The sequence below is a fragment of the Hordeum vulgare genome, chromosome 3H, assembly GCF_904849725.1.
Source record: "Hordeum vulgare subsp. vulgare chromosome 3H, MorexV3_pseudomolecules_assembly, whole genome shotgun sequence".
In the NCBI taxonomy this organism is placed as follows: Eukaryota; Viridiplantae; Streptophyta; class Magnoliopsida; order Poales; family Poaceae; genus Hordeum; species Hordeum vulgare.
Window position 1 is genome coordinate 422371038 of NC_058520.1, and position 72089 is coordinate 422443126.

Below are 72089 nucleotides of genomic sequence, written 5' to 3' on the forward strand. Positions count from 1 at the left end.
GGGGAAGGACCCTTTGTAAGTTTCTCTCATTTCACCCTTGGCAGCACTGTTTTACCCTTCTTTCCATTATTTTGCTCAAGCTATCACCCCCAACTCTTTCCAGAGCATCTATTATATGCCAAGGCTTCATTTAGAGCAAAGATATGGCATGCTCATGTGGACAAAATGAGCAGCACTTCTTCAAATAGATTTCTGGCTGAATCATGGCCTTGAACAGCAAGTAGTAGCTATCCTCCTTTGTTTGATCTTAAACTTTGCAGTATTAAAGTCCTTCCATGTCTAAGACTGCTAGACATGTATTTTCCCCATTTTGTCTCATGTATGTGCCCTCATTAGTAGCCCTAAGTTTGCTGCTGCAAACTTAACAGCAGTCAAAACCCCACCTAGACAGCTCCAACTTGGTCCAAACTTCACCAGTGCATCATGGCAAGCATGCCTTGCATGGGAGACATCTTCTTCAGGTCGAAGGGACACCGTGGAAACGCGTGGCCATGGTGACCACGCTGTCAGCCTGCACTAATGGTGCTCTGCGCCATTTCCTTGTTCCCTAGCTCACGTCCCGCAGCTGCACCATGTCTCAGAGCGTCAGAGCATCCCATTTTGACCGTTCAAGCCATTCCCCTCCACTAGCAAGCCTCCAAGACCCCTCAGGCATGCGTGGCATCCACGCACCAGAGAGCTCCGAGAGCTCCTGCGCTTTCTCTTCTCTTCCCCTCTCCATATGGCTCCCTCCCGAGCGCCCTAAGCCTCCAGAACCCTCTCCTCTCTCTCCCAGCAGCCTCGGAAGCCCCTCCTCTTCTCCCCAAGCTCTCCATTTCTCCTCCCGTGCTCTGTCTTCTCTTCCATGGCCGAATCTCGCCGGCGGCTTCCGTTCCAACTTGGACTGGACCGAGGCTCCCCTCGCCCTAACCTCCCCTGCGGGCGCTCCTGTACGGGGCGAGCACGTTCCCCTTCCTCTAGGCCTTCTCCAGGCGCCAAGGACCCAGGACAAGAGGAGGTTGTGGCCACCTCCACTGTCCTAGGAACCGGCAACGCTCGGGCCTTCTACGGTCGAAAGGAGCCACCCAGCTGGGTGCGGCTCGCGCTCCGGTGCCCTCCGGCGGCTAGGTCGCAGAAAACGGTGGTCGGTAGCCTGGGCCACCGGCGGCGAGGGCTCCTCTCCTCCTCTGCTGCCTGTTTCGGCGGGAGGTTGAAGAAAGGCCCCGGGCCTCGCTCGTCAGCTGGTTGGCAAGGCCGCCAGGTGGGCCGCGCCACTTATGTGGCCGCACCTGTGTGGGAGGCTGTCTCCCTGCGCGAGAAGCGAACTTCACGCAAGGCGTCTTCTGCGTGGCCGCGGTTAGCCAGCCGAGCTAGTGGGCCGGCCTGAAGGCCTATCCAACGCCCTCGGGGCAGGATAACCCCCAGAGGCTGAGCCTTTTCTCATTTTTACTTTTATTCCTATCTTATAAAATCCATTACAAATTCATTCTGACTCCTATTTCATTGATTCAAATTTCTGCAGGTTCCTAAATTCAAGCTCTATCCACCTATGTGCCTTGCACATTTTTCCAAGACATGTTTCTGTGGTGTTTCATTTAAAATCCAAATCTGGATATTATTAGCCCCACCTTTCAAAAATCCCATAGGCTTCATTTCAACTCCAAATGGAGTGATTCCAACTCCGAGAGCCTTCTAAAATCATCCTCTATTTTTAGAGACTTGGTCAACATTTTGTTATCAAGCTTCATTCTGTTGCAATAAATAAATAGCTCATATTGCTATTTCATCCCCATTGTAAAATCTCGAGAATAATCATTACAACTCCAAATCCAGTGAAACCACTTTCTAAATGTTCCTAAAATCCTTCAATGTTAAATGGGTGCCTCCACTCATTTTTAACAGAAAGATTTATGTTGGCTTATTCAATGGCCACCTATTGCTCCTTTCACCTATTCAAAAATCCTTGATGATTCAAATCTCCTGTGAGAAGCTTCAGGTATTTTTCTTATGACCAGAGAGGTCCAAGAAAAATAAAACTTCTATTTATAGAACAGTTTTATTCTGCTTGATGTGTGGCTTACTATGGTTATTTCTGACGTTAGTTGACGGTAGACGGAGTATTCGGGGATGGAGCGGAAGACCTCGAAGACCCCGAGGACTTACGAGAGCAAGGCAAGCAGCCCTTTGACCATGACTTGAGCATATGAAATGATGCATGCTAGAATAGCAAATACTTTTCCCATTGCATATGATCACAGTGCTGGTTCATCATTGTGGTGATGGTACCGGAGGCTTCTTCAAAGCCCTTGCATGATAGTAATGATATTCACATGGCTCCTCGGAGCACAAACATGATGAGCTGACCCTACTGTCTATGAGGGTCATGCTACTGTCATGTTGACTAGTAGAGTAAGATCATTGCATTGAGCTTGACCCTACCCCGTGAGGGTCATGTTATTACCATGTTGACAAGTAAAGATAGAGCATATTATCATGAGCATGATGATGAGTTAAATAAAGAGTTTATGAAAACCCCGTCGGGTGCCACTAATGCCCGAGGGTGATGATGAGTTGGTGATCACTTTTGGTGAAGTGATGCACCGGTGTTTTTGTGTGAGTATGGTTTCGGAAATGGGATTAGATTTATGATGTGTCGACCGTCCCAACCTTACCAGTACGACCATGATACCCCTTTATGGGACGGGGCTTTGTTGATTACTCTGGTCGGTGCTAGCAAAGAGCCACATTACTAGCGGCAGGAGTGATCGGTGTCACTCTCGTGATGGGGTCGTGCGAAGTAGGACGACTATACCATTATTATGAGTTCCAGGCACACCGTTGGTCCCTGCATGGTTGATACAGTCCAGAGTCGGTGCTCGTAAGACGTACAACATGTGGGCTGGGTACCAATCGAGTGGACCTCTTTGTCTAGTATCGTCAGGGGAAAGATGGTGATCGGGTACTTACCTCGGGTATATGTGATATACCGCGAGTCGTGGATGAAACGGAAGTTTCCCGTTTCTCGTGGGTCCAGCATACTACATCTGCAGAGTGTAAACTATTCAAATAGCCGTGTCCACGGTCAAGGACAGTTGGGTGGTGCTGCTTAAACTACGTCCAGCGTTTCCGCATAAACCAAAAGTGTGTGTGTGTGGTGTTAAAAAGGTGTTGTTATAATCATGATAAAATATGACCAAGTTTGGTGACTTAGCATATAGGGCAAACCCGGATGGTTGAGCCCTCATTAATACATTGAGATTATGACAAGTCCGATGACTTGGCATATAGGGTGAACCCGGATGGTTTAACGCTCAGCTGATACATTGAGGTTATGACAAGTCCGATGACTTGGCATATAGGGTGAACACGGAAGGTTCAGCCCTTAGGAGATACCTGATGCATATACATGATCATTCCACCCAGATGAGTTATACTAAAGATACATGTTACTGTTATTCTTCGCTATCAATGTTCATATGATGGGCTGTTTGCGAGTACATTCAAAGTACTCATTGGCTTGCCACTGGTTATTTCATTAACCAGGTGTGAAAGACAAGATACGGTGAAGATTAACTCGGTGACGTTCTTGCGAGCTAGGACGCTTCCCAGTCAGAATGCCTGTAGGTTAAGGCTGATGGCACGGGTTCACGCTTTCAACCAATAATTCTGCTATTGGTCTAGTTTGGTGCTTTGGCCTTTAAGGCCCTGTGTATGTAAGACTCGACCAAAGAGGTCATTTATTGTATCAAACGGTATGTATGGATGTAAGACTCTATTATTCAGTATCTGTGTTCAGTGACCATTGATCCTTGGGATCACTGGGCACGACGATCTCGACTTACCAGTCGGGGTCCCCACAGAGCTGGTATCAGAGCCATCCTGACTGTAGGAAGCCCTTAGTTAGCATGGACGTTAGTTAGGATAGAAATGCTTTCCACATCCTTCAAAATACATACAAAACTTATATATTTTCTGAACTCTCCTGAAACTTCAAAAAAAAAATGAAGGTTATGCTCTAGCCTTCCAGTCTTATTTTCTTGACACTCCTCGTCTACTTTTTCAAAACATGCAAACGGTCGCTAGTACCTTATGCCCTCTGACCACAGGATAAATTTAAATCCTTGTGGGAAGCCCGGAAGGAAGTAACCTTTCCAGGCAAACACCTGTGCTGAAGGACAAAGAAGACAACTCTACGACCAGACGACACCAACAGTAGTACCTCCATGAGGAACAAGGCTATCCAGGTTTAGAAGATGGTGAGAACCCGGGCACTGTTCCAGAGTCATGCCACTTTCGCCTACGATAATATGGACATAATATACACAAACCCTGATCTGCATCACTAATAGAGCGACCCTGTCAGTTATAAGTAATTGTGTCGACCACCACCGGTGGATGAGAACCTTGCCATTTGGTCCGCCTCACCTTAGTGAGCAGGAAAACAGTTCTCTTCATCCCCCGCTCTAGGTGTCGATATCGCAATTAGTATGATTGACAGATCAGAACTCTATCATGTCTTGCAAATATCGGTGCATGAAGGTGTTCACCTGAGACCCTCGAAGCCTCGGAAGACAAGAAGACACTGACAAGATCATGAAGACAACAGAAGACCCTGTCAGTGACAGCTATGAAGAACCACCTTCGTTAGCAACTTCCCAGACGAGAAGACAACCAGAGTTCTTTACAACTCAAGCAAATTGCTTCAGCAAGCGACAACAAGAGGCGTGACAACACCCTGAGAAGGTCTAGAAGACTTAGCGGACTCCTCTCCGGAGCAAGAAGCAAGCACGACTGTCAAGTCCCAGAACCTAGGATAGGATGAGTCGTGAATCCCCTATGCGAAGTCGAGTCCATGAAATGGTTCGGATGGACCATGTTGTGTGTTGTTTGTTTTTGTTGCTTGTGCTTTGATATAAGTCGCACTTTTGGTTAGGCAACAAGCATGCGGTTATATCACTTGTCTTATTTTGATGTTCAAAATAATTTTAGCACTTGTTTGAGTTGATTTTTCAACGCTTGTTTGATTGCACTAAAACCCTTAGATCTCCCCTCTGTGCTCTCTCTCTCTCTCACCTCTCTCGACAACTGAAGACAGCAAGACAAGATGCGCCAAGGATCCGCTTCGAAGGACGACTGACACTGAAGACACTGACTGCGCTGTGCTTAACCACACGCAACCCGTAGGAGTGTGCTTTTCCCTCAAGATTGGAAAATCACACTAGACCAGACTAACCTCCACAAGCCTTTTCGGCTCAAATTTTCTGGTCACGTGTCTAGTACACGGACTCGCCAGAACGCGTGTCGGTCCCCGATAAACCCCGCTAAGCGCCGGGTTCTTAATGGAACGAGTGATCACAGCGAACCAGTATCCTTCAATCTTAAGCCAGCACTGTAACCTTGATGCCATAAGAGGACTGTTCTCGGATATAGAGTATTAGACTAATGTTTGTCATGGTGATGATGATATGTGTCTTGAGGATATAGCTAGACTATTTGGTGGAACGAGTTGATATAGCAGCATAATCTACATAATCTGGAGTAAGATTGGATTTAGTAGGACGATTATGATCGCGAACATATTTCTTGGTGGTATACATGACTTTAGCTAGTAGTTGGCATGATTGGATGTGTTTGCCATGATGACTTGGAGTATCAAGTAGACTTCTTATTGGATTTGAGTCTTGGATTTAAATAGGTAATCTTAATAGAGTATTGAGGATGGCAAAGACCACATGGTTCGGGGTAAATTGGATTTAGCTCGTTAATCTCGATCATGATACCATGTTTCTCGGTGGATATAGAGTACGTATACTTGGAGTTGTCAGATAGATTTACAACCTATGTAGTTTGGCCTTGGAGATTAGATGGCCATGATTACTGAAGTTGGTGGATATACTACGACGTAATTCTTGCAGTAATATGTGAATTACGAGGACTCTAGGAGACTATGTAGAACCTCGTCAATGTTGGATTTGTAGGAGTGGTGAGTCTAGTCATGGTTGGTCGGATTGATGGATTACTTGATCGGATTCATAGGAAGGAAACAAAATATTGGATTGGTCTACTATGTGTTTCCTTAATATAGTAGTGTAGTACCCTGTCCATTGGATGACATAGGTGGACAATTGGATTTGTTGTGCCTCAGATTCAATCGTGGTAGCTGTATGTCTCCCCAAGGTCCTTGCATAGTAATGCATGTACATTTGGGGCTACGCCATACTTGTAAGTGTTTGGGTTTAGTTCTTCCCTCAGCCCGGAGTTGACTAGCTTGAGCGGTGTGGAGTTGACCCACGTAGGAAGATATCCTTGATGAGATGAGGTGATGTTGTCTCAAGTTAGCGGTCGAACTACTGGCATCTAAGGAATGTGCTTAGAGATAAGATGATAACTGTTCGCCCACATCCTAAGTTCCTTAAGACCCTAAAGCTTCGCTGAGCCACAAGATGGATGGACTATGACCATAGAAGATGACTCTAAGTCGTTAAAATGTGGCCAGTACCCGCCCATAGCAAGTCCCCATTCTCCTCGCCTAACCCATGAGCACTATGCTTATGTCGTGTTTGGGAAGGTAGGTTGTCATCCTCACTGATGACATACTTACTCACCCAGTAAGAGGAAGAACACCTTAGTCGTGTTTGGTCGAGCCCAGGAACGCCGATTGTTATACCTCTCGAGGGTACCGTGATATCTCGAGAAGGTGGACTTCTCGAAGCAATCCCAAGACGACGGAAGTCTATCCTACTCAAGTCAAGACGAAGAACCGCCGTGACAAGGAAGCCACGACAACGACGATGAAGCAACAGAAGTCAACCTCCGACCGCGCACCGACCACATCAACGACGTCAAGAAACCTCGACGATTCAAGATGATGAAGCCCTTCGACAAGCGAAAGAATCAGACGACCTCTCCTTGGTCCAAATCAAGGACGAGAGTACTAGTGAGTCATGGTGGAAACATGCTAAAGGTGATTCCCGCTTGCCGAGTCGCAGACCTTGGGAATGGATGACTGGTCTATACTCTTGGGCAGCCAGCTTATCCAGAAACCCTCGCAAACTCCCAAGATGGCAGGACCTGTTCGGGACCTGAGCCTCCGAGCTTAGACTCATAGGTGAGACCCAACCCGGACCCTTCCACGAGAAGCCTACGAAGACTATTTGCGACCATAGCTTGACTGCTGAAAGGAAGTCAAGGACTACCCGTAAGCAGGAAGCCATGCGAAGACTTTGGTAGTACGTTCTAACACGAGACATCTTGATGTCACTAACCGGCATGCGAACCCAAGGACCAGATCCCAGACACATCATCTTGCCACGTATTCTGACTTGGAATACACTCGCAAGCCATAACCTTGCACAGACTTAGCTCACCAAGCCCTTGACCTCGGTCAAGCCTAACTTATTGCCAGATCCCGCTCACGATCCGTCAAGGACTTGTGAACATTCGATGTTGTATCATCAAGCACCTCAAGACCACCACAGCAACATGGGGACATGAAAACTACCTCCAACTCAAGATTCTGTATCTCACCAACCCCTAGCCTAGAAATCTCGGGGACGAGATTTTCTTAAGAGGGTAAGGTCTTGTCACATCCCAGTTTTTGGCTTTCCTGACTAACTAACTTATTTCAAAATTTAGGACCAATTAAAAATTTTGTGAATGCTTGTGATGCTTGGAGTGACTATTGTCTGTCTGTTTGTTTTGCATGTGATTGATCCCCATTAATTCTTGTCATTCCCTTAATCATCATCTCACCCCATGATCTCCTGCCTAATGACCATGCCATGTGTTTACGAAAAATATCTGTTTTTACCAAATATTATTTTCACCTAAAAGCTTTTCTTTGAATTAAACTTTCAAACCCGTGAGATGAGGTTTGTACTACAAGTCCTCAGATTAGGGAATTTCTTTTGCACCAATACTTTTATTTAAAACCTATTATCAAAATGTATTCCAAAAATCATCATATTATTATTTTAAAATTTATTTTACTATTTTATTTAAAAGCCTTTCTATGAGGCCAGAAATGGTCTCCTATGAAGGAAAGTTATTTTTATTGCTTTCAAAAAATTTAAGAAAATTTAGGGAAACTCAGTGGATATATTTATTCCATATTTATGAGTTTCAACACATGGTGATGTTCAAAATGTTGGACAAAACCCTCCAAAATCATTCCTGCCTATTTCAAGCTATTGGAATATTTCCATAAGAAATATTCTCAATAAATTCCAGTAAAATTCTAGCATATCATCTATGATATTCTTCATGATCTTGCCAAGTTTCATTTCAATCCAAGTTGATTTGACTCCCCTAATCACTCTAAAACCCTATCTGTCCAGAATCAAATTTGAGCAACTCTACATTCTGAAGTGTCTCCAATTGTGCTCAAATTTGGTGGACATGTTCCAGTGCTCCAATGAGGCATCCACACCAAGTGGTACACCAAGGAGAATAGAGGAACTTGTCCTAAGACCCTCAAAACCCTCTCTGTTGATTTCTGACTTTGACAAACTTTACATTATAAAGTTTGTCCAATTGACCTCAAACTTTTTGTGCGTGCCTTAATGCTCAAATAATGCCCCTACACCAAATACTAGACTTGTGGGAATTTATTTGAATAGGGTTCTAAGAAGAAACCCATTTCTGCCCCTTTCTAGGGTTTTTCAAGTCTACATTGGAAAACTTCTCCAGCAAATCCAAATTTGGTGTGAAAGCCTATTTTCATCTATTATTTGATCCTGTTAAGTTTCACAGCCATTGGAATCCATCTGATAGCCTAACCACAGATCAAACACCTTGTGTGCACTCACTAATTTGGCTTCTATTGCCCCTTCTACTTTTACCCTTGACCTCAACTTTCTACCACAGCCTCACATAGTTACATTTTACCTCCAGTAACTTTCCCATGGCCACTGGTCAATTATTGGGGAAGGACCCTTTGTAAGTTTCTCTCATTTTCACCCTTGGCAGCACTGTTTTACCTTTCTTTCCATTATTCTGCTCAAGCTATCACCCCCAACTCTTTCCAGAGCATCTATTATATACCAAGGCTTCATTTAGAGCAAAGATATGGCATGATCATGTGCAGAAAATGAGCAGCACTTCTTCAAATAGATTTATGGCTGAATCATGGCCTTGAACAGCAAGTAGTAGCTATCCTCCTTTGTTTGATCTGAAACTTTGCAGTATTAAAGTCCTTCCATACCTAAGACTGCTAGACATGTATTTTCCCCATTTTTTCTCATGTATGTGCCCTCATTAGTTGCCGTAAGTTTGATGCTGCAAACTTAACAGCAGTCAAAACCCCACCTAGACAGCTCCAACTTGATTCAAACTTCACCAGTGCATCGTGGCAAGCATGCCTTGCATGGGAGACATCTTCTTCAGGTCGAAGGGACACCGTGGACACGCGTGGCCATGGTTACCACACTGTCAGCCTGCACTAATGGTGCTCTGCGCCATTTCCTTGTTCCCTAGCTCATGTCCCGCAGCCGCACCATGTCTGAGAGCGTCAGAGCATCCCTTTTTGACCGTTCAAGCGATTCCCCTCCACTAGCAAGCCTCCAAGACCCCTCAGACATGCGTGGCATCCATGCACCAGAGAGCTCCGAGAGCTCCTGCGCTTTCTCTTCTCTTCCCCTCTCCATATGGCTCCCTCCCGAGCGCCCTAAGCCTCCAGAACCCTCTCCTCTCTCTCCCAGCAGCCTCGGAAGCCCCTCCTCTTCTCCCCAAGCTCTCCATTTCTCCTCCCGTGCTCTGTCTTCTCTTCCATGGACGAATCTCGCGGGCGGCTTCCGTTCCAACTTGGACATGACCGAGGCTCCCCTCGCCCTAACCTCCCCTTTGGGCGCTCCTGTACGGGGCGAGCACGTTCGCCTTCCTTTGGGCCTTCTCCAAGCGCCAAGGACCCGGGACTAGAGGAGGTTGCGGCCACCTCCACTGCCCTAGGAACCGGCAACGCTCGGGCCTTCTCCGGCCGGAAGGAGCCACCCAGCTGGGTGCGGCTCGCGCTCCAGTGCCCTCTGGCGGCTAAACCGTAGAAAACGGTGGCCGGTAGCATGGGCCACCGACGGCGAGGGCTCCTCTCCTCCTATGCTGCCTGTTTCGGCGGGAGGTTGAAGAAAGGCCCCGGGCCTCGTTCGTCAGCTGGTTGGCGAGGCCGCCAGGTGGGCCGCGCCACTTATGTGGCCGCACCTTGGTGGGAGGCGGTCTCCCCGTGCGGGAAGCGCACTTCACGCAAGGCGTCTTCTGCGTGGCCGCGGTTAGCCAGCCTAGCTAGTGGGCCGGCCTGAAGGCCTATCCAACGCCCTCGGGGCAGGATAACCCCCAGAGGCTGAGCCTTTTCTCATTTTTACTTTTATTCCTATCTTATAAAATCCATTACAAATTCATTCTGACTCCTATATCATTGATTCAAATTTCTGCAGGTTCCTAAATTCAGGCTCTATCCACCTATGTGCCTTGCACATTTTTCCAAGACATGTTTCTGTGGTGTTTTATTTAAAATCCAAATCTGGATATTATTAGCCCCACCATTCAAAAATCCCATAGGCTTCATTTCAACTCCAAATGGAGTGCTTCCAACTTCGAGAGCCTTCTAAAATCATCCTCTATTTTTAGAGACTTGGTCAACATTTTTTTATCAAGCTTCATTCTGTTGCAATAAATAAATAGCTCATATTGCTATTTAATCCCCATTGTAAAATCTCCAGAATATTCATTACAACTCCAAATCCAGTGAAACCACTTTCTAAATGTTCCTAAAATCCTTCTCTGTTAAATGGGTGCCTCCACTCATTTTTAACAGAAAGATTTATGTTGGCTTATTCAATGGCCACCTATTGCTCCTTTCACCTATTCAAAAATCCTTGATGATTCAAATCTCCTGTGAGAAGCTTCAGGTATTTTTATTATGACCAGAGAGGTCCAAGAAAAATAAAACTTCTATTATAGAACAGTTTTATTCTGCTTGATGTGTGGCTTACTATGGTTATTTCCGATGTTAGTTGACGGTAGACGGAGTATTCGGGGATGGAGCGGAAGACCTCGAAGACCCCGAGGACTTACGAGAGCAAGGCAAGCAGCCCTTTGACCATGACTTGAGCATATGAAATGATGCATGCTAGAATAGCAAATACTTTTCCCGTTGCATATGATCATAGTGCCGGTTCATCATTGTGGTGATGGTACCGGAGGCTTCTTCAAAGCCCTTGCATGATAGTAATGATATTCACATGGCTCCTCGGAGCACAAACATGATGAGCTGACCCTACTGTCTATGAGGGTCATGCTACTGTCATGTTGACTAGTAGAGTAAGATCATTGCATTGAGCTTGACCCTACCCCGTGAGGGTCATGTTATTACCATGTTGACAAGTAAAGATAGAGCATATTATCATGAGCATGATGATGAGTTAAATAAAGAGTTTATGAAAACCCCGTCGGGTGCCACTAATGCCCGAGGGTGATGATGAGTTGGTGATCACTTTTGGTGAAGTGATGCATCAGTGTTTTTGTGTGAGTATGGTTTCGGAAATGGGATTAGATTTATGATGTGTCGACCGTCCCAACCTTACCAGTACGACCACGATACCCCTTTATGGGACGGGGCTTTGTTGATTACTCTGGTTGGTGCTAGCAAAGAGCCACATTACTAGCGGCAGGAGTGATCGGTGTCACTCTCGTGATGGGGTCGTGCCAGGTAGGACGACTATGCCATTATTATGAGTTCCAGGCACACCGTTGGTCCCTGCATGGTTGATACAGTCCAGAGTCGGTGCTCGTAAGACATACAACATGTGGGTTGGGTACCAATCGAGTGGACCTCTTTGTCTAGTATCGTCAGGGGAAAGATGATGATCGGGTACTTACCTCGGGTATATGTGATATACCGCAAGTCGTGGATGACACGGAAGTTTCCAGTTTCTCGTGGGTCCAGCGTACTACCTCTGCAGAGTGTAAACTATTCAAATAGTCGTGTCCACGGTCAAGGACAGTTGGGTGGTGCTGCTTAAACTACGTCCAGCGTTTCCGCATAAACCAAAAGTGTGTGTGTGTGGTGTTAAAAAGGTGTTCTTATAATCATGATAAAATATGACCAAGTTCGGTGACTTGGCATATAGGGCAAACCCGGATGGTTTAGCCCTCATTAATACATTGATATTATGACAAGTCCGATGACTTGGCATATAGGGTGGACCCGGATGGTTTAACCCTCAGCTGATACATTGAGGTTATGACAAGTCCAATGACTTGGCATATAGGGTGAACTCGGAAGGTTCAGCCCTTAGCAGATATGTTGATATCTGTAACCTGTTCTTCAAAAGTAATTCTTTAACCTGATGCATATACATGATCATTCCACCCAGATGAGTTATACTAAAGATACATGTTACTGTTATTCTTCGCTATCAATGTTCATATCATGGGCTGTTTGCGAGTACATTCAAAGTACTCATTGGCTTGCCACTGGTTATTTCATTGACCAGGTGTGAAAGACAAGATACGGTGAAGATTAACTCGGTGACGTTCTTGCGAGCTAGGACGCTTCCCAGTCAGAATGCCTGTAGGTTAAGGCTGATGGCATGCGTTCACGCTTTCAACCAATAATTCTGCTATTGGTATAGTTTGGTGCTTTGGCCTTTAAGGCCCTGTGTATGTAAGACTCGACCAAAGAGGTCATTTATTGTATCAAACGGTATGTATGGATGTAAGACTCTATTATTCAGTATCTGTGTTCAGTGACCATTGATCCTTGGGATCACTGGGCACGGCGATCTCGACTTACCAGTCGGGGTCCCCACAGATCTGAAGGCGGAAAGTGCAACGAAGTAAAAGTGTAAGGCTGAAAATATGGTGTGAAGTAGACCCGGGGGCCATAGTGTTCACTAGAGGCTTCTCCCAAAATAGCAAATAATACGGTGGGTGAACAAATTACTGTCGAGAAATTGATAGAACCGCGCAAAGTCATGACGATATCTAAGGCAATGATCATACATATAGACATCACGTCCGAGACAAGTAGACCGATACTTTCTGCATCTACTACTATTAGTCCACACATCGACCGCTATCCAGCATGCATCTAGTGTATTGAGTTCATGACGAACAGAGTAACGCCTTAAGCAAGATGACATGATGTAGAGGGATAAACTCAAACCAATAATGGAAACCCCATCTTTTTACCCTTGATGGCAACAACATGATGCGTGCCTCGCTGCCCCTTCTGTCACTAGGAGAGGTCACCGCATGGTATGAACCCAAAACCAAGCACTTCTCCCATTGCAAGAATCATAGATCAAGTTGGCCAAACAAAACCCCAACTCGAAGAGAATTACAAGGATATGAAATCATGCATATAAGAGATCAGAAGAAACTCAAATAAGATTCATAGATAATCAGATCATAAATCCACAATTCATCGGATCTCGACAAACACACCGCAAAAGAAGATTACATCGGATAGATCTCCATGAAGATCATGGAGAACTTTGTATTGAAGATCCAAGAGAGGGAAGAAGCCATCTAGCTACTAGCTATGGACCCGGAGGTCTATGGTGAACTACTGATACGTCTCAAACGTATCTATAATTTTTGATGGTTTCACGTTGTTATCTTGCCTTCTTTGTATGTTTTATGTATCTTTTTATATCTTTTTTGGGACTAACTTATTGATTCCGTGCCAAGTGCCAGTTCCTGTTTTTCCGTGTTTTTGACTCTTTTCAGATCTAATTTTGGAACGGAGTCCAAACGGAAGAAAAACCCCGAAATGATTTTTTCCCGAACGAAAGAAGTCTAGGGGACCTTTGGGCCAAGCTAGGTGGGCTCCAGGGACCCCACAAGCTTTCACCACACCACCAGGGGGAGGCGGCGGTGGGCAAGCTTGTGGCCACCCTGGCCGCCCCCTGACCTAGGTCTTGCGCCTATATATTCCCAAATATTCCGCAAAAAATCAGGGGAGCCTCGAAAATACTTTTCCGCCGCCGCAAGCTTCCGTTTCCACGAGATCTCATCTGGAGACACTTCCCGGCACCCTAACGGAGGGGACTTTGGAGGTGGAGGGCTTCTTCATCATCATCATCGCCCCTCCAATGACTCGTGAGTAGTTCACTTCAGACCTACGGGCCCGTAGTTAGTAGCTAGATGGCTTCTTCACTCTCTTGGATCTTCAATACAAAGTTCTCCATGATCTTCATGGAGATCTATCCGATGTAATCTTCTTTGGCGGTCTGTTTGTCGAGATCCGATGAATTGTGGACTTGTGATCAGATTATCTATGATCTATATTTGAGTCTTTGCTGATTTCTTATACGCATGATTTGATATCCTTGTAAGTCTCTCCGAGTCTTGGGTTTTGTTTGGCCAACTAGATCTATGATTCTTGCAATGGGAGAAGTGCTTGGTTTTGGGTTCTGCCATGTGGTGACCTTTCCCAGTGACAGTAGGGGCAGCAAGGCACACATCAAGCAGTTGCCATCAAGGGTAAAAAGATGGGGTTTTTATCATTGGTTTGAGATTATCCCTCTACATCATGTCATCTTGCTTAAGGCGTTACTCTGTTCTTATGGACTTAATACACTAGATGCATGCTGGATAGCGGTCAACGTGTGGAGGAATAGTAGTAGATGCAGAAAGTATCGGTCTACTTGTTTCGGACATGATGGCTATAGAAATAATCATTGCATAGATATCGTCACGACTTTGCACAGTTCCATCAATTGCTTGACAGTAATTTGTTCACCCACCGTCCACTTGCTTTTATGAGAGAAGCCACTAGTAAACACTATGGCCCCCGGGTCTATTCACATCCATCGTTTACAACTCCGCTTTTACTTTGCTTTGTTACTTTGTTGCTTTCAGTTCTCACTTGGCAAACAATCTATAAGGGATTGACAACCCCTTTCATAGCGTTGGGTGCAAGCTTTTGTGTTTGTGCAGGATCTTGAGATACTCTTCTGCCGGGTTGATACCTTGGTTCTCGAAGTGAGAGAAATACTTACCGTCGCTGTGCTACATCACCCTTTCCGCTTCGAGGGAACACCAACGCAAGGCTCCAAGGTCACGGGGGAGATCCTTTGCGTACTTGCCTAGGAAGTCCCTTAAGGCGTAGCCGCAGCTAAAGGATTCCTCGTGACGTCGACACAACTATTTCTGGCGTCGTTGCAAGGGATACACAACAGCCATCAGAAGTATTTCTGGCGCCGTTGCCGGGGAGGAGAAATCAAGATCTATCCAAGTAGGTCTCATAAACTCTTCTTTTGCAATTACTTTTGTTGCCACTTGCCTCTCGTTTTCCTCTCCCCCACTTCACATTTGCCGTTTTCATTCGGCTTTCTCCTTCGCCGTTTTCTTTTGCCTTTGCCATTCCCTTATGGCCAAACTAAACTATTTCAGAAAATTGGAAGAGATTGAAACTAATGTCAAAGGTTTCATGTCTTCTCAGTTCGACCAAAATAGTTACTTCCGTAGGGAATTAAAAGAGCAAAATTCCTTTTTGGTCTGTTTGAATAAAGAGGTTGATGATATGGCCAATGATTTCCTTGCACTTAGTTCTCAGTTTGCTCACCTGGAAAAATTGGTGGGCCAAATTTCTCACAAGCATGCTACCTTAGTCAATAAGATGCCAGCTAAACCTGAAATTAGTGATGCAAATCACGAAGACCTTAAAGTGCTTGGAGTGTCTCGTCTTGAATCTTTGTTTTCGCATGTCAAACCTACTTATGGAGGGGCTGGATATGAATCCACTTTGGTTGAAAAACGCCCCGATGATTCAGAGTCCACCTATCTTGATGATAAAGGCGTGGAGAGTGGAGTAGAAGAAGTCAAAATTTTGGGTAGTAATGAAACTCCCACTTTGGATTTCAAGGAATTCAATTATGATAATTGCTCCTTGTTTGAATGCATTTCTTTGATGCAATCCATTGCAAACTCTCCACATGCTTATAGCCAAAGCAAAGCCTTTACCGTGCATATTTTAGATGCTATGATGAAATCTCTTGAAGAGAAGCTCGAACTAGAAGTCTCGATACCTAGAAAACTTCATCATGAGTGGGAACCTACTATCAAAATCAAGACCAAAAACTATGAGTGCAATGCTTTGTGTGATTTGGGTGCTAGTGTTTCCGCGATTCCAAAGTCTTTATGTGATATTCTTGGTTTTCATGAGATTGAAGAGTGCTCTCTTAATTTGCATCTTGCGGATTATACTGTCAAGAAACCCATGGGGAGGATCGATGATGTTCTTATGGTTGCAAATAAGAACTATGTACCCATGGATTTCATTGTACTTGACATAGATTGAAATCCTTCATGTCCCATTATTCTTGGTAGACCTTTCCTAAGGACTATTGGTCCTATCATCAATATGAAGGAAGGGAATACTAGATTTCAATTTCCCTTAGCCTGGAGCACTTTCCTAGAAAGAAAATAAGATTACCTTATGAATCTATGTTGAGGGCTACTTAAGGTTTGAGCACCAAAGATGACTATACGTGATTCCATCACTTTCACCTAGCTAAGGGCGTTAAACAAAAGCGCTTGTTGGGAGGCAACCCAACGAATCTATCCTTTTTCTTTCTGTTTTGTGTTTGTCACACTTTCATAATTCTATTATGACTGTGTTTTTTGTGTTTCTTTTTGCGTTTGTGCCAAGCAAAACCGTTATGATTAGTCATGAGGATGATCGTTTGGTCATGCCGGGAAAGACAGAAACTTTCTTCTCACAAAAAGAATTTTCATTTTTTTTCTGTAAGAGCTTTTGAGTTGATTCTTTTTGCTGCTGATTGCTACGCAAATTCTTCAGACTATTGCAATTTTTAAGAATGTTTGAAGTACCAGAGGTATACGAAACGTACAGATTGCTACAGACTGGTCTGCTGTTAACAGATTCTGTTTTTGCTGTGTTGGTTGTTTATTTTGATGAAACTTTGGATAGTATCGGGGGGTATTAGCCATGGAAGATTCAAAGTACAGTAACCCAACATCATCACAAGTAGAATTTAAGTTTGCTACAGTACCTAAGGAAGTGGTGGTTTGCTTTCTTGTACTAATGTTATCACGAGTTTCTGTTTAAGTTTCGTGTTGTGAAGTTTTCAAGTTTTGGGTGAAGTTCTTATGGACAAAAAGATAAAGAGTGGCAAGACCTCAAGCTTGGGGATGCCCAAGGCACCCCAAGAGATTCAAGTATGTTGTAAAAGCCTAAGCTTGGGGATGCCCAGGGAAGGCATCCCCTCTCTCGTCTTCAATCCATCGGTAACGTTACTTGGGGCTATATTTTTATTCACCACATATTATGTGTTTTTGCTTGGAGCGTCTTGTATCGTAGGAGTCTTTTATTTTTGTTGTGTCACAATCATCCTTGTTGCACACCTAGAGAGAGAGACATGCACACACCGTGATTTTGTCGAGCTTCACTTATATCTTTTGGTAGACAATTCAGCTCACATGTGCTTCACTTATATCTTTTGAGCTAGATACCTTTGCTCTATGTGCTTCACTTATATCTTTTAGAGCACAGCGGTGCGTGGCTTGGTAGTTGATCTATGCTTTGAAAGTAGTCTCAAAAGGGGTAGTTATCCAAAGGGATACGAAAACTTCCACCTTCATGTGCATTGAATAGTTAGAGAAGTTTGATTCATCTCAATTAGTTTTGAGTTGTGGTTATGGTAATATTGAAGTCATGCTAGTAAGGTGTTGTGGATCTAGAAATACTCATGTTGAAGTTAGTGATTCCCGTAGCATGCATGTATGGTGAACCGCTATGTGATGAAATCTGAGCATGATTAGTCTATTGATTGTCATCCTTTGCGTGGCGGTCGGGATCGCGCGATGGTTTATACCTACCAACCCTTCCCCTAGGAGTATGCCTTGAATGCTTTGTTTCGATTACTAATAAAACTTTTGCAACAAGTATATGAGTTCTTCATGACTAATGTTGAGTCCATGGTTTAGATGCACTTTCACCTTCCACCTTCACTATCTTCTTAGTGCTGCGGAACTTTCGTCGGTGCACAAAACCCACCATTAGCCTTCCTCAAAACAGCCACCATACCTACCTACTATGGCTTTTTCAAAGTCATTCTGAGATATATTTCCATGCAACTACCACCATGATATGTGCCACCACGTCTACATTGCCTTTGCATGATCGTAATATAGCTAGCATGATGTTTCCATTGATGTCTATGCCATGCTAGATCGTTGCCATGGTATACAACCGAAGGCATTCCATATAGAGTCATAATTGCTCTAAGTTTTGAGTTAAAAGTGTGATGATCATCATTATTGGAGCATTGTCCCATGTGAGGAAATAAAAGAGGCCAAAGAAGCCCATAAAAACGAGGCCAAAGAGCACACCAAAAAAAGAGAGAAAAAAGAGAGAAGGGACAATGCTACCACTTTTTCCACACTTGTGCATTTTGAGCACCAAGATCTTCATGATTGAGAGTCTCTCCTTTTGTCACCACCATATAGCTAGTGGGAAATTTTCATTATATAACTTGGCTTGTATATTCCAATGATAGGCTTCCTCAAAATTGCCTTAGGTCTTCGTGAGCAAGCAAGTTGGATGCACACCCACTAGTTTTCTTTAAGAGCTTTCACATACTTGTAACTCTAGTGCATCATTTGTATGGCAATCCCTACTCGTTCACATTGATATCTATTGATGAGCATCTCCACAGCTCATTGATATGCCTAGTTAATGTGACTATCTTCTCCTTTTTGTCTTGCAACCCCCACCACATTCCACACCATTTATAGTGATATAACTATGGCTCACGCTCATGTATTGCGTGAGAGTTGAAAATGTTTGAGAAAGTAAAGGTGTGAAACAATTACTTGGCCAATACCGGGGTTGTGCATGATTTAAATTCGTTGTGCAATGATGGTAGAGCATAGCCAGACTATATGCTTTTGTAGGGATAACTTTGTTTTGGCCTTGTTATTTTGAAAGTTCATGATTACTTTGCTAGTTTGCTTGAATTATTATTGTTTCCACGTCAATAGCAAACTATTGTTTTGAATCTAATGGATCTGAACATTCACGTCGCATAAGAGGAATTACAAAGGAGACCTATGCTAGGTATCATGAAAGCATCAAAAATTCATTCTTATCACTTCCCTACTCGAGGACGAGCAGGAGTTAAGCTTGGGGATGCTTGATACGTCTCAAACGTATCTATAATTTTTGATGGTTTCATGTTGTTATCTTGCCTTCTTTGTATGTTTTATGTATCTTTTTATATCTTTTTTGGGACTAACTTATTGATTCAGTGCCAAGTGCCAGTTCCTGTTTTTCCGTGTTTTTGACTCTTTTCATATCTGATTTTGGAACGGAGTCCAAACGGAAGAAAAACCCCGAAATGATTTTTTTCCCGAACGGAAGAAGTCCAGGGGGCCTTTGGGCCAAGCGAGGTGGGCTCCAGGGAGCCCACAAGCTTCCACCACGCCACCAGGGGGAGGCGGCGGTGGGCAAGATTGTGGCCACCCTGGTCGCCCCTGACCTAGGTATTGCGCCTATATATTCCCAAATATTCCAGAAAAAATCAGGGGAGCCTCGAAAATACTTTTCCGCCGCCGCAAGCTTCCGTTTCCGCGAGATCTCATCTGGAGACCCTTCCCGGCACCCTGCCGGAGGGGACTTTGGAGGTGGAGGGCTTCTTCATCATCATCATCGCCCCTCCAATGACTCGTGAGTAGTTCACTTCAGACCTACGGGTCCGTAGTTAGTAGCTAGATGGCTTCTTCTCTCTCTTGGATCTTCAATACAAAGTTCTCCATGATCTTCATGCAGATCTATCTCATGTAATCTTCTTTGGCGGTGTGTTTGTCGAGATCCGATGAATTGTGGACTTGTGATCAGATTATCTATGATATATATTTGAGTCTTTGCTGACTTCTTATATGCATGATTTGATATCCTTGTAAGTCTCTCCGAGTCTTGGGTTTTGTTTGGCCAACTAGATCTATGATTCTTGCAATGGGAGAAGTGCTTGGTTTTGGGTTCTGCCATGTGGTGACCTTTCCCAGTGACAGTAGGGGCAGCAAGGCACACATCAAGCAGTTGCCATCAAGGGTAAAAAGATGGGGGTTTTATCATTGGTTTGAGATTATCCCTCTACATCATGTCATCTTGCTTAAGGTGTTACTTTGTTCTTATGGACTTAATACACTAGATGCATGCTGGATAGCGGTCGACGTGTGGAGTAATAATAGTAGATGCAGAAAGTATCGGTCTACTTGTTTCGGACGTGATGCCTATAGAAATAATCATTGCATAGATATCGTCGCGTAATTTGTTCACCCACCGTCTACTTGCTTTTATGAGAGAAGCCACTAGTAAACACTACAGCCCCCAGGTGTATTCACATCCATCGTTTACAACTCCGCTTTTACTTTGCTTTGTTTCTTTGTCGCTTTCAGTTCTCACTTGGCAAACAATCTATAAGGGATTGACAACCCCTTCATAGCATTGGGTGCAAGCTTTTGTGTTTGTGCAGGATCTTCCGATACTCTTCCGCCGGATTGATACCTTGGTTCTCAAACTGAGGGAAATACTTACCGTCGTTGTGCTACATCACCCTTTCTGCTTCGAGGGAACACCAACGCAAGGCTCCAAGGCCACGGGGGAAATCATTTGCATACTTGCCTAGGAAGTCCCTTAAGGCGTAGCCGTAGCTGAAGGATTCCTGGTGCCGTCGACACAACTATTTATGGCGCCGTTGCAAGGGATACACAGCAGCCATCAACTACTCACGCATCATCGGACAGGTCATGATGTTGATGAAGAAGCCCTCCATATCCGAATCCCCCCTTCGGCAGGGCACCAGAACGTGCCCCAGATGGGATCTTGCGGATACAGAAGTTTGCGGCGGCGGAAAAGTATTTTCGTGGATCTCTCGCGCAGTTTTGGAATTTTTCTGAATTTATAGGCGAAAGAGGTAGGGTAGACGAGCCACAGGTTGCCCACAAGCCTGCTAGCCCCCCCCCCCCCCCCCCCCCCCCCCGCCCGGCCGCGCCTAGGGGGCTTGTGGGTTCCCCTGGTGGCCCTGCCTTGGTTCTCAAGTCTCGTGCCTATCTTCTGTTCCGAAATAAATCTTTTCGGAAGTTTTATTCCGTTTGGACACCGTTCAAAATCCTCCTCTGAAAAGGGTCAAAAACACGGAAAAACCAGGAACTCGCACTTGGCACTAAGTTAATAAGTCAGTCCCAAAAAAGATATAAAAGGCATAAAAAACAACCAAAGTTTGACAAGATAATAGCATGGAACCATCAAAAATTATAGATACGTTGGAGACGTATCACTCACCAACCAAGAGGGGTCACGGCCGCCCTTGGAAGTACGCGGTGGTGTCGACAACGATCTCTGATGGGCGCGGCCATGGTTCCGCCCGCCCTGGAATCACCATCGACGGCGTAGGTGGGGCATCGGTTGGCGCGGGCGTCCGTAGTGGCCGAGGCGGGAGGTCGGTGGTAGCCACCCGGCCGCCACGCCCGCGGCTTCATTCAGGTGACACAACCATGGAGTTCGTGATGTGGGTGGATAGGCCGGAAATCGTGTGTTTCCATCTCCGAAACTTCTTCATGACGGTGTTGTCGACCGGCGGGCTCCCAGGCCTCTGGTTGCAGGCTGACGACTGCTGTGGTGGGCGGTCCTGTGTGGAGGTTGAGGTCACCCCCCACGGCTACGTGTACCTGAGCTGCGGGTGGCAGACGTTCGCCCGCGCTCGAGGCCTGAAGGGGAGGGGCTACCTCCACTTCAAGTATGATGGGGAGGCGACGCTCTTCGTCAAGATCTTTGGGGGCGAGGGTGAGCGTCTAGGCTGCTGCCCGGAGGATGTCGGTCGCAGCGATCCTGTAGATGAGCCCGCCCCCTGTGATGGGCACCTCCTCTCCGACAACAGCGACTCCCCCTCCGGAGGGAGCCCGAGCGACAGCAGCTATGACAAGCCGCCTCACCGCCGTGCCCGGACCGTGAGGGGAGGCCCCCCAAGCGCGGTGCCACTCGTTTGCTCCTGTGGTGCCCGTGTAGGAGGAGGAGGGCATGGACTAAGTGCCAGTGCACGGGTGTCAGACGCCCGCGGCGGCAGCCCCCTTGGGACCTCCGTCGCTAGCTGTCTCCTCCTTACTCTTGACCTTGCATCCATGAAAACAAGTAAGGGCCCCTCGGGCATGTAATAGATTCGGGCAACCGCCCCTTTTGTTAGTACTGTTGCGTTTGATCGGTTTAGACACTTAGCTTGATGTTCTTGCAGTGAACCTATTTGATTGTGAGGCGCGGTTATGGCGTTTGAGAGGCTCGTTGCTCGGCCGGCCTCTCCTCGTTGCGAGTGAAGTGGGTCAATGCTCTATGTCAGCAGGCCCCAGTCCCGTACATTTTCCTGCCGTCGTGAGGCGCGACCCATTACCAAGTTCGTTCCTCACAAGGCAAGGCCCTGACACCCCTGATACTGACCGAATGTGCCTGGACGGCACGAGGGTGGCCACGTGGATTTATGACCGGTAAGGCTCCTGAGGCACGATGCTAACGAGCCCCCTTTTACATTCAAGCGGCTCTACGTCGACAGGCCCCAGTCCCACACATTTCCCTGCCGTCGTGAGGCGCGACCCGTTACCAAGGTCGTTCCTCACGGGGCAAGGCCCTAACACCCTTGATACCGAGCGAATGTGCCTGGACGGCACCAGGGTGGTCAAGTGGCTTTATGACCGGTAAGGCTCCTGAGGAGCGATGCTCAGGAGCCCCCTTAGACGTCCAAGAGACCCTCGTGGATTCTGCTTTCTGCTTCTGAAGGGTCTGGTTTCTGGAGATCCCTAGTCTGCATTCAGGAAGCTCTGCGTCGACAGGTCCTGGTCCCGCATATTTCCCTGTCGTCGTGAGGCGCGACCCGTTACCAAGGTCGTTCCTCATGGGGCAAGGCCCCGACACCCCTGATGTCGACCGAATGTGCTTGGACGGCACCAGGGTGTCCAAGTGGCTTTGTGACCGGTGAGGCTCCTGAGGCACGATGCTCAGGAGCCCCCTTAGACGCTCAAGTTGTCCCAAGAGAAACGGTTGTTGTAAGAAAAGAGCAAATTTTGTTTCCTCTCCAGGATGGCGCGTCGAGCCGTGAATGGGACTACTGAGCGAGTATCATATGGCATGAGTCTGCCGACTCATCCGTGAGTGCCACGCGAGGGTCCGGGTGCCAAGGCCTTGGTGAGGTGTCGGCATCATGCACCTAGCCCCCGCTCGAGGGGTATGAACGAGGGGGGGGGGCAGGCGAATGCTCAACTTAGAGGAAGAGAGTGTGCTACAAAGAACGGCCAAGAAAACAAGTTTTTGCAAAGACTTTGTTTGGAAAAGCCAGGAGTTTGATTTCAAAAATATCAGCAAATCCAAGCCAGAGAAAAGAAAATAAAAGCCGCGTCTGGCGCCTAATCTATTCACCACCTTTGTCTCCCCCCAGCGCGGAGCATAGGGCTTCCACTAGGTGTAGGAGGGACCCCTCCGTGTCCTCGGGGGGGCCTGGGCGTATGCAGCCACGGCTCGTTATTACGTGAGAGTGTCATGGTGGGGGTGTATCTGGGAGGTCGCGAGGATGATTTGGCCTTGCGAGTGTCCCTACCCCCGAGGCATAGGCGCCTGATTCCTTTTGAGTCATTGGTGGACTGTGTAGATTCCCTTGCCACCTGTGGGCATAGTCATTGGTGGACTGTGTTGGTTGCCTCCGTCTTTACCCAGCGCGGAGCATATGTCATCCACTCGGCGTGGGATGGGCCCCTTCCGCGTCCTCGGGGGGCCCTGGGCGTATACAACCTCGGCTCGTTATCACGTGAGAGTGTCACGGGATGAAGTAGGTTCCAGAAGAATTGAAGGACGATGCAGAGGCGGTGCAGAGCCGCTACGGGTAGAACTTCCGGAGATGTTGGATGTTCCACGCGTTCTGGATGGGAACTCCGTCTTGAGTCTCCAGGCACACGGCACCAGGCCTGGAGACATGGGAGATCTTGAATGAGCCCTCCCACATGGGCGAGAGCTTATGCAAGCCCTCCCTGGATTGAACCCGCCTCAGGACGAGGTCACCGACTTCAAGGGTCCTGGGGCGGATGTTGCGGTAGTGATAGCGCCGTAGAGCCTCCTAGTACCTCGCGGCTTGGAGTGAGGCCCGGCGACGCGCCTCCTCCCCAAGCATAAGGTCCATACCCCGTGCAGCCTCCTGACGATCCTCATCGAATGCCATGACCCACGGGGACTCGTGCTTGATCTCGTGGGGAAGGACTGCCTGAGCTCTGTAGACGAGGAAGAACAGGGTTCCATCGGTGTGCTTAGTCACGGTGGTGCGGATGGACCACAACACCGACAGGAGCTCATCGACCCAACCCCGGCCGCGAGCTTTGAGCTTCTTCTTGAAGCTCCTCACCTTGAGGCCTCGCGGGACCTCTACGTTGGCGCGTTCCGCCTGGCCATTGCTCCGCGGGTGGGCCACCGATGCATAGCATACATGCGTGCCTAGGTTAGGATAGTAAACCTTGAAGAGCTGACTGGTGAACCGCGAACCGTTGTCGGTGATGATGCGGTTGGGGACACCAAAGCGGTTCAGGAAGCCCTTGATGAATTTGACGGCCGACCCTGCAGGGATGGTGTGCACGGGCTCCACCTCTGCCCACTTGGTGAATTTTTCGATGGCTTCGTAGAGGTAGCGGAAGCCGCCCGCCGCCCGCGGGAAGGTCCCCAGTATGTCCAGCCCCCAGACCACGAAGGGCCAGGAAAGCGGATTGGTCTGGAGGCCCTGCGCGGGCTGGTGGATCTGCTTGGTGTGGAACTGGCAGGCCTATCAAGACCACAATAGCCCGGTGGCGTCATCCAACGTCGTAGGTCATTAGAAACCTGACCTGAACGCCTTATCTGCGAGCGTGCGGGAAGAGGAGTGATGCCCACATTCCCTTCCGTGGATCTCGCCCAGTAGTTCGCGCCCCTGCTCCCTAGAAATGAACCGCATGCGACGTTGTTCGGGCGCCTGCGGTACCAGTCGCCGTCCCATAAGCAGTAGGCCGAGGCTCGTCGTGCTACGCACTCCACGTCTTCATCCTTCTACGGCAGTGTGCCGTGGAGCAGGTACGCCCCGAGTTCCTGCATCCAATCATCGGCATTCGCCTCCAGCGCCAGGAGCAGTCGAGCCCTCGAGGACTGGCCGCAATCCGGAGCCCCCGAGAGCGGTGCCAGGGGAGCTCCTCTCCACGTGGCGCCGAGTCCTAGGGTGATGGCGTCGCGAAAGGCTTGAAGAGTCGCTCCTCGAAGACGCCTATCTCTTCAGCCTCACAACACGAAGCTCTTTTGGTGATGTCGTCCGCCTCCTTGTTCTCACCACATGGGACGTGATGCAGCTCGAGGCCCTGAAAACGTTTCTCAATCTTACGTACCTCTTGCATATATGCTTCCATGTGCTCGTCCTTGGGCGTGTACTCTTTGTTGGAGAAGTTGACAAGAAGCTGGGAGTCGCCCATCACGGCGAGGCGCCGGACCCCCAAGGCCGCTGTCGCTTTGAGGATGGCGATGAGGCCCTCGTACTCCGCTATGTTGTTGGAGACCTTCTCCCCACGCTAGAAGAAGAGCTGTGCGGCGTGGCCGAGCTTGTCTCCCATCGGGGAAGTGAGCACGACTCCAACCCCTGCTCCTCTGCGTGTGAAGGCTCCATCAAAGTGCATGGTCCATCCCTCGAGTGCCTCCACACCGGGGATAAGGGATTGGCTCCCTTCCAGCCCCCGGTCCGGTGCGTCCGTCTACTCCTCCACGAAGTCAACCAAGGCTGCTCCCTTGATGACCCTGGTCATGCTGAATTCGATGTTGAAGGCCTGAAGCTCGATGTTACATTCGACAACCCTCCCCGCCGCGTTTGGGTTATGCAGGATCTTCTCCAAGGGGTAGGCGGAGACGACCTTGAATGGGTGCCCCCTGAAAGTAGTGGCGCAGCTTGCGCGAAGCGATGAGGAGCTCTAGAAGGAGTTTCTACTGCATGGGATAGCTCGAGCTCGCATCCCGCAGCACCATGCTGACGAAGTAAACCGGGTGCTCGACGAGGATGCGGACCCCCGGGGCGTCATGCTCCTCGGCGAGCTCAGGAGGCTCGGGCGTCTCGCGAACTGGAGGAGGGGCTGGAGCCTCAGGAGGCCAGAGCATCTCATGGCCCGACCCTGCGGTCTGAGCCTCGGGTCCCTCTGCCTGCGGGAGAGTCGGAGCTCGCGAGTCGTGCGATCCCCTAGACTCCGCGGGTGGGGGCCCATCGGGGTTCCCCAGAGTGGCGCCCTTGCTGGTTCTCTCTTCCCTTACTGCCAGTAACGCGGCGCTGGTGGAGTGGGGGTGGCAGCAAGGTACAGAAGTAGAGGCTCCCGTGGGCGGGGCACCACCATGACCGGCGGGCTCGTGAGGTATTGCTTGTGTTCATCGAAGGCTGCGTCGGCCTCTGGGGTCCATTCGAAGGGCCCCTCTCTTTTCATGATCTTGAAGAAAGGCAGGGCCCACTCGCCGAGCTTGGAGATGAAACGACCCAAGGAGGTAACACACCCTGCCAACTTCTGCATCTCCTTGAGGGTTGTGGGTGCGCTCATCTTGTTTATGGCATTGACCTTCACCGGGTTTGCCTCGATCCCCTGGTACGACACCAGGAAACCGAGCAGTTTGCCTGACGGGACCCCGAAGACGCACTTCTCGGGATTGAGCTTCAGGTTCACCTCTTTCAGGCTGGCGAAGGTCTCCTCCAGGTCCTCCATCGGGGTTTTTTCCTACCTCGACTTGACCATGATGTCGTCGACATAGGCCTCTGCGTTCCTCCCGAGCTATGGTCCCAAAGCGATATGCATCAACCGTTGGAAGGTTGCCCCGGCATTCCGCAACCCAAAGGGCATGCACTCGTAGCAGTATACCCCACATGAAGAGAGGAAGGCTTTCTTCTCGACGTCCTCCACTGCCATCTTGATCTGGTGGTAGCATGAGAATGCATCTAGGAAGCACAGGAGATCGCACTCCGCGATGGAATCCACGATCTAGTCGATGCGTGGTAGTAGAAACGGGTCCTGAGGGAAAGCCTTGTTGAGGCTCGTGAAGTCAACGCACATACGCTCCTTCTCGCACTTCTTCGGGACGACTACCGGGTTGTCCAACCATTCTGGGTAGCGCACCTCTCGGATGACCCCTGCTTCTTTCAGCTTGCGCACCTCCTCAGCAATGAACGCCTGGTTCTCCGGGGCTTGCCTTCTTGCCTTCTACTTCACTGGGCTTGCGTTCGGGCACACCATGAGGTGGTGCTCGATGACGTCCCTCGGGACCCCCAATAAGTCGGAGGCGCTCCAGGCGAACGCGTCCTTGTTCGCCCTGAGGAAACCTACCAATGCCTCCTCTTGGTCTTGGGGGAGGTTTGCACTGATGGTGAAGGCGGGGGCTGAGCTTCCTTCATCGACCGGTACTTGCTTTGTTTCCGCCTGGTCCTGGGAGAACAACTGCTTCTTCTTCACAGGCGCGGCATCGGGGACATTCCCGGGGTCTTCCGCGGCATGCGCCGAGCCCTTGGGGTTGGCACGTGCCACGGTCGCGGCCTTATGGGAGAGCTCGAGTACCCGAGATGCGTCCTTGACGTGCCACACAACAGTGAGCACGCCGCCACTCCTGGGCATCTTGACGATGTTGTAGCCTGGGTGCGTTGCCGCCATGAACTACGCAAGGGTGGGTTAGCATAGTATTGCGTTGTACGAAAGGTGCATGTGGGCGACGTGGAAGTCAATCTGCTCGGTACAGAAGTTAGAGCGGGTGCCGAAAGTGACGGGGAGGCGAATTCGTCCCACATGGGTGACAGATCCTGCCACCACCCCGGAGAACAGCTTTGAAGGCGCAAGATGCTCTTGGGTCAGCTACAGCGCATCGAAGGCCTCTACCGAGATGACGTTGAGGCTCACGCCACCATCCATGAGGGTCTTGGAGACGGCCACGTCGCTTATGGTCGGCGTGCATAACATAGGAAGTGTCTCGTAGGCTGTCGTCGCCTTGGGGTGACGTCGGGGCCGAAGGTGATGTTGACCTCCGGCCATACGCGGTGTTCTACGGGCTCGTGCCTTGGGTGGACCGCCCCTTCACGCTATAGGAAACGCTTGACGTGACGGCAGGAAGGCGGCGCGTGCGATCCGCCGAGAATGCAGGCGACTGTAGGGGCGGCCCTGCTTGCCCGGACGCCATCCACCGTCGGGGACCAGCGGCCGTCGGTGGTCGCGCTTGCCATGGAGTCGCCGAGTCGAGATCTGGCTCTTGCTGTTGGCGTGGAGGCTCCGACACGCACCCCCTACCTGGTGCGCCAAATGTCGGATTTTGGGCTCCGCAAAACCCTAAAGATTCAAACACTGGGGTGCGTGCGGAGGCCACTTGACAGCTTTGGTTCGCCTGACTCGCTACTCGCTGGGATGGCAGGGAACTCACTCGATGGTGAGGAAGACACAAAACCCGACAGTTTACCCAAGTTCGGGCCGCTGAGAAGCGTAATACCCTAGTCCTGCTTTGGTGGATTGCCTCTCGTGGAGGTTGGCGGATGAACTAGTACAGTGTTCGAGGGCCTCCGGAGGCCTGGTGGCCTTTGTGTGGTGTTTGTGTGTGAACGGATGGACTCCATCCCCTCTATGAAGCAACCTATCTTCTATATATAGCGGCGGCCCGGGTCCTCTTCTCTTATCGCATGGGCGGGAAGGGATCCCACAACGACCAATTTTAAAGGGGAACATGGGAACGTGCTTCCCCTGTCCAAAAGTAATCCTGCGTGCAAAGTGGTTGTCAGCGCAGTAGGGACGGGTCCAGGGATAACGTCTGTCCTGCTGGAGGGCGGCGGTGGCCTTATTGCACCAGAATGGAAACCTTTTGGAAGATGCCTTGGGAATCCGCATATGTCCTTCTCTCCTTTGCGCGAAAGGGGAAACTGCACCATCCTATATTCCGCTGCTCGCCTGTCCTTTCCCTGCATCATCATTGACTCCATTGGTCGGGTCTTGCCTCGGAATCTTCGCCGCTCCGAAGGGGTCCTGAGGAGGCCCCATGCGGGTCTTGGTGTTGCTCTCCCTCGCGAGGCTCGGGCCCTCGCGAGGGCCTTGCCTTGAGTGGTGCCGGGCCTGTTGGTTTTTGGTCGATGAAGTGGGCCAACCCTGGGTCGCACGCTGGAAGGTCTGGGGACCCCCATTTCCAGAAGGCCGACACTCTCAAACCCGTGGATTTTGATCCCTTTGCTCGAAACTCCTTTTCTGAAACTGTTCTCGGGGATTGCTCCTTGGTATGTAACTCTGCCACTCGTCTAATTAGTTTTTGCTTTAAGGGTTTATCTTAGAAGTAATTAGCTACTCTAGGTGCTGTTGTAGATGAGCTTGCATGTTGAATTCTTGAATTTTCAAGTAGTTTGAATGCTAGTTTTAGGCTCTAGGCATCCCAATGAGTAGTGGCTATCATTCTTGTGAAGTTTTGTTAACCTTAGTTTGTGACCCCAAAAAATTCAGAATTTTGTTCTTGAAAAAATGAACCTCCTTAGGAGGAGTTCACCCAAGAAGAATGCCAAGGGGGTTCTTGGTGAATCATTTGTTGCTGGACTCACCACCCCGCAATTGGCGGAGGTCCGGCCGTGAGAATGGCCACCCACGCTTTTCATGGAACAAGTCGGATTCCACCATGAGTTTGCGCAATTCGTGGCAAATGTTCGGTTGACCAACTTCAGCGCAGATGAGTGTGACCAATACCATACCCTCACTAATTCCTTTGTTCAAAATTTATATTTCCTAAATAGGCATGATCCACCTTCAGTGCAGTTTAAACTATATGCTGAAACCCGCCAAATACCGCTTACTAAATTCTGTGAGATATGTTTAATTCCCTCTCACGGGGAGTTAAGAGAACCCAAATCGGTTAAGTTTGAGGATTTCCTTCTCACCTTAACAGTCGGTGAGACGAGAGGCATGTAGAAAGCCACAGCCTCGAGCCTATAGTTTCCTTCAGTGCACTACTTTGCTTTATTTATCATGAAGTGTTTAACTGCTAGGGGTAAGGGTAGTATCCTTAGCGCTCCTGAACTTGGCATTTTGCGCCGAGCACTCCATAATGATCACACCTTTAATTTGCAAGCTATTATTTCTCGACATTTACACAATAACAAATCTAAGGGTAAAATCCACGGTGGTATTTATGCCACTCGCTTAGCGAAACACATTAACATCCCTTTTTGTCTTGATGACTATCTTTTACCACAAGCTTATCTAGATCACCAGTCTATGGTTGCTCATCAATTTATTGATAGTGACGATTCCTTGGATAACCTCCCATATAACTTAGTTTTTAGTGAGGTTACCCGAGATTTTATCCCGTTGTCTGCACCTACTTTGTTTGATTGTATTGCCAGGGACGGATACATGATCATGTGTGAGGACATTATTGCCTACCGGAACGCCCAAGTAGCGGCCGAGCAGGATCCCCGGGAGTGTGACTCTCTGGTGCCACCGCCAAAACACATTGAAATGAGGCCGGATGGCTATTGTGGGTGGTGATTACCAAGCTAGGCCAAAAATCTAATCTTGAGGGAGTACGTGTTTCCACTCACTTTATATTCATGCTTACACATTCAAGTTGTCGGTGTTCACATTCTTGCACTGTATTATCCTTGTTAGATTTATTTTCTTGCTTTCTCCTTGTGTGTTTGAAAAACTTGCAGAAAATCTAAAAATATTTCTCACTTCTTTTCGGTTTTTCTTTCTAGCACAATTTAGTTGTAATATTAAAAGAAACCCCAAAAAGATTTCTCTTTTCTTCTTGTACTTATTGGGAGCTTTCCCGTGTAAATAGTTTTTCACATTTTAGTTTTCCCTTCTTTAATTTGCTTTCTTATAGGAAAAATAAAAACTCCAAACTATTTAGTTTTACCCATATGAGTTTCTCTAAATTTCTTTTCCCTCCTTTGAGTTATACCCAAGGGGAAGACCATGATTAAAACATTGAGTGGAATCCATATGCATTATTATTGATCTAATAAAGAGCCCATATTACTTTGTCTTCTCCTTTTGAACGAAACTTTGCAGATTCCAACTTAGTCCACGACACTCTTGCACTATTATTATTTTCATATCGTTCGGTCGTGCAAGTGAAAGGCAATAATGTCGATATTTGATGAAGTGACAACGGCAGAGAAAAGCGGGTATGAACTCAACTTGTTTTTGTTTTTGTAAATATGTTTAGACCAGTAACCATGATTCAACATATTATGACCAAACATGTTTGCAATGACAATTAGAGACTATAGTTCTTCATGCCATGGTTAAGTAGATAGGAGTGGATAATGCTTTATCTTGGATGTCAACATGCATTAAAATGGTTGTGATGTAGTATGATGATATGGTATCCTCCTCTGAATGTTCAAGTGGCCTTACTTGGCACATGTTCACGCATGTAGTTGAATCAAAACCAACATGGCCTCCACAATATTAATGTTCATGGTGTTTATATCCTACTCATGCTAGTATGCAACTATAATTATTCATAAAGCATGTTCATGACCGTCTTCGCTGTCCAGCTAGCCGCTTCCCAACCTATTTGCTAGCCTTCGCTTGTACTAAGCGAGAATACTGCTTGTGCATCAAAATCCTTGAAAAAAAGTTATTCCAGTTGAGTCCACCATACCTACCTATATGCGGTATTACCCTGTTGTTCCAATTAAATTTGCATGTGCCACCTCTAATATTTCAAATGAACATATGTTTTTTTGCCTTGACCGCTAGAGACATGGGCAGTCAGTATCTTTCATGCTAAGCGGGTTATTCTCATGATGTGTGTTAATTCACTCATCCTTGCACGAGAGGGGCTGGTAAAAAGGGACTCCCAATCACGAATCATAAATCGCAAATAATTAAACAAAACTCCCCCTGGATTGTTGTTGGTATGGACGGCACCCGTGGATTTGGCTAGCCATGGAGTGTGTTTGTTGGTGGAGGGGGAGCAAACCTTTACTTTTACCGCTTGGGAACCACCACTAATTTGTTTAAAGATGGAAGAAATCGATAACTCTTGGTCCTAACGTTGATAGGGAGGGTGCACCTCCCAAAATAATTTATCTCCTATTTTCACTCTTGAGCTTTAGCACCACTTCAAATCCCTGCTTCCCTCTGTGAAGGGACTTTCTCTTTACTTTCATTTTATTTTATTTTTACTTTGCGTCATCACCTTCTCAAATAAGCACCAGACCTGAGAGCACTTCTAACATCCTCATGCTTTGTGTCTAGTTAGTCGTTGTCTACAGCATGACTAGATCTCTTTTACCATGAATTACAATGTCTAGTCACTACATGAACTTTGGAGGTGCTCTGCTTTTATGTTTTGTGGTCTCAAAAAGGGCTAGCGAGATACCATTGTTGTCACATTATATCATGATTTTTTTGACCAAGTGTTGGCTTTCGAGTTATCTTATTACTGCTCGCTAGCTGATTATGACATTGATATGAGCTAACATAGTTTTTAAGGGTTATTGTTGATATGATTAGCCATGATTTATTCTGGAAACTTGGGTGCCCTCTAAGCATGTATATGTAAACAAGAACAAAAGATTTGGTAAAGGTTTTCTTTATTACTTTTAGTTTGTCAACTAAATTGCTTGAGGGCAAGCAATGGGTTAAGCTTTTGCTCTTGTTTTGGACTCTAATTTGCATGATTTGAATGAAACTAACCGAGACTAACACCGTTTCAGCAGAACTACCATGGTGTTGTTTTTGTGCAGAAATAAAAGTTCTCGGAATGGAACGAAACTTTTTGTAGATTTTCTGTGGAATAAATGAAAAATACTAGAACCAAGACCCACCAAAGGGGAGGACACAAACGCCCACTAGACATGAGGGCGCTCGAGGCCCTTTTGGCATGGTGGTGTCTAGTGGGGCCACGTGGCTCCGCTAACCCTAATTCCAGCGGTATAAAATCCTATTTTTGGAGAGAAAAATCAGAGAGGAAGTTTCATCGCGTTTCATGGTACGGAGCCGCCGGCACCTCCCGTTCTTCATCGGGAGGCCTAATCTGGAGTCCGTTTGAGGCTCTAGGAGGGGAATCTTTGGTCTTCATCATCACCAACCCTCGTTCATCACCAATTCCATGATGCTCTCCACCTGGAGTGAGTAATCCCTTCATAGGCTTGCTAGCCAGTGAAGAGATGGATGAGATTCATCGTGTAATCCAGTTAGTTTTGTTAGGGCTTGATCCCTAGTATGCACTATGTTCGGAGATAGATGTTGATATGACTTTGCTATGCTTAATGCTTGTCACTAGGGCCCGAGTGCCATGATTTCAGATCTGAACCGTTTATGTTTTCATCATTATATCTATGTTCATCATCCGATATTGCAAGTTATATGCACCTACTACATGTTAGGATCCGCATACCCCAAAGTGACAATAATTGGGATTCTCTCCCGTGATTATTGTAGTATGAGGATTCCATTAAATGGGTTAATGTTTTGTTTCGGTTCTCTATTAAATGGGGGCCTTAATATCCCTTAGTTTCTTTACGGACCCTGCTGACACGGGAGGGTAGGACAAAATATGTCATGCAAGTTCTTTTCCATAAGCACGTATGACTATTTATGGAATACATGCCTACATTATATAGATGAACGGGAGCTAGTTCTATGTCGCCCTATGCTGTGACTGTTATATGACGAGTATTATCTTGCTATATCACTGATATAGTGCCTACGAGTTTTCCTCATATTGTGCTTGCTAATTTACTACTATTGCTACTACTATTACAACTACTACAGAACTGCTATCATTGTTACTGTTACTGCTGCTACTCTTACCACTGCTATGAAAACTATCATATTACTATGCTAGTGATCACTATACTATAGATACTAAATCTCCAAGTGTGCTTGAATTAACAACTCATCTGCTAATACCTGAAAATATTCTTTGGCTCCCCTTGTGTCGAATCTATAAATTTGGGTTGAATACTCTACCCTCGAAAACTATCGCGATCCCATATACTTGTGGGTTATCAGTGATGAAGACTCTTCATTAGATATTTTGACCATGGGTGTAGGTGCTCTCCTTCCAATGTAACATATTCCTCATGAAGGTGGAGATGCAGACACAAGCACCACTCATACTCAAACTACTTCTACACCAACATCACCACAAGATCCCATCTCTCAAAAGGAGCCCATAATCCAAGAACAAGAACAAGACTCTACGCATGAACAAGATCAACATCAATTACAGGAACAAGCACAAGAAGAAGAACATCCACATAGTGATGATGACGGACCTTATGATGATGGTGAACATCAACAAATGATGCATGAAGAAGAAGAACTTCCACCATACATTAACGACCCATACGTTGAAGATGTTGATGATGGAAATGAAGTTGAACCAAGTGAAACATTAACCTTCATCATGCCTCGAGTGTCCGGTTGCTTCGACATTGAAAAAATTCTCACCGGCCTATTGGAAGGTAGATTCACTCGTAAACATTTGACAAACTTTTGTTCTCACTTTTCGTTCGTGTCTAGTACTGAGCCTCTTAGGATCCAAGAAGCATTACTGGATGTCGATTGGCTTATGGACATGAAAGAAGAGTTGAATAGTTTTGAGAGCAACAACATGTGGACTTTAGTTAAAAGGCCAACCAAAAAGCACAATGTCATTGGAATAAAATGGGTACTCAAGAACAAGCAATATGAGCATGGTACCATCATTCTATATAAGTCAAGGTTAGTAGCCCAAGGGTACTCACAAGTTGAAGGTTCGGTCTTTGATGAGACCTTTGCTCCCGTTGCATATCTTGAATCTATTCACATCTTACTTTCTAATGCCAGTTTCAATGGCTTTACATTACACCAAATGGATGTGAAAATTGTTAATGGTCCTCTACAAGAAGAAGTATATGTATCACAACCACCTGGGTTCGTTGATACTGATCACAAAGACTATGTCTATAAACTTAATAAGGCTTTGTATGGCCTCAAATAAGCACATCGTGCTTGGTATGATCATTTTAAGAAGTTTTAAATTGATGATGGTTTTGTGACAGTTCTAATTGATCCCACCCTTTTTAATAAGAGGGAGATAGGTGATTTGATACTATGACAAATCTATGTAAATGACATCATTTTTTGTTCTCCTAATATTCATCTTTGAAAGAAGTTTGTGGCCTCTATGAACAAGAATTTTGAGATGTTAGTCAATGCAAACTCAAAGTTCTTCCTTGGCTTTCAAATTGAACAATATCAAGAAGGGATTATTCTCTCACAAGCCAAGTACACCAAGGACATTCTTGAGAAGTTTGGAATAGCGCATGCCAAGCCTTGCAAGACACCCATGACAACCAAAGTTGTTAATGCCGATGAAAATGGTACTCCCTTTGAAACATCTACTTGTCGCTCCATGATTGGTTCACTGCTTTAACTTTGTGCATCTAGACTGGATATTATGTTAAGGCTAGGCATATGTGCATGATATCAAGCCTCTCCTAAGGAGAGTTGCCACTTGGCATTTAAGCACATTCTTAGATACCTTGTTCACACCCCAACGTTAGGGCTATGGTACCCCAAGGATGCTAAGTTTGATCTCATTGGGTACTCGCATGCCGATTGGGCTTGCGACGAGGTCGATCAGAAGTCCACCTCCGGTGCATGCCAGTTTCTTGGACGATCATTGGTAAGTTGGTATTCAAAGAAACAAAATTATGTGTCTCTTTCCAGCATCGAAGCAGAATACATCGCTGTCGGAAGTTGTTACACCCAGTTGTTATGGATGACGCAAACCTTGGAAGACTATGGAATTACCTATAAGAAGGTACCTCTTTGATGTGACAATGAAAGTGCAATCAAGATCACCAACAACCTCGTCCAACACCCTCGCACCAAGCATATTGACATTCACGATCATTTAATTTGAGATCATGTGCCAAAAGGGGATATTGATATTACACATGTTGGTAGGGAGCTACAACTTGTAGACATCTTCATAAATAGTTGGATGAAGCTCGGTTTTGCAAACTAAGGCGTGAACTTGGTATCTTGGAGCTAGCTAACATTGTCGTATGATATGATGTACCTATGTATACACTTACTTCATGTCTTGTCTAGATGTGGGCATATATTTAGGGGGGAGAAATTAAACTAATGAATCTTCTTGTCTATATGTGATTCACAAATAAAACAAACACTCTCAAAGTCACTATACTTATTAAAACTATAGTACTTCAAATGATTCAGTAGTGATATTAGGCCAAAGGTTCAAATCTTTGCGGTGCCAAATAACTTATGCTCACACATGGTAGCTTTGATCCTTATCATCTTGCAAGCTCGAGCAAGTCTACATTATGTTTAAGTCGCATGATTCCCTCTCCATGTGATTTATATCTTTATCTATGAATCTGTTTTAACCCTCCTTGGCGGAATCACTAGATAGCCTCTCTTTAGAACTTCACCTGCCGTACATGTGGCACTCACGCTGGATATCCGTCATGTCATGTTAATAGAGATCAAAAGCTGCGCATCCCACACTCTGGACATCCAGCACCCCCATCAGACATCTGGCACGACCGTTTGTTGCAAGCTTCCCACGCCCAGGATTTCTGACACACCCTATTGGATATCCGGCCATCCCATTACCACAGAGCATCGTATCGTCCCTTTCCTGCACTGGATGTCCGGGACTTAGCCCGGATGTCCGTACCGTCGGGCTCATATAAAACCTGGATCTATGGGGGGCATGGGGCAGTCCCCCCAACTCTCTGAGCCGCCGGCACCAGCTCTCGTCCTCCGCCGCTGCCCTGATCGCCTTATTTCTTCCGGCCACCGATCTACCTGCTCCATGACCTCCTTCCCGTGATATATCTCATTATCCACTTCATTTGTGGGGTGGGGGTCCGCTTCTCCTGGGTGAAGCAATCCTTGATGTTGGGTGCTCCGTGAGTCTCCGGTGTCCATGATGGATGGGACCAAGAATGCTAGCAAGGGTCCCATCGAGGGACAGCCGTCCCATGGTACGCACCATCTTTGTTCCTCGATTCGGAACGAGTTTCATACTTTTCTAGGTTTACTTGTGTATCTTAGTTTTTGCTACACACTTGCATATCATCCTCATCCACATTGCCATTCCACTCTATGACCTTGGATATGCAATTCACTTTGGTCATGTTGGCATTTTTCCCTAACACTGGGCTTGCCCTATGCTCTTGGATTAATTGTCAACATTTTCATTTGGTGTATGTTATGTGTCCCATGGCTATTTCCTACATATCTACCTCTCATTGATGTCCTCTCCTCCTATCATTTCCAGTCACACGTTGTCAAGGCTCCATCGATTCTGAGGAGAATGTCAGTCCTAATAAGAAGCCGGCCACCAAAACGACCTCTACCGGGCCTAGTTGCAGCCGTCAGTCTCGACCATATTATTCCTATAATATGGATGGCGAGGACTATGTTGTGGAAGAAGGCAAATCTTTTTTTCCCAGGCGTCCGGTTGGTCAGTCTATGTTGGGCACCCGACGGGGTCTGGAGGCACCTCTCCCTCAAGTCTGGGGCTCTCGCTGTCGGTGACTCATGGTCGTCCCATTTCTACTGACCTGCGTGTCGGTGGTCCTGTGTTCATGACTCCAAGACTGTGGGGACTATCCCGTATCTTGAGTTCTAGTTTGACATCAATCAGTTTGAGATGGCTTCTCATGCTGAAGACCATTAGTATCACACTCGCATGTAGCGGAATCTCTATGCGAGCATGGTCCGTATGTGTGGCCTAGCACCTCATTCCTATTGGGAGCTGCCTTTTTTCCGCACCAATCCTATTCATTTCCCTCATGACACTATCAATATCATTAATAACATGGATCTTGGTCCGACCATGACCTTCCAGTGTGACTGGAATGAAGGTGCCATTATTCAGTTCTACGCCACCTGCTACTTTGTGACAGAAAACACTCTCACATGGATGACTGATGATCTTTAGATGAGTATCTCTTATAACCGGTTTGTACGGATTTTAGGCCTTTCTGGTGTTGGTCATCGGATTCATGGAGAGCATCCATATCATGCACACATGAAGATTGGCCCTTGTCTTCCACTTCTCAAACCTGCGATTCAGCTCATAGATGAGGAACTCAAATATCCACCTAATGAGGTCTCTATCTTTCGGTCTCCCTACTATATTCTCTATTAGTGTGTGTTTTGCACTCTTTACCCAAAGAAGGGAGATCGCTCACGGGCTTGCAGCTATTGCATTGACCTCATGGTGCACATGCACACTCATCCCATGGAGCCAGTTGAAACGATAGACTACATTGGGCATGAGATTTGCTTGACAAGCTTCTAGCAGACACGTCAATTTCCTTACTCTCCATTTATTCATGCGTTGATTGACAACACTGCTCCCTTTATGGTTGCCAAGACAGTTATGCATCCCAAGTGGAAGCCTTCTCCTCATATGTACAAGGTTCCCCTGTCTAGCCCTCTACTCCTTCTGAGTCTAGGCGGACACCTACAGCCCAGGGCAAGGCTCCTGCTTAGTCCCAGAGGGCTTCTACTGCTCCTTCCTCTCAGAAGGAGCACTTTTGCCGCCTTGCCTCCAACATGGGGAAAGCCTTGTCTGCCGTCATGAAGTCTATCACGTTCAACTGTCCACAGAATCATGATGTCCAAAAGTGCCTAATCCTCTCCAAGAATCAACTCAAGAAGCGTCTCCATTCTCGTGGCAATCCGGTGAGCGACATTGATCCTCTCCCGCTTGCACCATCTACATCTTCCTTCGGGATTCCGTCCCGTGACGAGTACACTGAGTTCTTTGATGGAGTGGTCAACAATGATGACATCCGCTAGGAGTGATTCCCCTCCGTGTAGTTGGTTCTTTGCCTCTTTTGTGTGTTACTGACAAAGGGGGAGAAGTAGTATCTATGTTTGATATGTTATCATGTGAACCATATATTTCGTTTGCTATCGGTAAACCATGTATTTGTGCTATGCGTATTGGGTTGTAAGACTTTAACTCTGAGATTATGGTATGATGTATCTCAAGTACTATCTTATATGCTATCATATCTCTGTATCATAAGAGCTTGTGTTCATGGGTTGCCTACGTCTTGCTTATGTTTCATACACTCTCCCATGTGCAAATAACATAGGTGCATTAAATATTGCTAATCCAAAGTTGCACGCATTAAGGGGGGCTCCGTCAAAATTTTCATATGACGTGTACTTTCATGAAATACACTGCAATATCTTTTATACTACATGCATGATTGTCATCAACAAACAAAAAGGGGGAGATTGAAAGTGCAATCATGCCCTTATATCATGTTTTGATGTTGATGACAATGTACATGTAGAGGACTAATGGTGTTTGTCAAGTAAATCTCAATCTGCCTCTTTCTCAACATGCCTTTGTGGAGTTGTCTTCACTCCAAGCTCTTGGATGGGAACAAATAAGCCTTATACACCAAAGTACTTTTATTGCTATATGCACAGAGATCTATCGTTTAATACTTTGCTAAATTGGATTTGGGCTAGTTGTTTTACCTTGAAGATCAAGGTCTTTGCTTGGATGCTCATCATGGACAGACTGAACACCAAGGGCATGGTTGATAGGAGACATTGGCATATGGAGGATGGATTTAACTGTACGATATGCCATGCCCAAGTCAGAGAAGATAGGGATCATCTATTCTTTTCTTGCCTTTTTAGCAGCACAGTATGGAACTACTTGCAAGTTGATTGGGGCTATAGTAATGATATGGCCATTGCAACATCCCATGCAAAAAAAATCTTTTCAAGAGCCTTTTTCTCTGAGGTGGTCTTCATGGCTTGTTGGAATATTTGTCTTGTGGGAAATGCAAAGATTTTTCAGAATGTCCAGCCTAGATTTGTTGTCTGGAAATCGGGATTTATAACTGATATGACACTTCTGGCACACAAGATAAAACCTAAGTTTAAGGAAGATTTGCTGAAATGGGTTTCTTTTTTGCCCCCCTGAATGTAGCATCTATATTAGGTTAGGTCCCTAAGCTTGTTCTCTTCTATTTTCGGTTACCTGAGGTAACCATGTAAATATCGTAACCTTCGGTTCAATAAAGCTTTATGGTTGTGGGGGGTTCTGCCCTTACAGTATTCGGTCAAAACAATTCTCACATATTAGTCCACAAATGACAATAGGCGTGGATCATGAACACGTGTAATTAATATGACTTGAGAAGGAAGGAACAAAGAGGTTTACGGATCTTGTTTTCTTTTGTTCATGAGTATAGGGATCCCACACTATTAAGAGGGGACCGATAGGCTTATTATAAGACATGCCCAAGTCAAATTCAAACTCCTTGCCTCTTCTAAAACTACACCCACTATTAACAGCAAAGAGTGGCTCTTTTGTGATGGTCGGATGTTCGTCCAGTGTGTCGGATATCCGGGCATTCAATAGTCGTCGAATGTTCGGGCGTTGCCCCGGATGTCTGACCCTCCTACTATCCATAGAGAATGTGTTTCCACCTGATATGGGCCGGATGTTTGACACAATGTCGGATGTACGGGCCCCCAGATATCCGGGCAAAGCGTTGGAAATCCGAGCCACATACACTAGTACCGTGTTGTCCTAATTGACTCATACGTCGGATGCTCGGGCACATGCCAGATGTCCAAGCCTTCTCAGGTGGGTCGGATGTCCGGCTCCACTTCGTTCCTCTCTGGATTTGTTCTTCTGTGTGTTATTACCTTCACGCCAAATGTCCAGCACATGGCCCGGATGTCTGGCCAGTGCGAGTCACTTACTCCACAATGGCCATATTATCACTACCACTATATATGTATAGCCTTCTCCTACCTCAAGATAAGGTTGACCATTCACTTTTAGCTAACCCTAGAACACATATTTCGCTCTATCACATACTCATACACCAAACCCTAGATCCCAAAGGCATTTGAGAGTATTTGTGAGAAGTTCTCCAATCAAGTGATAGATCCACTCCTTCCTCTACCCTTGACCAAATAAATTTGTGAATTGAGCAAGTCTTGAGCTTTTCTCCATTGTTCTTTTTACTCTTGGAGGTTGGAGACTCCTAGGTGATATGGGTTCTTTGATGAGGAATCAACGATTGTGAGTACCCTCAAAAAAATTGTGAGGGTTTGGACACCACACCAAGGTCAACTAGTGGTGGTTGAGAAACTCCTTCATGGTGTTGTCTCAAGGAGAGAATAGGGTGACCCTTCATGGTGTTAGTGTGCCTTCATGGTAACATCCACCTATCTAAACGGTGATGTAGCTTCCCTCCAAGGAAATGAACATCGGCATAGATCCTCATCTCTCGAAGTTGTGGTTATTCCTAACCCTAAATCCGTACTTATGGTTACTTATCTCTCCATACTTATTTGTATTACTTGTGCTTGCCTACATAATTACTTGTTGCTTTATTAGTATACGTAAGACCACTGTCATCTTAGCAATTTTTAGGCTCACTTTGATATTCCGCAATACTGCCTAAAATTGCTAAGTCCATCTCGATCCTTTCACCAAAACACACCCAATAAAGGGTGATTACATAAGATAGATCACCACGGGAATCGCGTTGATCTTTGCACTGAAGAACATAGAGAGAGAGATAGCCATCCAGGTACTAACTACGGACCTCTACATGTGTGGTAAACTACTCACACTGGTGCAGAATGTTGCATGGGAAACAAAAAAAATTCCTACGAACATCCAAGATATATCTATGGAGATGAACATCTACAAGAGGGGGAGTGCATCTAGATACCCTTTTAGATCGTTAAGCGAAAGCATTAAGAAATGTGGTTGGTGTATTCATACGTGTTCATGATCCAATCATGATCCGCCGCGATTTAGCGCCCAACAGACGACACCTCCGCGTTCAGCACGCGTACAACTCAATGATGTTATCGGCCTCTTCGATCCAGCGATCGAGGGCAGAGTAATAGATGGCTTCTTCGGTAGCACAATGGCTTGGTGACGGTGGTGGTGGTGTGATCTGGACAGGGCTTCGCCAAGCACTTATCACGATGGGATGGAGGATAAGCACTATGAGAGAGAGAGGAGGGTTGTGTCGTGGCTTGTGGTGCGGCTGCCCTCCCTCACCTCTCATATATATATATAGGGGGACGGGTGGAGGTGGCCAGCCCAAGGGTTTCCCCTAGGGTGTGGGCGGCGGCCAAGGGGCAACCTTGCCCCCAAGGAAAGGGGGTGGTGACCACCCTTGGGCCGGCCTAGCCCTTGGCCACATGAGCCTTAGGTGGGAGGGGACGACAGCCCACCAGCGGCTAGTGCACCACCTCGCACATCCCATGGGGCCCTCTGGGGTAGGTGGACCCTCCCGGTGGAAACCCGGAACAATTCTGGCAACTCCATCTCATTTCTGGTAAGTCCCAAAACTTTTTCGGAACTCGGATACCAACTTCCCATATATCAATCTTTACCTCCGGACCATTCTGAAGCTCCTTGTCATGTCTAGGATCTCATCTGGGACTCCGAACAACCTTCGGTCACCAACATAATAACTCAACAATATTATATCATCATCGAATGTTAAGCATGCGGACCCTGTGGGTTCGTGAATGATGTAGACATGACCGAGACACCTCTTCGGTCAATAACCAATAGTGGGAACTGGATGCCCATATTGGTTCATACATATTCTTTGAATATCTTTATCGAACAAACCACGATGTCAAGGATTTAGTCGATCTGGTATGCAGTTCCCTTTGTCCATCGGTATGTAACTTGTGTGAGAATCGATCGTTGATATCTCCATGCCTTTTTCAATCTCGTTACCGGCAAGTCTCTTTACTCGTTTTGTAATACAACATCCCATGACTAACTCCTTAGTCACATTGCTTGCAAGCTTCTTTTGATGTTGTATTACCGAGTGGGCCTAGAGATACCTCTCCATCATACGGAGTGACAAAACCCAGTCTTGATCCATGCCAACCCAACAGACACCCTCAGATATACATGTAGAGTATCTTTATAACCACCGAGTTGCGTTGTGACGTTTGATACACACAAGGCATTCCTCCTGTGTCAGGGAGTTACATGATCTCATGGTCTTAGGAACAGATACTTTGGCATGCAGAAAGCAATAGCAATAAACAAAGTGATATGATGAATTTCTATGCTTACGGCTTGGGTCTTGTCCATCACATAATTCTCCTAATGATGTGATCCCGTTATCAAATGAAAACTCATGTCTATGGCTAGGAAATACTAACCATCTTGATCAACGAGCTAATCTAGTAGAGGCTCACTAGGGACACGGTGTTGTCTATGTATCCACACATTTATGTGAATTCCAATCAATACAATTATAGCATGGATAATAAATGATTATCATGAACAAGGAAATATGATAATGACCAATTCATTATTGCCTCTAGGGCATATTTCCAATAGTCTCCCACTTGCACTAGAGTCAGTAATCTAGTATTACATGTTAATGAATCTAACACCCATAGAGTTCTCGTGTTGATCATGTTTTGCTCACGGAAAAGGTTTAGTCAATGGGTCTGCAACATTCTGATCTGTATGTACTTTGCAAATGTTTATGTCCCCATCCTTGATATAATCGCGGATGGAATTGAAGTGGCGCTTGATACGTCCATTTTGCATCATGATTTTCTACTATTATTTATAGTGTTTTATGCATTATACCACTTTATGGAGTAATTCTCTAATGGCTTTCCTCACATAATATGCAAGGTTTACACCAAGACGGAGAATGGCGGCAGATGGAATTCTGGACGAGAAAATCTACATCAGAGATACCTATTCTGCACATCTCCAAATGGGTTGAAACTTCACGGACAATTTTTATGGAATAAATAAAAAATACTGGAAGAAAGAAGTACCACAGGGGGCTGCCAGGTGACCACTAGGCACCAGGGCACGCTAGTCCCCCTACCGCGCCCTGGTGGGTAGTGGGCCACCCGGCCCACTTCTAGCGACCATCTTCTGGTATATATTAATGTTTGACCTAGAAAAAATAAAGAGAGTACTTTCAGGATGGAGCATAGTTGTCTCGAGGAAGAACTTGGGCAGGAGCACTTTTGCCCTTCGGCAAAGCGATACCGTCAGGGGAACTTCCCTCCCGGAGGGGTAAATCGAGGCCACCATCATCGCCAAAAACCCTCTCATCTTGGGGAGGCCAATCTTCATCAACATCTTCAACAACACCATCTCCTTTCAAAACCCTAATTCATCTCTTGTGTATAATATTGTACCGGAACCTCAGATTGGTACCCGGGGGTGACTAGTAGTGTTGATTACATTTTGTAGTTAATGCTTTGTGGTTTATTTGGTGGAAGATCATATGTTCAGATCCAGTATGCTATTTAATACCCCATTGATCATGATCATGTTCATCACTTGTGAGTACTTACTTTTGTTCTTAAGGCCACGGAAGAAGTCATGTTGCCAGTAGTCATGTGGAGTTGATATTCGTTCGATGTTTTGATGGTATGAATGTTGTGATTCCCATAGTGGTGTTATGCGAACGTTGACTACATGACACTTCACCATATTTGGGACTAAGGGTATACATTGTGGAGTAGTTATTAGATGATGGGTTGCGAGAGTGATAGAAACTTAAACCCAAGTTTATGCACTATTCTGTAAGGGGCTGATTTGGATCCCTATGTTTAATGCTATGGTTAGAATTTATTCTTAATACTTTTCTCGTAGTTGCGGATCCTTGTGGGAGGGTTAATCATAAGTGGGGGGCTTGTTCAAGTAAGAAGAGCACCCATGCACCGGTCCACCCACATATCAAATTATCAAAGTACCAAACTTGAATTAACCTGACATAACGACAGTGACTAGATGAAATTCCCGTGTGCCCTCAAGAACGCTTTGCCTATTATTAGAAACCGTTCCAACCTGTCCTTTCCACAAAAGGATTGGTATGCCTTGCTACACTTATTGTTACTATTGCTTCTCGTTACTTGTTACAATTATCATGCTATCAAACAACTTGTTACCACTATTTCAGTGCTTGCAGAAATTACCTTGTTGAAAACTGCTTGTCATTTCCTTCTGATCCTCATTGGGTTCGACAGTCTTACTTATCGAAAGGACTACAATTGATTGGTCAGCAACCCTTTATGTGTTTGGTCCTTTTGTGAAACCTGGGTTCCTTGGCTAGAGCAATGGCACCAGTGTTGATACAAAAGAGGGTCTTTGGATGCAGTGCACTGGGCACAACTCCAAGATTCGTCATGAACTTGTTCATCCATACACCTTCCTTCACTGCTTCCGAAGCAGCTATGTACTCTGCTTCACATGTAGATCCAGCTACCACGCTTTGCTTGGAACTTCACCAGCCTACCACTCCATCATTCGGAATACATACATATTCTGTTTGAGACTTAGAGTCATTCGGATTTGTGTCAAAGCTAGAATTAATGTAACCCTTTACGACGAGCTCTTGATCACCTCCATAAATGAGAAATATATCCTTAGTCCTTTTCAGGTACTTAAGGATATTCTTGACTGTTGTCTAGTGTTCCACACCAGGATCACTTTGAAACCTTCTGACCATACTTATGGCAAGGCTGGCATCTGGTCTTGTGCGCAGCATCACATGCATGATGGAGCATATGGCTGAGGCATAGGGGATGCCACTCATCATTTCTCTATCCTCTATAGTCGTTGGGCATTGATTCTTACTTAACTTCACACCTTGCAGGACAAGAGAACTCCTTCTTGGACTGATCCATTTTGAACTTCTTCAAAACCTTATCAAGTATGTACTTTGTGAAAGTCCTATTAAGCACCTCGATCAATCTCTATATATCTTGATGCCTAATATGTAAGCAGCTTCTCCGAGGTCTTTCATTCAAAAACTCTTGTTGAAATACATCTTCATGCTTTCCAAAAGTTTTATACTGTTTCTAATCAGCAATATGCCATCCACTTATAATATTAGAAACGATATAGAGCTCTCACTCAGTTTCTTGTAAATACAAGATTCTCCGTAAACTTGTATCTCCACTAATAAAAGCACGAGAGGGCAAATCCAACTCACCATATCAGCCGTCTAATCATGTAATCAACGGTTTAAAAATGTTGTTAACGAAACTAGACAGGTTTCGTTAGCGCTAATTGCCCACCCACGTCTAAAAACGCCGTTAAGCCTCGATCCCTCGCTCGAACCCGCTCCCCCCGCTCGGTCTGCTCCCCGCGGCCGCGTCGCGCCGCTCGCCCCAGCTCCCCCCCCCCCTCGCCCCGCTCGCCACGCCTCCACGGACCTCCCCCGACCCCTTCGACCCCCCCCCCGGCTCGCCCCGCTCGCCACGCCTCCACGGACCTCCCCCGACCCCGTCGACCCCCCCCCCCCCCCCGGCTCGCCCGGCCCCGTCCGATCTCGGGACGAATTAGCGTTCTTGGCTATCGGGGCGGGGCGGGACCGGGTTCCTGGTGGTTGCCTGCGGGGAATCGCGTCTTCCTCGTCTGGCCGAGGTGAGCGAGTTCTTCGGTCGGTTAGTTCTCTTAGAGGTGAGCGAATTTCACTGTCCTTTTTATCGGGGATTCAGGAGTATGTGCTAAATTTCGAGTCTTTCTTTCGAACCTCCATGGATGGTGTTGTGTTTTAGTTTGTACAGACGAAACGGAACTGATGCTCTCTCCATGTTTAATTAATCTTTCTGCTCAGAATAATACCCTGCTGTAGGTAACTGTGATGGCCAATTCCCAAAGCATAGCATCAAAATTGTGTTGTTTTTAGTCGTGCCATGCACATGCCAGTAGTTCCCGTAGGTTCGTTTGCTCGAATAGCACCAAGCTGTGCAATGTCGTGGTTGCCAATGATTAAATCAAACATTGCGGCTCTTAATATATGAAATGTGCGAGAGAGGAGGAGATCTCGTAGTGTGTTTTGGCGGATGGCGATGCAGTGCCTGTGCTCCGGGGAGCAGGCCAATCTGGTGTACGAGCACAACCCATCAAATGGCGAAATCGAGTTGTATGCCAAAATACTGACCTGCCATCGCGTGGCCCCGTCGTGATCCACGAAGACGTCTGAGAAGACGGTCGCCCTGGACGAGGACGGCGAGGAGGTGGCCGCGTCCGAGAAGACGCTCGCCCTGGACGAGAAGGCGGTTGCATCGGAGAAGCAGAAGGCCCCTGCGCTTGAGGAGAAGGCCGCCGCCTCCGAGAACAAGATGACGACATGACGCTCACCAACGCCGACCTCGCCGACCCGGAGGCACACGCCGCCTCCATCGCCACCACAGACGCGTTCCTCCTAGGCTCAACCGATGGGCCCGCTCCAGACGCCGCCGGCGTGGACGATGATGACGTGACGTAGTTCTCTACGATGCGACACGAGGTAGGCGAGAGAACGAATTTTATCGGATTCCATTTACAATCTGGTGAGTACATTGGCTTTAGGATTAGGATGTGGAACTTTGTTTCTGCAATTCGAGGTGCATTGGCTTTAGGATGTCATAGATTGGAACTATGTTTCTGCTATTCGAGGTACATTGGATTAGGATGTGCATATTAAAACTCACTTGTTTGGTTGTGGATTGAAACAAATCAGCAATTGTGCATGTTTGGTCTTTCTTTTTTGTGTGATCAGAATGGAAGTTTTTCAACTTGCCCATGCTCTACGTCTTCCTCGCGTGCTTCGCCAAGGCCGCTTCTTCCTCCTCAGACCACAAGAACGACAAGGAGGTAAAAAGAAACTTCAGATTTTTACATGCAAATTCTTCAGATGTATTTGCCAGTTTGCCGAAGCAGCGAGTCTGTGTGTTGATTGATGTTTCTCCCTCGTCTTCCCCTGGATGTGTGTGTAGATGGAGAACACCGTCTTGTTCTTCGTAGAGCTGGCCTGCTGCAGTACGGGCTGGTGCAGTCCAAGCCCTCCATGGTCGCCGCCGCTGCTGTCTACGTTGCCAGGCTCACCCTCAAGATGACCCCGTTGTGGATCGACACCCTGAGGCACCACACTGGCTTCACTGAAGCGCAGCTGATGTAAGCATGCACTGAATCATCTCCATTGTAGCTTGAACCTGTGATTTCATTCAGTTCAGGGGCACCGACAGAGACAACTCTTTTCTGTGATGACTGATTTCAGGGACGCCGCCAAGATCCTGATTGGAGGGCATGGTATGAAGCCGCGGTTCTTTGGCCAGGAGACAAGGCAAAGATCTTGTCGCTGGCATGGACGGTAGGCAATTGCAGATTGGTCCGACGAAAGGTAGCCTAACCCCAGCGAGCCTCTTGTTTTGTTCAGGTAAAATTCCTTATTCCCTTTCCTCTTCCGTATCTTTTTCACGTAATTTGTACTGCTTGCTTAATTATTTGTTTGTTTGGTGAGATAGAGGAAATAAGATGAGTATATTTGATTGCAGAAGAGGAATTCTGTGTCATTTCCATGTGGTCGTTTGGTGCAGGTACAACTTACTTTGCTCCACGTTGCTTATCGTCATAGCGGCATCCAACATCCATAGTCAAATGCTGCCATATGTTAGGAAGTTTATGTTGATATATGTGATTCTGATATGTTCGCCGAATGCGGATGTGGGAAAGGTCACATGATTGATATATACAAGCCATATTGGTATTATTTTTAGCATGCTCTGGAGTGAAATACAATAACTACGGAATGATGTTTAAATAATTTCTGTTTCGGTTCAGCGATGAGTTTTTTCTTTTATTTCCTTCTTGGTTCAGTTTGGTTCTTGAATTAATTAGTGCTTGTTTCTTGATGTTACATTGTGGGACTGAAAAATGAAATGTGAACTTTTATTTGGTTCTCACCTGATATTTATGATGTAATTCTTGAATTAATTAGCGTTTGTTTCTTGATGTTACACTGTTGGACTGAAAAATGAAATAGTACATGCTTCATCATGTGGTCCTGTATTTTTAATAAGAGTTTTTTCACTGGTTGGTGCATGAGTAGATACTTTCAGGAATTGTACGAGTGAAGTTGTTCATTGAAAAATCAGTTGTGCTCATATCCAACATGGTGAAATTCACTTTGCTAAGATCCCCGGTGAAACTGATGTTTCTGAGGGTAATGTATCCGAGATTTCAGCAATTACCTAGGGTAGATGGCAGTTCACCAGACATATTGTTGTTATCCAAGTAGAGTTTCTTTAATCTTCTTAGCTGGTTAATAGAAGCCGGAATCTTACCACAGAGACCAGTCGATCCAAGATCAAGGACAGTCAGATTGCTTACTTTGACTATATGGGAACCATCAAGAACTCCTTGCAAACCATTGTTGGCTAAAGAGAGGTGCTCCAGTGAGGTAGCATTGAATAGTCCGTCAGGCAGAGCTCCAATAAGGTGCAGAGCTCCAATAAGGTGGTTGTGACCAACTTTGAGCACTCTCAGCATAGAGCAACTGCCAAGCCCCAGAGAAAATTGCCGCTAAATTGATTATATGAGACATCAAGCATGGCAAATGATGGAGCATTGATGCAGATAGAAGATGGTATTTGTCCTGTAAAGCTGTTATTGCTTGCATTAAGAGCAAACAGATTCTTCGTCACCTCCCATGTTGTTAGTGGGGACTGTCATGTGAAGGAATTACTTGAGATATTCAGTACCTGGAGAGGAAGGCTGGGGTTTGAGGATTGCATATCTTGTAAATGACCTTTGAGGTGGTTGAAGCTGACGTCAAGGCCAATAATGCTTCTGGAGAAAACTAATATTGTTGGTAGACTGCCTTCGAGCGAATTTTGGGACAGGTTGAGATGTAGCAGGCCTGTAAGATTGCCGAGGGATGGCGAGATGACTCCTTTGAGACATTCGGAGGCCAGCAAGACATCTGTGACTGTCCCATCGCTGCTGCAGATTATGCCTTCCCATTTGCAGCAGTCTGTGCCCTTCATCCATGAAACGTTGAGACCACCATTGCCGTCTTGCATGAGCCCATCCAGGAAGTTGATGAGAGAGTTATTCTCCTGCTCGGTGCAGGAGTTGGTAGGAGAGGCAAAGAAGAGCAGGAGGAGAGCAGCAAGTCCAAGGAAAGGCATGGATAAACTTTCTCTGTTTCTTGGCGAGAAAGGGAGCTCCTGCATGGTGTTCTCATGAATCTTGCCTGAAAATCATCTATCCAGTTGTATTGCTCTGAACACTACTAAAAGTTGCCTGGGATTTTGAGTACAAAAGTCATGAGGAAAACAGGAAAAGGATGGTGTTGCGATTCTCAATGGCTCGTCGTCTTATGTAAACTGGTGCAAACAGGTACCAAAGATTTCCTCTTACTTTGAGGAAAACTATACTTCTCGAAGTTGAAGACTGAAAATGCACATGTCTGAGAAGCTGATTGATTTCCTCTTATTTTTCTTTTTGTTCACATGTCTGAGATTTATGGGTCCAAGTTCACACAAAATGCATCTTATTGTTCCGCTGAGATGCACCCTACCAGCAATAATTTGTTTTATGTAATTGTTGATGCAAAACCAGGGAGAAGACAAAGACAATAATTTGTTTTATGTAATTGTTTATGCAAAACTGCTCAACGTTTTCGCTACCTGGAGAAGACATGGGGATGATAGCAAATCATCGAGTAATAACCAAGATCAGCTAGATGTATGAACCTGCCTCATTGTGGTTGTGCGGAGACATCCATGATGATGAGTCTCTCATGTGACCATGAGTTCCACCTCGGTAAGGGGGCATGGATCGATTGATTCATAGTCGAGCCTCTCCTGCTTATCATAATTTTCATAACTGACTGAACGAATTCGTGAATCTGTTGTTGCTTTTGACATCTCAGTTTTGAAAATATAACTTGAACAACATCATAAATATTGTATATCTATTTAGTTCATATATACCTAGGATCATTTTTCTACAATGATGTAGTCTCATTTAATCAACATTTTAGCCGTGCGTTGCACGGGCAATTTTCCTAGTAAACCCAAACGCTTTGATCACCTTATCAAAGGAAAGATTCTAACAACGAGATGCTTGCACCAGTCCATAAATGGATCACTGGAGCTTGCATACTTTGTAAGAATTTTCTGAATCGACAAAACCTTCTCATTGCATCATATACAACTCTTCCTTAAGGATATCATTAAGGAACGTTGTTTTGACATCCATTTGCCATATTTCATAATCGAAAAATGCACCTATTGCTAACATGATTCTGGAGGACTTAAACATCGCTACGGGTGAGAATCTGTCATCGTAGTCAACTCCTTGAACTTGTGAAAACCACTTTGCAACAAATCGAGCTTTATAGATGGTGACATTGTCGTCTGCGTCCATCTTCCTATTAATGGTCCATTTGTTCTAAATAGCCTTTCGACCATCAGGTAATACTTCCAAAGTCCACACTTTGTTTTCATACATGTATCCTATCTTGGATTTCATGGCTTCTAGCCATTTGTCGAAATCGAGGGCCACCATCGCTTCCCCATAGCTTGTAGGTTCATTGTTGTCCAACAACATGACCTCTAAGACATGATTACCGTACCACTCAGGAGTAGTATGTGTCCTTGTCGACTACGAGGTACGGTAGTAACTTGATCTGAAGCTTCATGATCATCATCATTATCTTTCTCTTGAACTAGTGTAGGCATCATAGAAACATCTTCCTATGTTGTGCTACTCTCTAATTAAAGTGACGTTTCAATAACCTCATCAAGTTCTATCTTCCTCCCACTCAATTCTTTCGAGAGAAACTCTTTCTCCACAAAGGACCCGTTCTTAGCAACACACACTTTGCCTTCTTATCTGAGATAGAAGGTATACCCAACTGTTACATTTGGATACCGTATGAAGACGCACTTATCCGTGTTGGGTTCGAGCTTAGCAGGCTGAAGCCTCTTGACATAAGCATCGCAACCCCAAAGTTTAAGAAACGACAGCTTAGGCTTCTTGCAAAAGCATAATTCATACAGTGTTGTCTCAACAGATTTAGATGGTGACCTATTTAAAGTGAATGCACTTGTCTCTAATGCATAGCCGCAAAACAATAGTGGCAAATTAGTAAGAGACATCATAGAATGCACCGTATCCAAAAAGGTACGATTACAATGTTCGGGCACACCATTACATTATGGTGTTCTTGGCGGCGTGAGGTGTGAAAAAAGTCCACACTATCTCAAGTGCGTACCAAACTCATAACTCAGATATTCTCCTCCACGATCAGATCACAAAAACTTAATCTTCTTGTTACGATGATTCTCAACTTCACTCTGGAATTGCTTGAACTTTTCAAACATTTTAGACTTGTGCTTCATCAAGTAAATATTTCCATATCTACTCAAATCATCACTGAAGGTAAGAAAATAACGATATCCACTACGTGCTTCAACACCCATTGGACCGCACACATCAGCGTGTATGATTTCCAATAAGTCACTTGCCCGGTCCATTGTACCTGAAAATGGGGTTTTCGTCATCTTGCCCATGAGGCATGGTTCATATGTATCAAGCGGTTCAAAATCAAGTGATTCCAAAAGTCCATCAGCATGGAAGCTCTTCATGTGTTTTACACCAATATGACCTAAGTGGAAGTGCCACAAGAAAGTGGTACTATCATTATTAACGTTGCATCTTTTGGCATCAATGTTATAAATATGTGTATCATCACTATCGAGTTTCAACAAGAATAAACCATTCATATTGGGTGCATGAGCATAAAAGATATTACTCATGTAAATAAAACAATCATTATTCTCTAATTTAAATGAGTAACCGTGTCGCATTAAACAAGATCTAGATATAAAGTTCATGCTCAACGCAGGCACCAAATAACAATTATTTAGGTTCAGAACTAATCCCGATGGTAATCGAAGAGCGATCATGCCTACGGCAACCACGTCAACCTTGGAACCATTTTTGATGCGCACCGTCACTTTGTCCTTTGCCAGCCTCCGTTTATTCCGTAGTTCCTGTTTTGAGTTACAAATATGAGCAACCGAACTGCTATCAAATACCCACATACTACTAAGGGATTTAGTAATGTACACATCAATAACATGTATATCAAATATACCTGTGTTGACGTTGCCAGCCTTCTTATCAACCAGTTACTTGGGGAAATTCTGCTTTTAGTGGACAGTTGCCTTGCAATAGAAGCACTCAGTCTCAGGCTTGGGTCGAGCCTTGGGTTTCTTCATGGGAGCAGCAACTGGCTTGCCACTCTTCTTTAAATTTCCCTTCTCGCCATTCCCCTTCTTGAAACTAGTGGTTTTATTCACCATCAACACTTGATGCTCCTTCTTGATTTCGACTTCCGCGACTTTCAGCATCGCGAACAGCTCAGAGATGGACTTGTTCATCCCTTGCATATTAGAGTTCATCATGAAGCTTTTGTAGCTAGGTGGCAATGACTGCAGAACTCTGTCAGTGATCGTCTCGGGCGGAATCTCAACTCCCAACTAGTCAAACGATTGTAGTACCGAGACATTCTGAGTATGTGCTCACTGGCAGAACTATTCTCCTCCATCTTGCACGCAAAGAATTTATCGGAGGTATCATACCTCTCGATCTGGGCATTTGCTTGAAATACAAAATTCAACTCCTGGAACATTGATACGTCTCCATCGTATCTATTTTTCCAAACTCTTTTGCCCTTGTTTTGGACTCTAATTTGCATGATTTGAATGGAACTAACCCGGACTAACCTTGTTTTCAGCAGAATTGCCATGGTGTTGTTTTTGTGCAGAAATAGAAGTTCTCGGAATGACCTGGAAACTTATGAGGATTTTTTGTGGAATATATAAAAAATACTGGCGCAACAATTACCCGAAGACACGGAGCCAGGGGCCCACGAGCCCAGGAGGCGCCCCCCTAGGGCACGCCTGGGAGGCTCGTGAGGCCCACGTGGCTCCGCAGCATCCAACTCCACCTCTATATAGTCTCTCTCGCCCAGAAAAAATCAGGAGAGAAGAGTTCATCACGTTTCACGATACGGAGCCGCCGCCACCGCATATTCTTCCTCAGGAGGCCAGATCTGGAGTCCGTTCTGGGCTCCGGAGAGGGGAAATCGACGCCGTCGTCATCATCAACCATCCTTCATTGCCAATCCCATCGTAGGCTTGCTGGACGGTGATGGGTTGGATGAGATCTATCATGTAATCGAGTTAGTTTTGATGGGGTTTGATCCCTAGTATCCACTATGTTCTAAGATTGATGTTGCTACTACTTTGCTATGCTTAATGCTTGTCACTAGGGCCCGAGTGCCATGATTTCAGATCTGAACCTATTATGTTTTCATCAATATATGTGTGTTCTTGATCCTATCTTGCAAGTTGTACTCACCTACTATGTGTTATGACCGGCAACCCCGGAGTGACAATAGTCGGAACCACTCCCAGAGATGACCATAGTATGAGGAGTTCATGTATTCACTATGTGCTAATGCTTTGTTCCGGTTCTCTATTAAAAGGAGACCTTAATATCCCTTAGTTTCCATTAGGACCGTGCTGCCACGGGAGGGATGGACAAAAGATTTCATGCAAGTTCTTTTCCATAAGCACGTATGACTAAATACGGAATACATGCCTACATTATATTGATGAACTAGAGCTAGTTACATATCACCCTATATTATAACTGTTACATGATGAATGCCATCCAACATAATTATCCATCACCGATCCAATGCCTACGAGCTTTTCCTATACTGGTCCTTGCTAAGTTACGTTACCGCTACTGCTGTCACACTTGCTATACAAATTACTACTGCTACTGTTACCACCGCTACCGTTATTATCATACTACTTTGCTACTAAAACTTTGCTGCAGATACTAAGTCTTTCAGGTGTGGTTGAATTCACAACTCAACTGCTAATACTCCCTTGTGTCGAATCAATAAATTTGGGTTGAATACTCTACCCTCGAAAACTGTTGCAATCCCCTGTACTTGTGGGTTATCAAGACCTTTTTCTAGCGTCGTTGCCGGGGAGCATAGCTCTATTCTCTGAGTCACTTGGGATTTATATCTGTTGATCACTATGAGGAATCCGAGAGATCCAAAAACTAAAGTCTTGCCCTCAACTACGAGGATAGGTAAGGAACTGCCATCTAGATCTACACTTGATTCACCTTCTGTTATGAGTAAATTTGCGACACCACCACCTACTAGTAATTCTGATATGTCGCATGTGCTTGATGATGCTACTTCTACTATCCATGATGCTGATGATGATGCTTTGCTTGATAATGATATGCCACTAGGTGAATTTCTTGATGCGAAAATTTCTAGAGTTACTGTTGAATCTGATGATACTTCTGAAACTGATGAAATTATTGAAGTTGAACCTGCTGTGACACCTGTTAGACCTAGCTCCCCTAGATATGAATTGCCTAATATACCTAAGGGTTATGTTATGGAGGGAGAGGTAGCTGAAGACTTTCTTGCTTGTAAGGATAGCTATGATCTTGAGAATTTATTACGCAAGTGGAAAGAAAAATCTCTGAATACTAGAATGAAATATGATCCTAAGTTTGCTACTTCACCCATCTTTGTTACTGATAAGGATTATGAATTCTCTGTCGATCCTGAGTTAATCACTTTGGTTGAATCTGATCCTTTTCATGGTTATGAATCTGAAACTGTTGTAGCACATCTTACTAAACTGAATGATATAGGCACCTTATTCACTAATGACGAAAAAATTCGCTATTACTATATCCTTAAGTTGTTTCCTTTCTCACTAAAGGGTGATGCTAAAACTTGGTTTACTTCTCTTTCTCCTGGTTGTGTGCGTAGTCCCCAGGATATGATATACTACTTCTCTCAGAAATATTTTCCTGCCCATAAGAAACAAGCTGCCTTGCAGGATATATATATATATAACTTTGTGCAAATTGAAGAAGAGAGTCTCCCACAAGCTTGGGGGAGGCTTGTCAAGTTACTTATTGCTTTGCCTGATCACCCTCTTAAGAAAAATGAAATACTTGATATCTTTTATAATGGACTAACCGATGCTTCTAGGGACCACCTAGATAGTTGTGTTGGTTGTGTTTTCAGGGAACGAACTGTGGAAAAATCTGAAATTCTATTGAATAATATCTTGAGTAATGATAATGCTTGGACTATCCCCGAACCACCTCCGAAGCCAACTCTGAAGATAAGAGGTATTCTATTCCTCAGTCCTAAAGATATGCAAGAAGCCAAGAAATCTATGCAAGAGAAAGGTATTAAATCTGAAGATGTTAAGAATCTACCACCTATTGAAGAAATACATGGTCTTGATAACCTGACACAGGTAATAGAGGTAAATACTATTCATAGATTCAATGAGAGAGATATTCCTTATGATAAACCTGCTAGCTTATGCTTAGATGAATTTGATAACTTTGTTGCCAAACAACAAAGTTTTAATGATTATGTTAGCAGACAACTGCAAAAAAATGCTCGTATGATTAATCATATAAGTGCTTGTGTGGATAGAAATGTTAATGATCTTAAGCTTATTGGTAAACATGCTTCTTGCTACTTCTCAAACAACAGCGCCAGAAATTGACACGTTGACGGAGATTGGGCTTGCGTTGGTTTTTCCCTTGAAGAGGAAAGGGTGATGCAGCACAGGAGCAGTAAGTATTTCCCTCCATTTGAGAACCAAGGTATCGATCCAGAAGGAGGGTCTCGTCAAGTCCAGAGTACCTGCGCAAACACAAACAAGCTTGCACCCAACGCTTCAAAGGGGTTGTCAATCCCTTCAAGGTTGTTTGCAAAGTGAGAACTGAAAGCGGAAAGTGCAACGAAGTAAAAAGTGTAAGGCTGAAAATATGGTGTGGAGTAGACCCTGGGGGCCATAGTGTTCACTAGAGGCTTCTCTCAAAATAGCAAATATCACGGTGGGTGAACAAATTACTATCGAGCAATTGATAGAACCGTGCAAAGTCATGACGATATCTAAGGCAATGATCCTACATATAGCCATCACGTCGAAGACAAGTAGACCGATACTTTCTGCATCTACTACTATTACTCCACACATCGACCACTATCCAGCATGCATCTAGTGTATTGAGTTCATGACGAACAGAGTAACGCCTTAAGCAAGATGACATGATGTAGAGGGATAATCTCAAACCAATGATGAAAACCCCATCTTTTTACCCTTGATGGCAACAACACGATGCATGCCTCGCTGCTCCTTCTGTCACTGGGTGAGGTCACAGCATGGTATGAACCCAAAACCAAGCACTTCTCCCATTGCAAGAACCATCGATCTAGTTGGCCACACAAAACCCACAACTCGAAAAGAATTACAAGGATATGAAATCATGCATAAGAGAGATCAGAAGAAACTCAAATAAGATTCATAGATAATTTGATCATAAATCCACAATTCATCGGATCTCGACAAACACATCGCAAAAGAAGATTACATCAGATAGATCTCCATGAAGATCATGGAGAACTTTGTATGGAAGATCTAAGAGGGAGAAGAAGCCATCTAGCTACTAGCTATGTACCCATAGGTCTATGGTGAACTACTCACGCATCATCGGAGAGGTCATGGTGTTGATGAAGTAGCCCTTCGTATGTGAATCTCCCCTCCGATAGGGCACCAGAACGTGCCCGAGATGGGATTTTGCGGAGACAGAAGCTTGCGGCGGCGGAAAACTAATTTCTATGATCTCCTATTTTTTTTGGGATTTTTAGGGAATTTATAGGCGCAACCCCTAGGGCAGAGGGCGCCCAGGGGGGCCACAAGCCTGTGGGCTGCGGCCTCCCCCCCCCCTGGCCGCGGGGTGGGGGCTTGTGGGGCCCCTGAGGCTCGCCTACCTTGGCTCTCAAGCTTCCCGATCTTCTTCCGTTCCGAAAAAAAACTTTTCGGGGATTTTCTTCCATTTGAAAGGGGTCAAAAACATGGAAAAAACAGGAACTGGCACTTGGCACTGAGTTAATAAGTTAGTCCCAAAAAATGTATAAAAGGCATGCATAACATCCAAAGTTTGACAAGATAATAGCATGAAACCATCAAAAATTATAGATACGTTGGAGACGTATCACTTCTATGGTCACTACTCAAGTAGAACAAGTACTTAAGGCTCAAAATGACTTGCTTAATGAATTGAATGATAATTCTGTTAGAGTTGTTACTAGAGGTGGTAGAATGACTCATGAACCTTTGTATCATGAGGGCCATCCTAAGAGAATTGAACAAGATTCTCAAGGAGTTAATACTGATGCACCTAGTCATCCTGGTAATAGGAAGAAAAAAAAGATGATAGGGACTTGCATGCTAGTAAACATGTTGCTCTTACACCTGAGAATCCAAATGATGTTTCTATTTCTGATGCCGAAACACAATCTGGTGATGAACATGAGCCTAGTGATAATATTGATAATGGTGTTCATGTTGATGCTGAACCTAGTAATGATAATGATGTGGAGATTGAACCTGCTGTTGATCTTGATAACCCACAACCTAAGAACAAGAGATATGATAAGAATGATTTTATTGCTAGGAAGCATGGTAAAGAAAGAGAACCATGGGTTCAGAAACCCATGCCTTTTCCTCCCAAACCATCCAAGAGAAAGGATGATGAGGATTTTGAGCGCTTTGTTGAAATGATTAGACCTATATTTTTGCAAATGCGTTTGACTGATATGCTTAAAATGTCTCCTTATGCTAAGTACATGAAAGATATTGTGACTAATAAAAGGAAGATACCTGATGTTGAGTGATACATCTCCATCGTATCTACTTTTCCAGACTCTTTTGCCCTTGTTTTGGACTCTAATTTGCATGATTTGAATGGAACTAACATGGACTAACGTTGTTTTCAGCAGAATTGCCTTGGTGTTATTTTTGTGCAGAAATCAAAGTTCTCCAAACGTCCTGAAAATTTACGGGGAGCAGTTTTGGAAAATATCAAAAATATCTGCACCAAGTTCCACCTCAGGGGGTGGGCCAGTGGGCCACAAGCCCCTGGTCCGCCACCACCCCCCCTGGTGGCGGTGGGCAGGCTTGTGGGGCCCACAGGCACCTGCCGCCCCCAACTCCAGCTCTATAAGTTGCCTTTCGTCCTAGAAAAAATAAGAGAGAGAAGTTTTCGTCGTGTTTTCGATACGGAGGCGCCACCACCACCTGTTCTTCATCTGGAGGGCAAATCTGGAGTCCGTCTTGGGCTCCAGAGAGGGGAAATCGTCGCCATCGTCATCATCAACCTTCTTCCCTCTCCAATTCCATAAAGCTCTTCGTCGTTCGTGAGTAATCTATTCGTAGGCTCGCTGGGCGGTGATGAGTAGGATGAGATCTATCATGTAATCGAGTTAGTTTTGATGGGGATTGATCCCTAGTATCCACTATGTTCTGAGATTGATGTTGCTACTACTTTGCCATGCTTAATGCTTGTCACTAGGGCCCGAGTGCCATGATTTCAGATCTGAAATTATTATGTTGTCACCAATATATGTGTGTTTTATATCCCATCTTGCAAGTTGTAGTTACCTACTATGTGTTATGATCCGGCAACCCCGGAGTGACAATAACCGGAACCACTCCCGATGATGACCATAGTTTGAGGAGTTCATGTGTTCACCAAGTGCTAATGCGTTGGTATGGTTCTTTATTAAAAGGAGAACCTTAATATCCCGTAGTTTCCTTTTGGACCCCGCTGCCACGGGAGGGATGGACAATAGATGTCATGCAAGTTCTTTTCCCTAAGCACGTATGACGACACACGGAATGCATGGCTACATCACATTGACGAATGGGAGCTAGCCACATATCTCTCCGTGTTATAGTTGTTGCATGATAAATATCATGCAAACAAATCACCGAGCCATTGCTACGAGTTTGTCCTACTTTTGTTAGTTGTCTTGCTCTGCTGCTACTACTGTTGCTACTGTTGTTACTTGTCTTGCTCTGCTGCTGTTGCTGCTACTGTTGCTACTGTTGTTACTTGTTTTGCTCTAATGCTACTACAGTTGCTATTATTGTCACTTGATACTGTTGCTACTTGCTACTCTTGTCACTACTGCTGTTCCTTGCCGTCGCTATTGCTCGTTACACTACTGTTACTCGTTACTTTGCTGTTACTACTGTGCTTGCAGATACTAATCTTTCAGGTGTGGTTGAATACGACAAATTCAGCTGCTAATACTCGAGAGTATTCTCTCACCTCCTTTAGGCGATCAACAAATTTGGGTCGAATACTCTACCCTCGAAAACTACTGCGAACCCACGCGCTGGTGGGCCGTCAACAACATTCTTCTAGTTTCATTACCGGGGAGTGCTATCAGCATTCTTCTGGTGCCGTTGCAGGAGAAGGTTTGTTGTCATAAGCATTTGTCTAGCTAAAGCCAGAGATTGCAGATCAGCATTTTTCTGGCGCCGTTGCCGGGGAGGTATTGCTATATTCTCTGAGTTACTTGGGATTTATATTTGTTGATCATTATGAAGAATCTGAAGGATCCGAAGACCAAAGTCTAGCTCTGCACTTGATTCACCTTCAGTTATGAGTAACTTTGCGACTTCACCTCCTGCTAGAAATCTTGATATGTCGCCTATGCTTGATGATGCTTGTGATACTACTGCTAGAGATGCTATGCTTGATACTGCTAGAGATGCTATGCTTGATACTGCTTTGCCTGATGATGCTAGAGATGCTATTTTGCCTGATGATGCTATGCTTGATACTGCTAGAGATACTCCTTTGCCTGATGTTCCACTAGGAGTGTTCCTTGATGGTCATATTGCTAGAGTTAATGCCAATGCTTGTGATGCTCCTGAAACTGCCGATACTATTGAGATAGAACCTTCTTTTGCTCTTGCTAGATCTAGCTCTCCTAGATATGAATTGCCTGATATACCTGAGGGTTACGTTATGGAGGGAGAGATAGCTGAGGATTTTCTTGCGTGTAAGGATGCCTATGACGCTGAGAAATTACTTCTCAAGTGGAAGGAAAAATCTCGGGAAGCTAGGATGAAAAATGACCAGAAGTTTGCCACTTCGCCTATCTTTGTCACCGATAAGGATTATGAATTCTCTGTCGACCCTGAGATAATCTCTCTAGTCGAATATGATCCTTTTCACGGTTATGAGTCTGAGACGGTCATAGCCCATCTTGCTGAACTATTCGAAATAGCCAACCTTTTCACTAATGAGGAGAAGATCCGCCACTACTATATCCTTAAGTTGTTTCCTTTCTCTCTAAAGGATGACACTAAAGTCTGGTTCACCTCTCTTGCTCTTGGATGTGTGCGTAGTCCCCAGGAGATGGTCTATTACTTCTGTGAGAAATATTTCCCTGCCCATAAGAAGCAAGCTGCCTTGCAGGAAATATACAACTTTGCTCAACTCCAAGAAGAGAGTCTTCCACAAGCTTGGGGGAGGCTCGTCCAGCTACAGAATGCTTTGCGTGATCACCCTCTTAAGAAGAACGAGATACTTGATATCCTCTATAACGGACTTACCGATGCCTCTAGAGACCACCTAGATAGTTGTGCCGGTTGTGTTTTTAGGGAACGAGTTGTAGAACAAGTTGAGACCCTACTGAATAACATCTTGATCAACGATAATGCTTGGACTATTCCCGAACCACCCCCTAAGCCAACTCCTAAGAAAAGAGGTATTCTATTCCTCAGTCCCGAAGATATGCAAGAAGCCAAGAAATCTATGCAAGAGAAAGGCATTAGATCTGAAGATGTCAAAAATCTACCACCTATCGAAGAGATCCATGGTCTCGATAACCCGATACAGGTAGTAGAAGTGAATTCTCTGTGTAGGTTTGATGAGAGTGATATTCCTTTTGATAAACCTGCTAGCCTATGCTTTGATGAATTTGACAACTTTGTTGCCAAACAACAGAGTTTCAATGATTATGTTAGCAGACATTTGGAACAAAGTACTCGTATGCTTAGCCATTTAAGTGCTTGTGTAGACAGAAACCTCAATGCTCTGAAGCTTCTGAGTAAACATGCCTCTATGATTACTACTCAGGTAGAACAAGTACTTAAAGCTCAGAATGACCTGCTCAATGAATTAAATGACAACTCTGTCAGAGTCATTACTAGAGGAGGCAAAATGACTCAGGAACCTTTGTATCCTGAAGGTCATCCTAAGAGAATTGATCAACATTCTCAAGGAATGAATGCTGATACACCTAGTCATCCTAAGGAGAAGAAGAAGGATGATAGAAACCTGCACGCCAGTTCACCAAATACTGTCACACCTGAAGAACCTAATGATATTTCTGCGTCTGATGTAGAAACACAATCAGGTGATGAACATGAACCTGGTGACAACATGGACAGTGATGTTCATAATAATGCTCAACCTAGCCATGATGAGGATGTGGAGATTTAACCTACGGTTAATCCTGATAATCCACAACCTAAGAGATACGACAAGAATGACTTCACTGCTAGGAAGCATGGTAAAGAAAGAGAGCCATGGGTTCAGAGACCTATGCCCTTTCCTCCTAAGCCATCCAAGAAAAAGGATGATGAGGATTTTGAGCGCTTCGTTGAGATGATAAGGCCCATCTTTCTGCAGATGCGGTTAACTGATATGCTCAACATGTCTCTATATGCCAAGTACATGAAAGATATCGTGACTAATAAACAGAAGATACCAGATCTTGAGATCTCCACCATGCTTGCCAATTATACTTTCAAAGGTGGAACTCCTAAGAAACTTGGTGATCCCGGAGTGCCCACTATACCTTGCTCCATTAAAGGAAACTACGTAAGAACTGCCTTATGTGACCTTGGAGCTGGTGTTAGTGTTAAACCGCTCTCTCTTTATCGTAGACTTGAGTTGGATAAGTTGACACCCACTGAAATTTCTCTGCAAATGGCTGACAAATCAACTGCTTTCCCTATCGGCATTTGCACGGATGTGCCTGTTGTGGTTGCTAATACCACTATCTTAACAGACTTTGTTATCTTGGATATTCCCGAGGACGATGCCATGGCTATCATCCTCGGAAGACCCTTTTTAAACACTGCAGGGGCTGTTATAGATTGCAACAAAGGCAATGTCACTTTCCATGTCAACGGTAATGAGCACACAGTGCACTTTCCGAAGAAACGATATCAAGTACATTGCATCAATGCTATCGAAAAGACTTCATCGATTCTCATTGGGAGCTTTGAATGCCCTATTCCTCGTGTCAAGATGAAGTTTGATTTGCTTGTTGGGGAGATACATATCCCCATTGAGGTGACTTAGTGGCTATTCGAAAATTCTCCATTCTCTCTTGCGATTCGAGAAGGTTTTGTCATAAGGACTTGATCAATCCCATTGACGGATTTCTATCGATGACCATGAGATGGATGAATCAAAGAGTCACATACCTCTGTTTTGAGTTCTCCTTTTCCGTTGCTTAGTAGAAAAATGATGGAATTAGTTTAGCTTTTCCTGTTTTCTGTTTTAGCGTCCCGGAGAAAAATACCTCGAAAATAAAAGTTCTCCGATGGTCCTGAAAATTTAGTATGATTTTTTCTGGAATTTTTGAAAATTTATGGGCCTGAGAGCTGGCCTAGGGGCCAGACCAGTGGGCCACAAGCCCTTGCTCCGCCACCACCCCCTGGTGGCGTGGTGCAAGATTGTGGGGCCCACAGGCACCCCCTCCACTCATTCCAGCTCCTAGCCTCTTCTTCCACCTCTAGAAAAAATTGTTTCGTAGCTCAAACCCGTGTTCTTGCTCATTTGACTGTGATTTTCGAACTCCTTGCTCAAAGCACCATTCTCCGAACCGTTTTGGGGAAATTACTCCTTGCTAAGTGACTCCTCCATTGGTCCAATTAGTTTTTGCTCTAGTGCTTTATCCTTCGCGAATTCTTGCTACCTCGCTGACCCTGTTCTTGAGCTAGAAATGTTGATTTTAGCTGGTCCCAAGTAGTTTTAGCGCGTGATACGGTCTCTAGGCACTAGTAGGAGTAGTTTCTACAAGTTGGGTTAATCCTTATTCACTTTTCTTTCGAAGTCTCTAAAAATTTCAGAATTTTTCAGAGCTAGAAAAAGGAAAAGATGAGGAGGTTCTTGAGAGGCTCTTCAAGCCGTAACCACAAGGAGGATGAGAAGAACCACCCCAAGTACGTAGTCCCTCGAGTCACAGAAGTTCGAGCGTGCGAGTGGCCAAGTGATGAATTTTTGCGCGCCGCCGGAATTTATGAAGACTTCTGTTACTTGGTGGAGAACGTAGGTCTTACTGTGTTCGTTGAAGATAAGTGCCCACAATATCTCCTCCTCACCAATATTTTCGTTCAAAGCTTCAACTTTTATCCGAGGAAGAATCCTCCCATGGTTGAGTTCATGATTTACGATGTCCCCCAGTGCATGACGCTGCAGGACTTTTGCAATGTATGCAAATTACCTTATGTTGGGGATATCCGTGACCCTCGTCCACGGGACTTGGAGGATTTCATTGGTTCTATTGCTGTTCGAGAGGAGAGAGGAGTGTATCGTGCTAGAATTGCTGGCATACATTTTCCTGTGCTTCGGTACTTCTCACTATTTGTGGGAAAATGTTTGATTGGCCGTGGGGAGGCTGGATCACTTAGTTCTCCAGACCTTGCGGTTTTGCGTGAAGGCCTTTATAACGATAAGACTTATAGCTTGGATGCTATAGTAGCTCAACGGTTGAACCTGAACCGTTCTAAAGGTGTTGTCTATGGAGGTACCTATGCCACCCGTCTTGCCAGACACTTTGAGATACCCATTACACTGGGAGAGGAAGGAGAGATGCTTCTCCCTGAGAGATATCTGGATTATCACAGCATGGTTCGCCATGATTTTCTGGATAGAGATGCTAGTAGACGGATGATTTATAACCTGGTGTTTAGTCAGGGTACTCGAGAGACTATTACTTTGCCTGCTCCTTCTTTGTTCGGTCTTCATGCAGGCAGGTACACTATTATGCCCACGGACATCTACGCATATTGGGGCTTGGCCCAACCACAGGCGCCCGTGCCCGAACCGCCAGTCGAGTACCAGACGCCAGTTTATCAGTGGGATCCAGAGGAGCTCACACAGCAGTGGCATCCACAGTCTGCTCCAGAGTATCCTGGAGCTGGTTATTTCCCACCTTGGGAGTAGACCAAGCTAGGCCAAAACCCTAAGCTTGGGGGAGTACGTGTTCTCACCGACTTTACATTCATGGTTATGCTTTCCCTTTGTTAGCCGGTGTTTACACTTTGCCACTGTATTATCCATGCTAGTTTCTTTTCGTTTTCTTGTTTTCTTGTTTTGTGTCCTTCTGAGAAAACCCCAAAAGATTTTCTTTCTTATTTTTCTTGTTGGGAGCTTTCCCTTGTAAATAGTTTTCTTTTTCTTTGTGTCAAGGTAGAAGATATTGGTTACAATGCTTAGTGGTTCTTGCATGCTTACATGTTTAGCTTTCAAAGAGCCATATTATTTTGTCTTCTCCTTTGTGTTTGCCTGCAGATTCAGCTTAGTCCAATGCGCTTATTATTGTTCATATCGTTCGATCGTGCAAATGGAAGGCAACAATGATGATATATGATGAAGTGACTGAGACTGAAAAGCTGGTATGAACTCTATCTATTTTGTTTTTGTAAATATGACTAGCTTGTCGACCCAGATTTAGCTTTGTTGTGAGGGAACCATGTTTGCAATGACAACTTAGATATCATAGTTTTTGATGCCATGCCTATTTAGCTGAGAGCTTATAATGGTTTGTCTTGATTGCCAACATAGATTTTGAGATGACTATGATGTAGTATGATAGGATGGTATTCTCCTTTGAATGTTTCAAGTGGCTTGACTTGGCGCATGTTCATGCATGTAGTTGAAACAAAATCAACATAGCCTCTATGATGTTCGTGTTCATGGTGATTTATATCCTGTTCATGCTTGCATTCAATGTTAGTCAAACTCATTGCATCTTGATGACCGTTCTCGCTCTCTAGTTGGTCGCTTCCCAGTCTTTTGCTAGCCTTCACTTGTACTAAGCGGGAATACTGCTTGTGCATCCACTTCCATAAACCCAAAAAGTTTTTCCATGAGAGTCCACCATACCTACCTATTTGCGGTATCTACCTGCCGTTCCAAGTAAATTTGCATGTGCCACTCTCTAAACCTTCAAGAAATAAATATGTTTTGCATGCCCGAACCGCTCATGTGGTGACAGAGGGCTATTGGTATCTTCCATGCTAGGAGTGGTATCCTTGACATGTGTTTATTCACAGTCATTCACGAGGAAGAGTCCGGTATTTGGGATGCCCAGTTCCATGCTTAAATCGAAAACATAAGTGTAAAACAAGACTCCCCCCGGATTGATGTTAGTATGGATGGCACCCGAGGATTCGGCTAGCCGTGGAGTGTGATTGATTGGTGGTGGGGGAGTTAAAACTTTACTTTTTTGTTTGGGAACCACCTATAGCATGAGTAGCATGGAAGATATTGATAATTCTTGGTCATTGAGTTGACAATGAAAGCATGCCACCCAAAATTATTATCTCTGCTTTCAAAAGCTTGAGCTCTGGCACCTCTGCAAATCAATGCTTCCCTCTGCGAAGGGCCTGTCTATTTATTTTCCTATTGAGTCATCCTCCTCTTATATAAGCACCAATTAGAGAGCACCTCTGTCATTTTTATGCTTTGCTTTTGATTGATATTGAGTATGACTATGACTGGATCTTCGTTGCTATGAATTACAATGTTTAGTCAGCCCTTGATCTTTGAAAGTGCTCTGCATTTATGTTTTGCGGTCTCAGAAAGAGCTAGCGAGATACCACCTATTCATATTGCTTCATGCTTGTTTTGATTGAAGTGTTGGTATTTGAAACTCATTATTATTGGCTCATTAGCTGATTATGCCATTAATATTAGTTTACCGTGAGACCTTTGTGTCATTTGCTTATGTGGTTAGCTTGTGATCTTGCTGAAATTCTGGTTATGAGTTAGACATAGTTACAACAACAAGATCAAACAGAGTTTGTCAAAGTTTTTCTTTCTCTCTCAGTTTGTCAACTGAGTTGCTTGAGGACAAGCAAGGTTTTAAGCTTGGGGGAGTTGATACGTCTCCATCGTATCTACTTTTCCAAACTCTTTTGCCCTTGTTTTGGACTCTAATTTGCATGATTTGAATGGAACTAACCTGGACTGACGTTGTTTTCACCAGAATTGCCTTGGTGTTATTTTTGTGCAGAAATCAAAGCTCTCCAAACGTCCTGAAAATTTACGGGGAGCAGTTTTGGAAAATATCAAAAATATCTGCACCAAGTTCCACCTCAGGGGGTGGGTCAGTGGGCCACAAGCCCCTGCTCCGCCACCAACCCCCCCCCCCCCCCCCGGTGGCGGTGGGCAGGCTTGTGGGGCCCACAGGCACCTGGCGCCCCCAAATCCAGCTCTATAAGTTGCCTTTCGTCCCAGAAAAAATAAGAGAGAGAAGTTTTCATCGCGTTTTCGATACGGAGGCGCCGCCACCACCTGTTCTTCATCTGGAGGGCAGATCTGGAGTCCGTCTTGGGCTTCGGAGAGGGAAAATCGTCGCCATCGTCATCATCAACCTTCTTCCCTCTCCAATTCCATGAAGCTCTTCGTCGTTCGTGAGTAATCTATTCGTAGGCTCGCTGGGTGGTGATGAGTAGGATGAGATCTATCATGTAATCGAGTTAGTTTTTATGGGGATTGATCCCTAGTATCCACTATGTTCTCAGATTGATGTTGCTACTACTTTGCCATGCTTAATGCTTGTCACTAGGTGTAACATCCCAAAATTATAAATTTTGGAATGTTAATATAATTATTAGATTCATTTTTTGTTTGTTTGAGTGATTGAAACTTGAGTGGAATTTGAAACTTTTTTAAAACTTTTGAATGAGAGGGAATAAAATGACTTTCCCATTTTCTTTTGAATTCAAATTCATCCATTTAAAATCGGTGAGAGAAGATAACATGACTTCTTCAACTATAAAGAATTTGAATGAATGTGGCATTTGATTTTTTTTCCTTTGGTTTTTGATTTGAATTTTATTTTTGGCACAAGATTTCAACCACAATTTTTTTCCTCACAATATACTTGCCAAGCAAGAAAGAGAGGAGGTAACATGACACCCCCCCTCCCAAAAAAAAGAAAAGTCAGAACAAAAATAGTGCCAAAAATTTAAAGACAAAATTTGGATTTTATTGAATTTAAAAAATATATAAAGTTTTTATTTTTTGAAAAATAAAATGTTCATGTTGTACGAAATTTTATTCTGAAATTTTTGATATATAATATGCCTATATAAAATATTCTCTTAATTTCGTTTATATTTGTTTTCGCTGTTTATTTTGAAAAAATAAAAAAAGACACTATTCACCAGGAAACACTGTTCATCCGAGATTGCCTATGGGCTGGCCGAAATTTACTTGGCCCATGGGCATTTGGTCCCTCCTTTTCTCCTCTTTATGTATATGTTTAGTCCCACATTGCCTAGCCATTGACCTTCAGACCTTCTTTCCACCTATAAATATAGACCCGTAGGAGCATCCAAAAATCATCTATTTCGGGTTAAATCAATCTTTTGGTTTGACTAGGTTTATTAAATAAAAATATTCTTTTCTCTTCGGCGGGATTTCTCGAAGTCGTCTCCTCATTGGAATTAATCCTTACTCTGCATTCTAAAGGTATTTCTCTTCGTACTTTTTTTATGCTCACGTAGTTTATTATTTCTAGACTAGTATTCCTACACTAGTATACAGTAGAGTAATTGGATTTATCAATTAGTCTCTATATTTACCCATTAGTCCTAGAATTCTTTTAGACATAGCACTTTTCTTCCGTAAAATAGCTTGACCCTGATTTTTCAAATAGCCATAACTTTTTACTCGTTTATCCGAATTGGATGAAACCAACGCCTAGAGTTTCGTCTTGATCCCACCTATCCGTTGAACCTATCATATCAACTTTTTGAAATTTTCAAATTTCGAAATTTGTTCATATTCGTATTCAAACTTCTTTTGATCATATCTTTTTATCCGTAGCTCCGTTTTAGCTGAATCCAATTGCGTCGGATTCGTATCAAAGTAATCTTCCCGTTTGTATCATTAGTTTTAACTTTTCAACTTATAATTTTGATCAAATCAGATTTATCTATTAGTGCCCAAAAGTGTTCACATCGTTCTAAGCCGATTCAATGTTATATTGAAGTATTTGTATCTTTTGATCCGCTATTTCAAATCTAGTCATTCTTTTTTTCTACACGCTCATATTGATCTCCTATATCCAGTAGCATCATTAGTTTTGACCTTTGAACCTTACAAATTTGAGCGATTCAAATTTGTATTCGAACATTCATTTGATCTTATCTTGCAAATCGTAACACCTTTTCAATTGATTCCTTTTACCCCTAAATACTCATGTCATATATTTTTGTACATAACCAACATACTTCAGTTCAACTTCTTTTGACCTTCTGAATGAAAATTCAATTCATACTTCAATTCGCTATAACTTGTGTTGTAGTTGTAGTGCTCCATTTCATGAAATTCTTTCTACAAATAAATTCTTATGTCTTATACTATTTGTCAAACAACATTCATGTTGTTCTCCCAATATTTTTTATCATCTCCCATAGTGTATGCAAGTCGAGCTTATATAGCGATAGTTGATCATCCTTTGACTCTCTTGAGTTGACCCCTTTCACCTTTCCTTTACAACACACTTAGAACCTATCTTTTTATTAAACCTTAGTATGTTGTTATTTTGCACAAAGATATGTTTTGTTCTTATGTTCTTTGGGTTCTTCCTTTTGGCATGGATGTTTATTGAATGTTATTCGTTTATGATAGATTGCTCGGAGTGCGACGAGTAGAATTATCAGGATTTTGAGAGCGACTATCTTCATCAAGTAATACCAGGCAAGTCATTTGATCATGTATCACCTATGTTTTATGCATCGCAGTTCTACCATCCTATGCCCAATTGCATGCTGAGTAGGTACTTGGAAATTATGGTTACATATTGTAGTATCATGTGGTAGGCACCCAACAAACCCGTTACTTGGCCCGGGACGACAAATCTCATATTGCTATGCTTGAGTAGACGGGATTCCGGTTGAGAGTTTATCACGAGTGATGCGAGAATAATTTAATAACCAAGACCGGTTAAGTCAAGACTTTTCAAGACCTCGTGATGCAATGCAACTCTGGGTGAAGGACGGTTGATTGGCTCCCTAGAGAAACCAGTGGATGACCCGAGATGCTGGAGACGTGCCATGACATCTTGCGGAAAGCTTCACCCAGGCTCAAAGAGACGGACGGATATTTTCAAGACCCAAGGCTTACCTGCACAGCCACAAGTCATTATGGGCTCTGGCTTGGTTGGACAACGAGGCGACTCTGGACAGGCGGTGCCAGCAGATGTAGAAGAACGGTAGGATTTGGATGGGCACCGACAGGGATTCAGAGGGACCCGTTGAAAGATCATGTTTTGATCATGCGGTCTTCAAACACCCTGAAGAGCGAGGACATACACGGAGGCGATCAAATGTTGTGGGGAACGTGTGCAAAACTCTGCAGAGTACTCAAACCTAATCGATTAGCCGTGTCCACGGTCATGGACAACTTGAGCCAAAGGAACTGAAGTTATCTGAAATTCTCAACACAAATAATAATATTGATGTGGGTAATATTGATAACTTGGGTATGAGAACTGGTTGGTGGAACCATCTCATTAACAACCAACGGCGTAGTAATATTTTGCTTTTAGCCCCTCTTGTTGTAGGAGAAAATTTGCTTTACGCTAAAACTTACAACCCCACCTGCCATATATGCATATAGTATAGATGATATTTTACCCCCCTCTCGTATGTGACTTGCCAGCATATTCAATATGCTGACCTACACGGCTGCAACGTCTTATGTTGCAGATATTTTTCTTCGACGAGTAAGAGTACGATTCAGGGTTACGGTCTACACTCAACTTGTCGTTGGTGTTTGTTGGGACTCCACTCCCTTGATTGCTTCCACTGAGATATTTAAGGTATATATCAGTTTTACGTTATTTACATGTGATTGCACTTTCATATATACATTGATGTATTGTGTGTGCCAGCATACTGATCCAGGGATGGCACAGATACACAGAGGCTTGGCTCGTTTTGAGTCAGGTCGCTACACTAGGGCCCGAGTGCCATGATTTCAGATCTGAAATTATTATGTTGTCACCAATATATGTGTGTTTTATATCCCATCTTGCAAGTTGTAGTTACCTACTATGTGTTATGATCCGGCAACCCCGGAGTGACAATAACCGGAACCACTCCCGATGATGACCATAGTTTGAGGAGTTCATGTGTTCACCAAGTGCTAATGCGTTGGTCCGGTTCTTTATTAAAAGGAGAACCTTAATATCTCGTAGTTTCCTTTTGGACCCCGCTGCCACGGGAGGGATGGACAATAGATGTCATGCAAGTTCTTTTCCCTAAGTACGTATGACGACACACGAAATGCATGCCTACATCACATTGACGAATGGGAGCTAGCCACATATATTTCCGTGTTATAGTTGTTGCATGATGAATATCATCTAAATAAATCACCGAGCCATTGCCTACGAGTTTGTCCTACTACTGTTAGTTGTCTTGCTTTGCTGCTACTACTGTTGCTACTGATGTTACTTGTCTTGCTCTGTTGCTGCTGCTACTGTTGCTACTGATGTTACTTGTTTTGCTCTGCTGCTACTATTGTTGCTATTACTGTCACTTGCTACTGTTGCTACTTGCTACTGCTATCACTACTTGTCGGGACCCCGATCCTAAGCCATAGGAATCCAGCCTGTAACACATCGCATCCCTTTGTGGTCTCACGCACGGTTAACTCCACGGCTGCAGCCTTACCTTAGCCGGGACCGTTTGCGTCTTTTGACTCACGTATGCGATAGTGTCGCTAGCAAACCAATGTCAAAGAACCTGGATCGACATGTCTAGTCATAAACCAAAGTGGCAGTTCCGCACAAGGACAGGCATACATGACCCAACAAAGCAGGTGTCGGTCATCAACAAACGTAGACGAGTCGTAGCAAGCTACAAGGACTCCATTACGTCGCGTGACATTTCCCCAAAGGGGACAGACACAGCAGCTAAGAAGGACACATGCCGGTCAACCAATGTGTCCGGAGCAGTAGCGAACTACCAAGGCTCGTTGGATCACAAAGGGGCATTTCCTTGTAAGGAGTGCTACTAAAGTTCACGACTAGGTATTC

The 72089-nt window shown here is 45.0% G+C and overlaps 1 protein-coding gene and 1 long non-coding RNA gene across 2 annotated transcripts; one reads left to right on the top strand and one right to left on the bottom strand.

The window, feature by feature from the left end:
• The first annotated feature begins 47915 nt into the window (after positions 1 to 47915).
• LOC123440084 lies at positions 47916 to 48630 on the top strand. Its single transcript, XR_006630275.1, has 2 exons — positions 47916 to 48227; positions 48346 to 48630. It is a non-coding gene; the product is annotated as an uncharacterized LOC123440084 (long non-coding RNA).
• Positions 48631 to 49371: 741 nt separating this feature from the next.
• LOC123440083 (putative leucine-rich repeat receptor-like serine/threonine-protein kinase At2g24130) lies at positions 49372 to 50576 on the bottom strand. The gene has a single exon (XM_045116665.1). It carries the CDS (start codon positions 50023 to 50025, stop codon positions 49519 to 49521), a length of 507 nt encoding a protein of 168 aa, XP_044972600.1. The 5' UTR covers positions 50026 to 50576; the 3' UTR covers positions 49372 to 49518.
• Positions 50577 to 72089: the final 21513 nt, after the last annotated feature.

Coding starts and splice junctions, on each gene's coding strand:
- LOC123440083 (XM_045116665.1), bottom strand. CDS start 50,025: ATGCAGGAGCTCCCTTTCTCGCCAAGAAACAGAGAAAGTTTATCCATG.